This window comes from Phaethon aethereus (genome assembly GCF_964289735.1).
Source record: "Phaethon aethereus genome assembly, chromosome: 1".
NCBI lineage: Eukaryota > Metazoa > Chordata > Aves > Phaethontiformes > Phaethontidae > Phaethon > Phaethon aethereus.
In genome coordinates this window covers 116,336,543-116,408,631 of record NC_138575.1, presented here as the reverse complement: position 1 = coordinate 116,408,631, position 72,089 = coordinate 116,336,543, and the positions used below count along the sequence as shown (strand labels likewise).

The 72,089-nt window shown below is 40.1% G+C and overlaps 2 protein-coding genes across 2 annotated transcripts; one reads left to right on the top strand and one right to left on the bottom strand.

Annotated features, from left to right (window-relative positions):
- Nucleotides 1-13,165: 13,165 nt before the first annotated feature.
- Nucleotides 13,166-40,258, bottom strand: MAP3K7CL (MAP3K7 C-terminal like; the record flags this gene model as incomplete). The annotated part of the gene is made up of 5 exons (XM_082004031.1): nucleotides 13,166-13,346; nucleotides 21,716-21,831; nucleotides 31,115-31,173; nucleotides 39,866-39,974; nucleotides 40,241-40,258. 5 exons carry the CDS (start codon nucleotides 40,256-40,258, stop codon nucleotides 13,166-13,168), a joined length of 483 nt encoding a protein of 160 aa, XP_081860157.1.
- Nucleotides 40,259-59,664: 19,406 nt separating this feature from the next.
- Nucleotides 59,665-71,138, top strand: CCT8 (chaperonin containing TCP1 subunit 8; the record flags this gene model as incomplete). Its single annotated transcript, XM_082014039.1, has 15 exons — nucleotides 59,665-59,724; nucleotides 61,377-61,467; nucleotides 62,080-62,159; nucleotides 63,183-63,332; nucleotides 63,611-63,791; nucleotides 64,531-64,592; nucleotides 65,277-65,414; nucleotides 65,816-65,994; nucleotides 66,937-67,003; nucleotides 67,081-67,168; nucleotides 67,279-67,394; nucleotides 68,683-68,754; nucleotides 68,974-69,138; nucleotides 69,621-69,740; nucleotides 70,951-71,138. The coding sequence occupies 15 exons, from the start codon at nucleotides 59,665-59,667 to the stop codon at nucleotides 71,026-71,028; spliced, it is 1,647 nt and encodes a 548-aa protein (XP_081870165.1). The 3' UTR covers nucleotides 71,029-71,138.
- Between the last annotated feature and the right edge of the window lie 951 nt (nucleotides 71,139-72,089).

The following is a 72,089-nucleotide window of genomic DNA, read 5'->3' as shown; positions in this document are numbered from 1 at the left end:
GCAACGAGGACCAGAAGTTCTAGCAAAATGAAAAGGTAACAGAAAAGTTCAGTCATAAGACTGTCAAAAAACAGAATGAAACATTTCTGCTTTATCAAAGTGGACCGTTGGTTCATACCACTGATACATGGATAAACTGCACACAGGTTTTCCAGAAATAGTTAGGCAGAAGGAAGGATGGAATCGGAGCTGACTTCACAGAATGCATAGCCCAGCTTTAAAGAAAATTAGGAACAAGATCCAGGAAGGAATCACCTGAATTAGCACCTGAAAAAAATAGCAATCCAGACCAGCTTGTCAACTGTTCTGGGTGAACAAAGGACAAAGTGGGCTGCAGGCGTGGGCATGGCAAAGGGCGCCGGGGAGCCCAGGCGCTTCGCCTCCCTCCCTCCCTCGTGGGCCTGCTCCTGCGTGGAGTCCCCACGAGGTCCCGCAGCGGCGGCAGCGGGTCAGCAGAGGTGTCCTGGGTTTTTAGGTCCTACAGACCAGCACTGGGGAGGAGGGTGGTAAGAAATCATGGTGTGCTTTTCTCCCCATGTCTGCTGCACATGGAGGAAACAGTCCAAAGCAGTTTTCCAAGGAAGCCCCGAAAGACCCATGTACAGTGACACAAGGTTTACAGTGCACATCTGTCTTCTTTCCAGATCTTTATTACTCTACTAAGATGGAATAAAAAGTCTATTCTTGAACTGAGACATCATCAAAACCCTCTGAAGGTCAAAGAGTGCAGATGAGCAAACTTTTGTAGGGTAAATTTCCCGTATTTCTTAGCTCAAATCACCAAGTAATTCCTTCTTTCAGCCTGTTAAAAAAGCAATGTCCTACCACCTGTCAGCCGTCTGTCTCCAGGATTTCCGTTTATCAGGCTTCAGACCAGAAGCAGTACAGAGACTGCATTTCTTTGGGGTTTTTTTTTGTTTGTTTGTTTTTCTTTCACAGACTACATAAGTACCAAAGGATCTTGTTCCACTTCAACGAAGCTTCAGACTGAACCCTGAAAAAGCTCAAGTTCTTCTTGAATATAGTCCATGTAGTACAGACGACTGTCTGTATCTCATAAATCTTCATTGTAACACCACATTTGTATTTTTAAAGCTGTTTTTTAACAGGAATGTTTCCATTGTCTCATGTGCTTTATCTCCTCTTACGGTTGAGTGCCCTAGAACCTCTATGGAGCTGCAGGAGCATTTGATCTGCAGGTTTGAAGTCTATTCAGTTTCTCGATTACCACTTGATGGTGCTTCTGGAGCCCTGGTGACAAATGGACGCGTTTTCTCTCCTCTGAAGACGTCTCTGCCTTTTGCCAGTCACACGAAGAGCAACAGGCAGAATCAGCCATGCAAGGTGTGGAGCAGCCCCTTTTGCTCCAGTTTCCCCTGCAGAAGTTGGAGGTGGCTCCGTAAGGAAGGGAATTCACGCAAACGTGCTGCACCGCGTGTGGCACGCAGCGGGGCTTTACATCAGACGCCTAAATTCAAGAGAGCAACGACTGTAGCTGCACAGACATACTGTAAGGATTTCAAGTTCCCTTTCATGGGTGCTCAGTTTGTACCCATGCCATACCCACCTCTGTGTGGTTGGCAGGAAAATTTGTTGATATGTATTTGGTTCCTGGGAGGGGTTTTTCAAGTGAAGAACAATTTGGTGCTAATGCTACTCGGAATCTGAGTTTTAGGTAATTTTTATGTCCACATAGCATGACTCAGAGTACCAGGAGTCTCAGTCTTAACAGCATTGCCAGAAGGCTAATACTTAAGTGGGGAGAGCCAAGTTTTAAGTGAATGAATGGCTCTTTTATACGGATGCAAGACGCAGTAAGTAAGAGGCCCATGGAGACCCAGCTGGTGGGTGACCGGACCCAAAGGTCCCTATGCAGTCCGTGGGAAAGCAAAAGACCTCTATAGGAGGCACTTACAGTCTGAACAAACGCCTACTCCCCACGATTGACTCTGTTCCCAGAATAGCATCAGCCCCAGATAACATGCAATCTGAACTGCTCACGTTGTTTGCTGAACTGGGGCACTTTCTGTGTCGTCCAAGTCCTTGTCAGATGTCAGGGGAGATCTACGTACAGTCTAAATTTTCAAAGTCTGGAGTCTGGCTTGCTGTGATGTGCCAATTTTGATTTATTTCAAAAATAAGATATTCAGAAAGCCCTATTATCCAGTTCCTGAGAATGAAGCCCTGAAAAACTACTGCATGCTGCTCACCTAAACACTACTTAGTTTTGAAAACTTGACTTAAATTATGTAGTGAGCAATCTAAGCCCACTGTGGACTACTCCTCCTCTTCTAAACTCATCCTTTAGCTGGCACTGAGTCTTGTAACTAAAATGGTATTTATAAATTTATTTAATAAGTAATTAAACTGGGCTGGAAGTTTTTCTTTCTTTATTTTGAAACAAAAGTCCTCAATAATTCTCCAGTAAGGCTGGGGCTAGCTGAAGATGATGTGTTTCATAAATCCTCTGCTTGCTTCAGACAGGTATTAAGTAATTCCTACCCTTGAAATAGGAAAGTGCATCATCAGACAAAAAGCTGCAAATGCTTAAGATCATACTGAAATAATGATTTTGTTTTTTCAGCTGTATGTGTCGTGATAGGTCTGAGCTCACTGCCTATCTATCTTATAAAGGCATTCTAAGTTGCCTGTCTTTTGTAAGGATATGTTTTAATGCTCCTGACTAGATAAGAAAAGGAAAGAGGAGAGGAGAGGAGAGGAGAGGAGAGGAGAGGAGAGGAGAGGAGAGGAGAGGAGAGGAGAGGAGAGGAGAGGAGAGGAGAGGAGAGGAGAGGAGAGGAGAGGAGAGGAGAGGAGAGGAGAGGAGAGGAGAGGAGAGGAGAGGAGAGGAGAGGAGAGGAGAGGAGAGGAGAGGAGAGGAGAGGAGAGGAGAGGAGAGGAGAGGAGAGGAGAGGAGAGGAGAGGAGAGGAGAGGAGAGGAGAGGAGAGGAGAGGAGAGGAGAGGAGAGGAGAGGAGAGGAGAGGAGAGGAGAGGAGAGGAGAGGAGAGGAGAGGAGAGGAGAGGAGAGGAGAGGAGAGGAGAGGAGAGGAGAGGAGAGGAGAGGAGAGGAGAGGAGAGGAGAGGAGAGGAGAGGAGAGGAGAGGAGAGGAGAGGAGAGGAGAAAGACAAAGAAGGAAAAGCTTTGGCTTTCATTAGTAGTGATTAGTGATGATAAAGCAAATCAGAAAAGTAGCAATGAGTTTTAGCCAAATTTAAAGGCAGAGTCATCTTCCTTCCTGGGTCCAGCTGTTTGATCATTTTGTGTTTGAACGTGACATTTTCTTCCTTCACAATTTACAATGACCAAAGGAATGGTATTGACAAGCATGAGAGAAGCACACTGCGAGATGAAATCACAAGCAAAATTGTCTGTGGTCACATATGCCTGTCTCAAGTATGCATTTGTGAGGGAGAGCAATCTGTGCGCTGAGCTGTCACAACTGCCTTGACGCTCTTGGGTTACAGAGTAAGTTCAGCTAGGAAATATTTTAGCTCTAAGTCTCTACTTACCACGTGCAAACTGAACATCTCATATGCTTATGACAAATCCAAATTTGAGCAGGCGTTCACGTGGAGGGCAAAGAACACACCTCTAACCCAAGCACCCCTCCTCTGCCCGATTCCTACATCAAAAGCAGAGGGGAGTTTCTCTGAGAAAAGAGTGCCATAAGCACAACTCAGAGAAGCATTTTATTTCTCTGTCTCATCTTTGAGGCAGCTGACATCTTCTCTTGCTGGAAGAACAGGGAGGGGTATGTGATGGGAGAGGAAAGGAGGAATTGGACTTATGTGATGGAGACACCCATGGCATTTTCATCCTCGTCCTGCTAAACTTTTCCAAAGAAAAGAAAAGCCAGAGGACTATTTCTGAAAATTTTAACATTGTTATGCTGTTACTCTTCTAGTTAAGAGCCATTTCTAGATGTGTTTTATAGTGCTTTGTAAATACTTGACATTTCTTCTCTGTTTGCTTGCTTTTTTTAAAAACTCATATAGTTCCATATAATGACCCTAACAGGGCCACTTCATAGGGGTTGGCATGGCTGCAGTTGTGCAAGTGGGAACAAGTGTGCGTACCAGCAGTGACAGAAGAGAATGTTTTCTTCATTACTTCTGACATCTTATGCCAGCGTCTGGCCTGTTCGGCAGCTGCAACTGGACCTAGACCCGGCTCAAAGCACTGGAGCAAGATGCCAGAGTTTTGTACACACCTCACGGCACAAAAGTCCCCCCCACGATTCGCAGTGAGGACCTGCTTAGCTCATTGACAGACAGCTCAGCGGGAAGGCCCTGACGCAGTGCAGTGTTTAAACACTCCAAGCACGCAACTAAATTCCAATGAACTTTCAACAGTCGAGTTTCAAGCTGAGGTGCTGGTCTCTCCGGCCTCAATCCAGCAAAACACTTGAGTGCCTGAATGAAACTTCACCGCTGTGAGTAGTCCTATTGGCACATCGGTGGGAACTACTCATCGCTTGAAGTTAGGTATGTGTGCCAGCGATTTGTTTGATGTGGCCACCGTGCCCCACCGTAAGCGCTGTGTTGAATCAGAACCTAAATCTAGTTTACCATGTGGTGCCTTCTTGGCATTGCTGGTTACCCACCGGGCAGCCTTGCTCACTTAGATGTGGACACCTTCATTTCAGAAGCGATGTTAAGCACTTGTAAATGCCACTTTTTCATGATAAAAATTCGGTGATGATTCCCTTTTGGACAGTAATATAGTGGTAGATTTACATTGGAGCACTCTGGCAGTCAAACTGTGAATTAACAGAATAGAAATTACAGGATTAGGAGAATATCATAAACATCTGAAAACACTGCATCTACAGTCGTACTCAAGAGATACACAGCTATCACAAACTGCTAGTAAAAATGTTGTCCACTGCCTTTGGTGAAACACTCCTTATGTTTTCTTTCTTTTTCATGCCTCACATTTACATACAGTGTAACTAGAATTTTGTGTCTTGCCAGGTTTCAGCCAAGTGACAAAACATAAATGTCTGTGTTAATTAAAGGGGAATTCTGAAACAGCTAAAATAGAAAAGCAAACTTTAGCATGCTTTTTCTGCTCTTTTTCCTTCCAAAACGTCCTAAGAACCCAAATTTTCCAAAAAGATGGTTGTTCAAATAACCCCTGGGGTGTGCAAGAGCCACCAAATTCACTGCTGGTAAAACAATCCTAATATTCCAGCAGAACCACTTTGGATTGTTGAAACTCAAACTGTGGCTGGAACATTTGCCGTGCATTAGGGCACTCTTCCGAAGTCTAACACTTCCCATGTTCAGATTACTTAACCTAAATACAAACAGAAAAATAGGAAGACAACATTTGTGTTTTATGTTATAAAAGCGTAACTCATGAATACCAGGCTGTATGAGATTTAAGGCATATTAAAATTTGCCAGCAGAGATACATTAATCAGCTGTTCTGTACTGTTATTTAAATCATACTTGATTCTTAGTTTTCATACCTTTAAATAAATACTTTTTAAATAAAGTGCCTGCAATCAGTTAGTACTGGCTATTGCTTTGAAGAAGCAAAGCCATATAGGCCAGATTTCCAGGCTGGAATCAATACAAATTAACACAAATCCATCAACAGATCTACTTTGGACAAATAAAAGTATTAGTGTACAATTTGCAAGTATTGAGAACTCTTTCAGCTGCTCTAGGATGCCAGAACTCGTTTAACTTGGGTGCTCATGTTACCTGTTGTCCAGCGTTTTGCTGAAAACTACATCTTTGTGTAAGTATCTCTAGTATCTTAAAAACACCGGGTATCATTCTTTTGGTAGTTTCGGATGTGATCAGATGGTGAGGAAGTAGTATACTGTCCTACACCTAGATAATATAAAAAATGTGTAGCTCTAAACAAATAAACAAAACTCCACCTGGAGAAACATAACTGTATACCCAAAACATTTACTGAGGTATCTGCATTTGCTTCATAATGGTAGTGGTAGGTGCCACATTACGCACTAGAGGGAGCTCATACCGTCGAATGTAAGGGTATCTTACCGACGTAAGCTAATGAGAGCTATTTAAAGGGTTATAAATAGATTTAAGCACATTTTTATCAGTTAGTGCATAGCTGGATGTAATTTATATTAGCTGGGAACTGGTATGTGGTTTTTTTCCTTGCAAGAATACTCTTTTTAAAAAAAGATATCATTTCCAAAATAAGTGTTCACATTCTTCTTGGTGCAGGTAACTTCATAAGGAGGTACTGTTTCATCTGTGCGTAGCAGGCTTTTTTGCTGATTAGACACACAACCAGTGAGTGAGCTCCCCGAATAAGCCTAACATTTAGAACAGTATTTATATGAGTATGTTTAAATGTGCCTCTGTCTTCCACGACGACCTCGTGGTATTTTTCTTTTGTACTGGCGTCTAATCAGTAAACCTATATAGTGATGTACTTGCAGAACATGAATAGAGATGGGCCTGACCACAAGACAGTCAAGGATTTTAGCAGGTGATGTTTTTAAGTGATGCATTTGCTTCATTCTACTCTTAAAAATTCAGAGCGGTTGACGTATTTCAGCTATCCAAACACAGCAGAGGAATGTGACAGGCAAGAGCCAAAGGAATAAGCTGGGGAGAGCACTGTGATGAAACGGCCGTGGAGAGAGTCTGTAGGCAATGGCAACCCTGAGCTGTGCACTGAGATGTGTCATATGCTTGTAGGAAAGTCACAAGACAGAGGTAGAAGGTTTTTGATCACCTCACCTCACCTCACCTCACCTTGTATCACATCACTATGCCTTCATGTGGGTAACTGGGGATCTAGTTAACAAAAGCACCAAACTCTACTTGTGCAATGAAAGCAGCAAAAGCCCATTAGTGGGGATGCATCTATTTAGGTACAAAAGCGGTCTAGCTTCAGTGTAGGCTACTTATTTATATTTATTTATTATTTATACATAGGATATTTATCAAGGCGGTAATTTATTTATCTTTAATGCAAATACTGTGCAGTTGGCATGGTATTGGGCTCGGTGAACCTTATTGGGTTCCTTCCAACTCGAGATATTCTATGGTTCTATCATTAGCAGAACAGAGTCGTGTACTGATACTAGTTACTCCTCTTTCTATAGAAGAACCATCTGCAATGCTGTGAGCATCTTTATCACAGTATAGCTCTGTTGATACTAGGCATATTAGATAAAAATATGACCTTAGATGAAGTAAATGTTCCGGTATAAAATGTTTGTGTAGACTAGGATTGGAAAAGCCTTGGGAAACATCCAAAGAAATGCTTCTTAATTTTGAGCTAAGGACGTACATCCCAACTGGTGCAAGCCATAAGAAGCAAGAACACAAGCAGTTAAGGCACACAGCTCACTCACCAGTTCCTCTTCCTCACTGTAGCTACTTCCTTTCCATCACTTACAGTTCTCATATCACTTTACTCATTCTGAGCACCCGAGGCACATTCTGACATCTGTCCGCACATTTGTTACATCAGCACACACATCCTCATTTCATTTCCCTAATTACTGTATTAAAATTTAATATAAAATTCAGACAAATAAGTAAATTTACAGACCACCTATTCTTATATTTTCTGAAACAGGTCAGAGAAAGAAAGCATGTCTCACGGTCAGCACCTGCAGGTTGGCAGAGTCCCTTGCTGCCATGTACTGGCACCGAGTCACAAAACATCGTACGGCTGTAATGTTTGGAAACCACCTCAAGCATGCAACGATTATCAGACCACGTCACGGGATCACCAGTCAACTGGATCTGCGCTCTAGGGTGATGCTGCTTACTCAGTAGGGGCTACAGATGCATGGGTTGTGGTCAGGGGGGGTTAGAGGAACTGAGGTTGAGAAGGGGGAACTGGTGATTGGTGTGTAGAAAAGCAAAGTGACTCATATGCTAAATCTTGTGCTTTCCACAGTTTATACCACTGGACTGCGCAGTCTAGAAAGCCTGAGTCGAGGTTAAGAGTAATTTGTGAATGATTGTCATCTTTCATTCATACGGGTGTGAGTAATGCATGACATTCCTTGTAAGGAGTACTGAAGAACCTAGAGGTGACTGGCACAGTTCCAAGCAAGGTAGATTTTTTTCATTCTTATAAAATAATTGACTTTGAATTGAAAATGTCAGCTGCACAGTTTTGGCATGCATCTGAAGGACCATCTCAGTAACTCCCAGTTTAACACTGCAAAACCAAGGGATTTCCTGGAGGAAAGGGTAAGACTGAGGCTGCCCATCCAACTCTGCCTTGCTTCCCTCCCTCCTGAAGGTGCACTGTGGTACAATCGTGCAGTCGCAATGTCTGGTCTTGTCTCAGAGAAGCCCCGCAGGATCAGAGGTCAGCTTTTCAGTACTGGTTCAATAACAGCCCTGAGCCCTCATTGCTGCACACCTTCCAGGCCTGTTATGAAGACAGTCAATAGAATCATAGAGTCATAGAATTGTGGAATCATAGAATGGTTTGGGTTGGAAGGGACCTTTAAAGGCCATCTAGTCCAACCCCTGTGCAATGAGCAGGGACATCTTCAACTCGATCAGGTTGCTGAGAGCCCCGTCCAACCTGACCTTGAATGTTTCCAGGGATGGGGCATCTACCACCTCTCTGGGCAACATGTGCCAGTGTTTCACCACCCTCATTGTGAAAAATTTCTTCCTTATACCTAGTCAAAATCTGCCCTCTTTTAGTTTAAAACCATTACCCCTTGTCTTATCACTACAAGCCCTGCTAGAAAGTCTGTCCCCATCTTTCTTAGAAGCCCCCTTTAAGTACTGGCAAGCTGCAGTAAGGTCTCCCCGGAGCCTTCTCTTCTCCAGGCTGAACAACCCCAACTCTCTCAGCCTGTCTTCATCATGGGTTTTCCAAAGATGTTCATCAACATATTATCCATGCATATACATGCCAGAACACTCTGACAGGAGGGAGAAGACCCTCAGGGATGTGGGTGTGCACATATGTCTGTGGAAGTACGTGTACGGGAGAGAAAAGTCATGCCACCACCCAGGTTTTGTCAACTCTCCTCATCACCCTGCTGGGCAGGGCCAGCGCTCCTCCTGCTATGTCACTGCCTGAACCAAACTTCCTTTCCCCGCAAGCCTCTTCTTCAATCATTGCACATCTTGCACCCTCCACGAGCAGAGAGGCGAGGTTCCTCCAGACAGCAGTCTCCTCTGCTCCTCTAGACACTTCCGTCTTGTGAGTGGAACGAGCGAAGAATTTTACGTAGGAAAAAACACCAGGTGACTCTATGACTGAGACCACACCAGAGTTCCCCCTTTCTGCAAGGTGGTCTGTGAGGAGTTCAAGCAGCAAATGGACAGGCGCCAGAGCTCCCCAACACACATCCCAAGGGAAGGCTGAGAACACTTTTGTGTCCTACCCTTGCGTATTTGTACCCGCTATGAACGACGTGTGATGCCCACAAAGGCAAAAAAGCCTCTGGGGGGAGGTGACACATTTCTGAGGATCATTAATTCCCAAAACCAGCCAGAACACAGAGAATCCTGGAAAGGGAAACATTAAAAAAAAAAGCTGCCAGAGCCAAACCTGCAGGTCCTTATCTTCCAGACTTTCCAAGCGTAAAATCGCCCTAGCCTCTGGCTGTATCTTGACTGCATGAGTCATATCCTTGCTAACTGGAATACTTAAATTGAGCTTGTTCAGCATTCCTTACGGTGGAAGGAAGCTAGTTAGTAATCATAGGAAATGGAAAGTGCAGGTCTTGTTTTTTTAAACCCACGTACTTCACTTTTCTTAAGTGCTCTGAAGTGAACGCATTTCTCACCGTCGTGGCCTGCTCGCTTTCCCCGTCCTGAATAACGTGGCTGACAGCAAGAAAAACACTTCATCCGTGTAACAGACGGTAGCTATGTAGTTGTATGCATTTAGCAACTTCTGCTGTCATCCGAGCCTTTCACATGTCTTGCCTTGCCTTCTGGCCGCTGGCGGGTGGCCCGCAAGAGCCTCAGACCGCGCTCCCCCCGTGTTGCTGAACACAACTGCAGTTGTCACCGGCTGCAGTCAGAAGGTATAAAATTGAACATTTCACTGGCAGTTCAACCGAAAAGCTGAAACTGCCTTCTAAGTTCTCGGGTGAAATACAATGTAAAAACATCTTTGAAATAATTGTATAAAACTCCTTTTTTACAGCGCTTATACTTAAGGTGGACCTAGCTAGCAGACCAGCTTAGGGCGTCTCCTTAAATACCAGGAGGACACAAATCGTATTGTCATTTGGAAAATACAGCATAAATATGACAACCAAACGTTTTCTTTAAACACTTAATTTCAGCTATTGAGCCAGCAGAGCTATGCAGTTTGAAGTAATATCTAAAGAAAAATCCAGCATGTCAAAATTGGAGATTGATTGCATATGAAAATGTTTATCATTATTACGCTCTTGATAAAAAAATCCAGCGATGGATGATAGATAGCAGTTACCTCTCAGAAGGCTGTTCTAGCCATTTTTACTCTTTGCAACACTTGAGTGATTTTCTGGGTTATGTTGACTTTTCTGCATTTTAATTTCACTTGCCATTTATTGAATGTTTTTAGAAAATTCCATTTGTCTACCCTCCTGTCTTTGAATCCCATTTCCCTTGCTATTTTTTCTTTAAAAAATTGTTTTCACAAGACACTTTAATTTTCCTGCTTTGTACTTCTATTTCAGTTTTACTCATTTGTATTGTGATACTGTTTCTCTGAGTCACTGTTCTCAGGCTCATGAGCATCCATGCTGGCAGGCAAATATATTGATAAAAACCAGTTATTTTTTACTTTCACCATAACTAAAAGTAGGAGGAAAAATTGATTGCAAATAGCCACAGTCCATATTAAATACAGATCTCTGACTTCAATTAGTTTGGGATGTTGTAAGAGTTCCATATCTAGCCAGGCTGGTAGCTGGACCACACCACAACTTTGGTGTCTGTACACCTGTAAAAATGTTTGCTGAAGACTTCCATACTGGTCAGTCTCTAGAGGTGAGAAAAGCCATATACCCTGGCTGCTCTCAAATCACTGTGTGTCACAAATGATGCCCAGCCTCCCTTCTCTACATGACTTTGGCCCTCCCTCAGGTTTTTCTCAAAGAGCATGATCTGATATTATTCTGACATCTAAAACATAAAAGCTGCACTTAAATAGAAAATTTCAAGGTGAACAAAGTTATCTGTAAGTAAAGTTCTGCTGTCTGATCCATCTGCATCCAAAGCCAGTCTGTTAATGAAATGATTTTATGTACTTTGTGCAGTTTTCAATGAATTAACCGAAATCACCAGACTGGCTAGATCCAAAGCTAGATAGGAAAATCTGTGACTAAATCAACAAATTAATTTTGAAAACGACAATCCTGTTGTTCAAAACACATAAACACAGACACACAAAAAATACATCCCAGATTCTGCAGCGTCCTGTGCTCAGAGCAAAACCATGAAGTCTGTCCAGGGTATGTTTGCCATCAGCACAAAACTCAGACAAGGCTTTTCCAGCACTCCCAGGCTTGACATCCCAAGTGTTTTTTATTGATTATGCTTTTTTTCTCCCCAACTTTCACAAGATATAGTGAAGATTGGACCCTCAGACAACAACGTGCTCAGAAAGAGGAACAAACACGGTGTTATACTCTGCCCGTGGAGCATCCCAGCGGAAAGCACACGCCTCAGAGCGGTGATTTCCCCTCGCGCCTCTGCGCCGGCCGGGGTGAGGCAGCAAGCGGTGCCGGGCACGTACGCTGCCCCGGAGAAGTGGAGACATGGCCGTCTTCTCCTGCCACCTCCTCGTACTCTCCCACTGCGATGTCAGGTGCTTGTAGTAACGTGGCGCCTGCTTTCACACCTGTGCTGCAGGGAATACTGTAGCTAGGTAGCATGGAGAAATTAAGGGGCAGCTTGTATTTTTTTTTTTCCTCCCCTTTGCTGCCGGAATTACTGGGGAATATTTTGGTGCCGAAAGACTTCCCTAGGAATTGTTCTGATTAACATAAAATGACATTTTTACAATGGATTAGTGATAATAATCAAAGCTAAAGTTCTGGTGAAAACCTTAAGTTCATAATTTTCAATTACTAAGACACATTTCAATACTATTGACACGTCAAGTTGAATTCCAACCTCATGAAGACGTAGCAAGCTGCATCTGTCAAGCAGAGTTAAAAATACAGGGTGATTTAAGAACATTCAGAACATAAAATGGCTTTTCTATATCCGCTTTTAATGAAAAAAATACTGTATGAATAGAAATGGAAGTATAACAAAGGATTTTCAGTTGATCTAGGAAAATACAGGGATAAATAGAGCAAGTAAAACTAACATTTTACTTCCAGGTTATTTGTATGTCACGGAACTCCTTGTCCCTACTAACAGCCACTTATGTTTCAAAGCAGACTGGAAAATAAGAAGAAAATATCCTCACAGTACTTGTACTGACATATTCTCAGTTGAAACGATGACGGTAGTATTCATATATTAATTTTCCATTTCTTCCATGCTAAAAAGTACAATAAAAAAACTCTCAAGCTATCTTTACGCTTGAGGAAGGAAAGTTTGATCTCACCTATTTCCTTTTAATTTCGTACCTTGCAAATTATTACTGGCAGTACACTTTGATAAAAAATAATTATGTTACTTCAATTTTTAATGTGCGGTTTGTCAGATTTTGTACAATGTAAAGTTGACATGGGATAATAAAGTATCGTTTTTACCCGTGAGGAGATCCGTTTTAAGATAACTTCCAAACACTTGAGGCATGAGGAAAATAATTTAAAAAATCTTCACTAAACTAAAATTAACATAACATGTATTCCATATATTAACATTGTCCCTGCTGTATGCCTTAGTATGGTCCAAATTCCCAACACAGAGACTATTTATATCATTTTGTAGTGTGTCCATATCTTCTTAAATTGGAAGAAATATGTTTAGAAAAGAAACCTGATCTACTAGAACATATAATGGGGATAGATTAACTTCAATTATGTTACTTGAAATAAAATATCCATTATATAATGGATGAAATATCCATTATATTAAGCTACTGGCTGGCAAGCATTAAATCAAATATAGACTTCTGCATACTCTGTAGTAAAGTATTGTAACATATTAAACAGACCTTTATTTTAAAATCTCTTTCCAGCACAGGACCAATCCTGTATTAACTGCCTCACATAAGCTAGTCGAGAGTTACGAGGACCCTTGTCTTTTTTGGTACTGTATTCTGAGCTTTTCCAGTTGCTCTACACACTGTGTCTGGGCCAGCTTCAGTGTTCGGTTCTCCTCTGTCAGTTCTGCGTACTCCTTAGCCAGCTGAGCAGCATCCATGCTTTCTTTTTCCACTTGTTCCAGCCTGGCAATCAGCTCCTTTCTGATGATTATGAAAAGAACCCAAAGATTAAAAATGGCAGGATGCAAAAATTTGTTGTCATGTGTTAGATTAAAGATGGACTATAGGTTGTTAAAATGGTATTACCTGAGGTGTTGTGAAATAGAGGCCTAGAAAACTAATTTGTTAGTCTTTCTTTTCCTTTTAGAAGATGAAGTTGTCAGAATCTGTGATAGGTTTGCTGTTCAGCGACCAAACCTGCAAAATGCTGAGGACCTTCAAGTACCTCTAACTTCAGTAGAAGTTGAACATGCAGTTCATGAGGGAGAAACAAGTTCCTGGAGACAGCATGCTAATATTTTGCCCGGAGAATAACAATTTATTTTTTTCTTAATACCAAAGATATTTGAAAGAGAGCGAGGGTTTTCTCGTTTGGTTTGCTAGCTTTGTCAGTAAGTTCTGTGACGTACGCCTGGGTGCCTTTCTCTGCTACAAAGAAAAATTATTTTAGTAAATACTAGGCACGTGAATCTGAACTACATATATTGTTTCTACAACGTGTTTATGCTCAGACATAGCTTAGACACGCTTAGCCCTACTGCTGAGGAAGAGTGATAGAGCTGCAAACCTGACCCCTCCTGGTCTGTCTCAGAGCAGACACAGGAGGATTCAAGCTGTTGCTTCTTTCTGGATGAAATCACACGGTGCCCTGTATTCCCAGGACCTGGAGTCTCCTGTGTAGTATCAGCTGAAATTGCCTCAGCACAAGTTAAGATAAAAGAAGTCTTAAAACAAAACACACTGAAGGCATGACTAACTCACAGGGTATCTAATTGCTCTCCACTTTGTTACCCAGCAGGCTAGCCTGGCCTCTGCTTTTTTTCCCCTTTAAGTCAAATCATTTATTCACTCCAGCTACAGGAAGTCTCTTCTAAAAACTTCTTAGTTCTTTTGATCATACTATCTCAGAGATTAGTTAATCTTTAACTGTTCATAGCCCTGTGACTTTAGTTCTCCGTCATGTCAAAACAATGCTTGTAGAGCATCAGTGGGAAGATGTAGTGCCTTCAAAGTGGATAGCTTTTGCTGCAGTCTTTAAAGCAGCCCCCTTGTCAAGCCAGACCAGTGCTTTCAGACAGGAAATTCCTACAGATCAGTCATTCTATCACCACAGGCCAGAGTATTCATTAAATGATAACATTTCAGTAATTGCTGATCACTTACATTACTTATAGCTGCAAAACTACCACTGAGAGCAGCAAAACTGCAAGCACCTGGCTTTTGAAAAACACTTCTGTCTGGGCGTCTTTTGGGATCAGTTTGATGTTGCTGTGTTTTCACTGCAGTTTTCAGTGATAGCACAGTTTGCCCATGGCTTGTTTATGGTCACAGTTACTACAGTTCAAGGAGTCACAAGTTAGAAGAGACCCCGGCACACTCATTTCTCCCACCTGTGTTTCCCACACCAAAAAAAGGGAACAGTTAGCAGCCATTACAGCAATTTTAAATAATCCAAAAATTACAGTATATAGAAACCCTCCTGTAGCTAAATATGTTGGCTTCGGTTTATACCACTGAGGTAATGCATAGAGGCTATGCTGCAGCACAGCCTCTTCTCTGTCCTTTCACCAGGTGAAAGGTATATTCAATCAGGTCTTGAAGAGAAAACTTCAAGAGTGTATTTTTGTTCAGCAGAATTCTATTAACGTTTGGCACAATACAGTTGTAAAAATTTTAGAAGCAGCAAGCCATTAACAGGTTCATTTCTCATTGCTTGGGCCATGCTACATCAATTTTCAAATTGGCCAAGATGAACTGATCTGGTTAGACGGTTCGATATTCCAGCTCCTATTAATGGCACTATAGGCCACAAAGGAGTAATTGCATGTATGCTTTACAGAATGAGAAATGCATTTAGGAACAATGAGATTTTACAAGTCCAGCAGCTTTAATCACTTCAGTCTCTTAGGGCTTCCTGTAGAAGACTTTCGTCTCCTGGGACCAAAAGAGAGCTTCAGCAATATTTTTTTGTAATTATTCCACTGCTGCAATGCTGGACTGAAGGATTAAATTAAGCTTTTTCAAATTACAGACTGCTGACTCAGAATTCTTCCAAACAAATTAATTCAGAATCATTCTTCTTTACTTCTCTTATGCTTACGAGGCTCTTAAAGGGAGATGCAGTGAACACACTAACAAGTAATCAGCATCTTAAAAGCAGCTCAACGTTTTCCAGGGCAACTTCTAGTACATGTGAAAGAAAGGTACTGACTACTCTATCTGAACTGGAGCCAGGACTGGCATAGACAGGCAGTGTGCAAACTCAGACAGCTCTATTAATGAATGTCAGTCCTGATTGCTAAGATGAGGCTACGTGCAGGCATGGCTTTCATGCTGCTCTCCAGTAATACTCAAGCAGCACAGATAACTTTTTTCTTTCCTTGGGATTTAGCTTCGCTATTAAACAAAATATAAATGCATTAAGCTCAAAATATATTCATTGCTGTAGCCCACACTCCAGGACCGCCCTCGCAGAAAGCAGTTTCGTTGCACTGAGGTAGTAAAATTGCCCACTTCTGAGTCAGCAGAACCAACTTATTCCCTTCCCATCAGGATCAACACCTGTTTACTGGGTAGGGTGATGTTTCAGGCAGATACTGACAGCCTGCCACAGAGATCTAAAATTAGAGTACCAGGGAATTGCTAAATGTTATGAATGGTGTGGTTTACGAAGCTCACAAAAGGATGAGGACAGTAACTAACATTTGCTTCTGATCTAATCCAGCATTTGAACTTAGCTTCCAGAGGTTAAAGAACACCATACTAAGCTCTTGCACCATCTAGCCTTTGTTATGGATGCTTAATAAATAGATCTAGCACTGTGTAATCTGTGTTTTCTGTTAATGGTTACCCCGAGTATAAATATTAACAGCATTGATAAGGTATTTTCTAAAATGGTGCTGAGGTACTTGAAGCTTTGAGACAATCTGTAATGTACACTTTAAGTGTTGTTTTTCAGGGAGGGGTTGGGGTGGAAAGGGAACATGAGTGTGATTTGCATCATAAACCAATAAACCACAAGCTGTACCAGAGCTGGAGAAAACCCCAGCATGGGTCTTAAGGAAATTTTTTCTCTTGTCCTGGCCCCAATGACTGACCACGCGGAGAACAGAGTTCCTTTACAGTAATATTCACAATGAATAAATACCAAGAGAAGTGACAGACGAAGCAGATAAATCTGGAGATAAGTGTATTTCTAGATGGACTGGACTCAAGAAAAACAGCTTCCAGAGTGCAAAGAGGCAGACTTGTCTTTCCCATGTTGTGAATAACGAATTCAGGATCATGCATCTGTGGTACTACACATTTCTTCCCAGCTAACATGTGTCTGTGTGTTCTGGTGGCCATAAGGTCATTTACTCTTCCCATATTTCACATGGCTTTCGCGTCAGGAGGAATCATGAGACCCTGTAAGGTAACCGCTGTCTGAGGAGACTGCCCTTTTGTGCTCAAAGTCTACTAATTAATTTTTAAAACAATGAGACAGCCTGTTTTAATGTAAATGAAAATACATCTTTGATGCCAGCTCATAAAAGGTCAGTAAGTATTCATCACTGCAATAAATAAGGCAAGTTGAGGTTTCTCTTGTATTAAAAAAGCTGTAATTTCCACTATTTGGCAAGAAACATGTATTTTGGATACATGTGAGATGATGAAAAAATCAGGTCTAGAGTGGGAAAATTATTAAGATAAAATGTTGCCTTTATGGTTTACACTAGTCTTTTTCTGCAGTACCTGAAAGTCTGAAGACTACTTGTCTCAACAGTCTTGGGAAAGACACTCCAGAAATAATGTACCTGGAGAAACCATCTGGAACTGAGACCTTAGAAATAGTCCTATGGTCATAAGAGCCTGCTAAAGCATATGGAAGGATCCCACAATATTAAGCAGACATCTCTACTGAATGTCTACTGTAATATGTGTAAAAGAAGGAAAAGAAATCATATCTATGGCAAAGAAAAGGAGTGATCCTAAACCAGGTTGTGGTCAAATTATATTTTCTGGATAGTTATATTAGAATTGTCTAGGGGAGGGAAAAGAGAAAACCAGCCAGTGCTAAGAATATAAGTTATAGCTAGCAACCATGGCAACTCTAATATTTAACTGCATAATCCAGGGTCATTATCTAGTAATAGCAATATAACAACTGCTCAAAATAACCAGCCATCCCATCCCTTTCACCCAAACTTAGATACCCAAAAACATCTGTTATGGAAATACATGTGTGTTTCTGGAACATAAATTAAATTACATTCTGTGACCTAAATGTGGTGTGTTCTCGCTTCCACACCCTTTTCTTTCTTTTTGATCATGTCTCCCATTCCAGAATGATTTTTTCCCCTGTACTACATATTGCTGACATAAATGGGAAGAGTTTGAGTGAAGACAGCAAAGCAAGCTATGATGATTTATATTAGCAAAAAAATCTACTCAAAGTTCTTTTAATTTTTTTTTCAATTTCTTCCTTCCTTTTGTCTTTTTCCTGAGTAACTTCTTTCCCCCTTCTTATTTTCATTGTCCTTTGATCTTCCCTTTTTCAAACCTGCAACTTCCCTTTCTCTCCCATTTCCCATTTTTCTGTGAAATAGTTGTTGCCTTCTCTCCCACTTCTAGCCTAGTACATTCCCTTGCCATTTACATCGCATACAAGAGAAAGGGGCAAATAAGCTCTGTTCCTACCCTGATGAAAGCAACCCTTGTCATTTCACACCACTGCCTTTCTATACTTTGGTCATACTTGATCCTCACACTACAGTGACAGACGAGTCAAGCTAAGCAGAATTAAAAGCCTTTGAAAAGTTGCAAATGAGTAAGTGTTTCTGACTCTTTTAAAATATTGTTATTCAACCTCCTGTTTCTTAAAGATGCCTCCTTTAGAAATATGCCTGCATGTATTATTTCATATATAAAAAGATTACATTGAATTTTGGAGGTTAGAAGAAAAATTCTTTAAAGTAGAATGAATACTATTCCATTTTCTTGTTTTACTAAAAAGCTCCAATACCTGTATGGACATTTATGTCAGGTTAAATTAACATTATTTCTTCCTCCTAGCCAACAGATAAAAAAAATTTCCTCAATCCATTTTCTGCTCTTTTCCTGACAATCATTGTCTTCAGTATTGTGTGTGCACAGTGTGTTACCAGTAGGCACCACAGGTGCAGACACTGCCAGGTGGGACTTGACATTTTAATTCCACAGGTGAGATGATCTGTGGAGAGGAAGTTCAGAGAACTGGCAAGGGCACCATCCAGCAGCACTTCTGGTTGCCTCTGGTAAAAATGTACGCTGAAGAACACCGCACAGATTGTTTGCTCCCATTACAAAGGATGAAACTCTATCTTTGTCCGTTTTATCAAGATAATATTTAACAGAAATATACAATAGATAGCAGGTGTATTAGGCAATTGTGAATCGGCATTTCCATACATTCGAATTCAAATGTAGAAGAAGATAAAGACACCTGCATAGAGGCAAATTTCAGAAAGCTGCAAACAACTCCATCTTTCCAATTTGATTAAAACTGCTTTTGAGGCTAAAAGCTGTGCATCTCATCAGACTGCTTAGAAAATTCAAAGCATCCTTCCATTCTGAGAATGGAATGTTCACTACGCATGCCACCCCAGCCATTGTAATCCACTCTTCTTCCTCTTCATTCAGCATATGCCACCCCATAAACTTCCTTTAACTTTCAAACTGTAACTGTTGAGAATGTTTTTCGATATAAATCAGTGATCACTAGGCCAAAACTCTCTTTTACTTCTTGATTACTCCTTCACCTCCACACTTACACTCCCTTTCTTTCTAGTTTTATATAAAAATCAAGGTTAATGTGTTCAGGTTGTATATGCTTACATGTGTGTAAAGGTATATGTGTCCTCACAACTTTTTAATCCACTTTCCAATTTCAGGTCACAATCAGTTTCTGGAAGGTTTTACAAAAATAGACTGCTACAGAAAGGAAAGACACCCTGGAGGGGAAAGGCAGTATTGTGAGACTTCCTCCAAAATCTACAAAATGGAGAATCTACCTGGAGGGAGGGGTCATAAATAGCTCCCATCTGGAGGAAAAAAGCTTCAGTTGGCACTTGCAGCTTTTTAAACCTCAAAATTAAGTAACCACAGTGCACCAACCTGCCAGAAATTAAGCATCTTCAATGCCAGTGCTTGTAGGACCACTTCTTCAGATAAAGAGATTTGGAAGGTGGCGAAAGGTGCTGCACTGGTATTTGTCACGTTTAGGCATTTCACAGCTACACAGCATGTGAATATCTAGGCCACTAATATCTAGTTAGAAGGCACATAAGAATCACAATAATATAATTCTATTTGCTGCCTTGTTCAGCCACTCTTGTTTTAACATAAGTTTACTGGGGCGTGAAACCTTCTATCCACAGAACAGGTTTAGCAAAGGTAGCAGTGGTGGAAGCTTCCTCATATTGTTCCACTGTTGACGTCACTGGTGGAATGAAGGGAAATGCCAGCCTGAAGCCCCTTAATTCATACAGGATAACCACTGCTGAGAGGATGACTTCTGGGCTCAGGGGTTGATTAGGATAGTTTTGAGCTCAGGTAAACAATTTTATGCATGTACCTGCCATTCCCAAGCAGCAAAATATTTCTAATTCAGCTAGTACCACAGATTCCATAGATAAATGAAAGTGCATTCAAACAGCATTTTTTTTGCATTCTAGTAAAGACAAAAATATATATGTGAGTCTATTTTTCAATGGCTCCAAGCTTACTTCATAAATGTGCATAACTGATTCAGGGATGTGTCAGTAATAATAATGCATTTATATCAGTAGACTCTAGAAACCAAATGATCTAAGGCCACCTTTTTAGTTTATACTTCTAAAGTTAAGCACTTAGGCAACCATTTAATATTTTATATTCAGTTTGGATTTTCAGAGAAGACAGACACACGGTTTCCACTGAGTTCACTTGATTACTAAATATGCATGTAAGCAGCTTGTATTAGACAATCAAATTTGACAAATCATTGCAAAATTATTTGAATTCATTATCTTCTCTACATCTTTTTAAAAACAACACTTACTTTTGATTGGCCAAGTTAAATTAATGATGAATCAAATGCAAACACTGGGACAATGTAGCGTTAATCTCTTCTGGTTATTTTTTCTTCTTTTTAACTTTTGTGCCAATCTGCCAGCAACTGAGTGCCATGCAGGTCCTACAGTGGAAGGGGATTTGTAGTAGGAAACCTCAACTAGTCCCAATACTCTAGGCAAGAACTAACTACATTGTGCCTGTAGCCATCAACCCTGATAACAAGTCTCACTTTCTTACCCTGTGTAGTCTGGATTCAAGGAGATCTTTGGCTATCTTACTTGTAAAACTACTGGATTTCACCAGTTTCTCTCCCATGAGATTGCTTCCGCAGCTGAAGGCTCCCACAGATGCAAGCTTGGCTGAACATGGTCAGCTGTGTGAAGATTGCTATGAAACAGATGCAGTGGTCTACCTTCTACTCAAAGCTCACTCTGCAACAGAGCTATTTTGACCCCTGTTGCTATCTTACAAATTTTTCTATTCAAGCAGAATTTGGAAGAATGATGGTGTGGTCTTCATTTTCACGAGAAGTCTCAGAGATTAGCACTAAGATAACTCTCCCTGAGGAAGGCAACACTGCTTGAATCACCTTCAGTGTGAATGTAAAAATAAAAAAGCATTTGAAAGAGAAAGTTTACTTAGCAGTAACTGTTACTCCTTGGGGTTGGTTGTCTGTTAAAAACTTTCACTATCCGCCCTCTTTCCACGCTCTGAATTTCTTTTTCAGGTTTCTGGTGGAAAGGGACCGAGAGTCACAGAGTGCGCTTTGCCATTTAATAGTCATGCAAAGATGACAGGGGTATCAGTATAGGCCATAGACAAGGAAAAAAAGTCTCCAGCTTATGCACTTTGGATATGAACACCTAAAATGTCAATGCACACAAGACAATGAACCTCACTGTTTACTAATATTGTCAAGTACTCTAAACCAAACTGAGGATCCATTATGCTCTTCATTAAAACGTGTAAATTGGAAAAAAAAATCCCTAAAACTGAAAAGGTGACTTGCACCAGCTGAACTAGATTGTTCTGTGACTTGGAGGCTGTCAATTAAGGTTTTAAGGGATGTCTCTATAACTAAGGGCCCAGAGCTATGACAGCTCTGTGTCCTTAGTGGTCCCAGTTGACCCTATTGACCAATGACCTAACTGTTGTGCTCTACTGTGACCATCAGGCAGAAGTATAAGGTCAGAAACTATCATGTGAAAGCCTCACGTTTAAAACGGGATTTTACAAAGAGAATATACAACAACAAATACTTTAGGAAAGTTACTCACTTTCGTTCTTCCAGCAGAGCAATTTCTTTCTTGACCTCATGGTACTCTTCTGCTATTTTGCAGTGCTGTTTGTACACCTGCATAGATTCCTTAGAGTCATGACAAGGAGGCAGTGGCTTTAAGAAAAGAAGAAGAAAAAAATACATATATACTGCTTTTGAATAAAATATTAGGAAAAAATGCATATTTTGAAAGATGTGGCATTTATTTTAATTCCCATAAGAATACTTAAAGAAATTTTTTTCACCTTAACTGCAGGATATGGCCAAGTACTCCTAGTGATGGCCTTTCATGTAAGGGAAAAAAACACTTCCCTGCGTAAGAACATGCATAAACCTTCAAATCTTGTCAGGATTTTCAGAATTTCTTGTCAACTTTGCAAAGAATCCCTAAAGATTGTTCAAAGAAAGATTTCTCCCTTACCTCCCTCTTTTTCAGCTACAGTTATATAAGCATGCTAAAGTTGATGCATTGGTCAGACCCATAAAATACATGAGTGTGTTTTCACTGCAGAAACTGCAGCACTGAGCAGAAGGGTAATTTAAGTGCAAACAAGCTCTCATTCTCCAATTCTGCAAGATGAGAAGAAAAGACATGGAAAGCTATTGACTAAACAGTCTATTTTTCGTAGATGCAGTGCTTCTTCCAGCTTATTACTAAATGGGGCAGGACCGGGAATTCGGACTCTAAGGCTGGTTCAGCTGGACTTAACAGGATTTTTACTGCTGACTTGAGTGCAGCCAAGATTTCACAATGGGTTCTATCCCAGCAACGCCTCAAGCTGTAAGTAGTTTGCTCAAGATCATACTCAGTTTCTCTGCATCTCGATTTCCTGTAGAAGAAGGGAATATACTTAGTTAACAGAAATGTTATAAGAGTTAAATCAGCTATATTTGCAAAGTTTTTAGAATTAACATTGAGAGGTGCAGGTGAGATTGAGAGTAGAAGGATGAGAGCAATTAAAAAAAAAACCAGATAAAAAAGACACAGTAAAGGCAAAAGCACTGTACCTCCTAACCTAAATACTGACATTATTGCCATAAGATTTTAATTTTTTTTTCAATGCACACTGGAGATAATAAATATGGCAAGTAAAACCACTCTGTCCTGGGATGACTCATACGAATTTCAACCAAGATCTTGAAAATGCAGTTTGGTTAAATGTCAGTGCTTTTTATTCCTTAAAAAGAATGCAACGTAATTCAGGCTTCAGTCTTGACTGTCACATTTTGGCTATAATACTTTCAGGAAGCGTAGTATTTTTAAGTTATTAGCCATGAATCAATTGACTGTACATGAACTCCAAATAGCATGCTTGAGCCACCTGTTTGAAGCAAAAGGAAGCACTTAAAATAGTTCCTTTACTGTCCAGTTAAAGAACATCCAATTGCATTTCACAATATAAGTAGATTATTTTTTATTTCTTGTTGTCCTACTTTGACTGTTCTCTGTAGTATAATATTCCTTCAATGACATGGTTAGGAAAAGAAAAGTACAAGTCTTCGGACTTTTCCTATTTATGATCTTGTAAGCCTTTGCTTTCGGTAAACCTGAAATCTAAACTTTACTAAACATATTCAGAGATAAAGATATAAAATATTTGTATCCAGGAGGCAGGGTAAGTTGGCTTCAGATGTACCCCAATTACAGAGATGTAACTAACGTATGGACCTTGCAAGTACTTGTAGATGGTACATGGTTTCTCACTGAAATTTTGAAACAGGCACTTGTTTTCCATGTTCTGAATGTAAAAATGCTGTGGCAGAATTGTTTCACAGCACGTTGTTTTATTCTCTCTGAGCTTGGAGAATCTGGGACCACAGGGAAAGGGCAGTCCATTACTTGATGAATCTGGTCCCTAGGTAAGGGCTTTTAATTGCATTTCTATGTGGATGAGCAATAGCACCATTCATATAGCCACCCAAATAATAAGCATAAATTTAACAAGACAGAATATAGAAGTCTCAGTGCTCTAATCCAAGAATGTAAGGGTGAGCCAAAGTAGCATCTCTGGTATCTACCAGAGATCAGCAAACAACAAATGCGTCACAATAAAACGATTTTGAGCAGTGCCTGGGGGGAAAGTCCCCAAACAGTGATACTTCAAAAGAAAAAAAACATTGCTTTTGCTTCCAACTTAGTTTCCGCAAATCTATCTGGTTAAAGCAGTTTAAAAATTAAAGCAGCATTTAGTTTCTATATTCCAGCTTCCCACTCAAAAGATATATATAGAGAGCTAAAAATTATCTAGTCATGCTGAGACTTAGTATCTAATTCCCACTTAGAACCAGTTGCTGACTTTCAAACCCCTTCCTATCATTGTTTCCTCTTCAGTGTCATTTTCTCTTACATTGATATTTTATCACTCAAAATAAACTGATAAGATACAATCAGTTTACTAATATTCTGCATCTACAGTGTCCATGAGTAACTGCTGGCCAGTAGGACATGAAACAGGCTTATGCATTCATTGCTTAATAAACACATCTACTGCAATCACAAGGAAAAACGGAGAGATCCAAGTTCTTTGCTGCCCACCAAAAAATGCAAGCCAACACGAAAGCACAGAGACATTATTTTACCCATGTCTAACAGCCTACTTTTTGACACAAACAAGAGCGCAAAGAATTATTGATAACTCTGTTCCCACCAAGAGAAGGGTTTTCAGAAGATGGCAGGGCAAACTCCTGAAAAACAAATGCAGAAACAGAGGCAAAACTTGCTTGTTCCAAAGGGTTAACTCCAACTAGGCAGCAGCTATTTGCATGTATTAACAGATTTCCACAGAAAAGAATACAATAACAGAATAGCAAGTTACTGGACTAGCCCATACTCATCTAAAGGGGAATGGGAGGAACCTGCAAAATCAGCGAGTCCAGTCCCCCGTTATCAGAAGCAAATCCTGCAACTCACGGGCTTGCCCACTTCTGTCTTAGAAAAACTGAAGCCCCTGCCTCAGTTGTAAGACTGTCCCAGAGCCTCATCGAGGGTTAGAAACACTTTTCGCATTTCTAGTTTGGTTTTGCTCAAGAGAGGTTTGTAAAGTTTTTTATTGTGCCAGCACTGTCTTTCATTCTAATGGTGGTTCTTCGTCCTACCTGGTTTACCCCTGAGATGCACTTACAGTGGGCTCTCACATACTTTCCAAGACCTATGTCTCGGTAAAGCCGCATTCCTCTAATTTCCCCCAGCTTATCCAAACAGTCTTTCTCTGCTCCCCGTTCCACCTGGAATAACTTTTTTGAATGGCTGTGGCCAGGCCATGGGAAGTGTTGCAGATGCTACTCTGGTGGCATTCTCATGGCAGAGGAAAAGAACTGGAATTCCCAGTAGAAAGCACTTTTCATCCACGAAGTCTGTATACTCTTTTTTTGGCAAGAGTTTGCTAGTTTACCCAGGTGACTAATTACAACAGGCCTTAATAAAGTTCATTTTGCAGTATATACTTTTTTCACTCAGAAGCCAACAGCCACTCTTTAATTCCTCCTTAGGACAGCCCAAGCTTGTTACTTCCTGAAGTATCTTGCCCACCCATAAATTAATACATATAAAAGCATACCTGCTACATAAGCAAAAAACACCCCTGCCAAAGAAAGTTATATTTAATGGCAACAGTTGCTACTTTTAATCCCACTTATTTCAGGCTTCAGTGTCATCCACCCTCATTTTCCTGCGCTGGCAAAATATGTGCACACAGCACCTCTGATTTTGTTCAAATTGCACAAAGCTAGTGCAAAAGCTACAGTTTTCAGTCATACTAGTGGTCTATCCTACTATGCCTGATTTTCAACAAGGTATGATTTTTCCTTGTATTTTGTTGAATAACTCACTGTGACATCAACCAACTTTCTACAGAATCCAACAAGTAGACACTAAGAGATCCTGTTATAGGCTATTCTGTAACGGCACATATATATGTACATCTTTACAAGACATATGCACTGTTTATTTAGATTTTTATTTGGGATCCAGATATGAAAGATGCTGGAAGATGATATGCAAAGGCAGTTCATGAAGAAACAGAAAGAGGCTGAGCGATTCTGCTTGTTTTTTAAGACTGATTGAAGGAGCTGTTCTAATTAAAATCTTTGCTGGGGGACACCAAAGGACAGTTTTCAGTAATTTTTTTGCTTCACTCACATGACAAAGTGTGTTTTGCCTTGCCATTTGAATATCAGCATTCCATATCCACAAAAGTTGTATAGTTGATAATGTCACCCAAATGTTCAGAAACTTTAAACCAGTTTATTTTTTAATCCACCTTCATTTGTTTGAATTTACTTTTTGATTTTACTGTCAAAAAAAATCAAAACTTTCTTCTGAAAAGGTTGACATTTAAAGAAAAAAATTGTACCATGCAGTTTTGCCAGCTGAGCATGTGGACTCATCTGGAAGGCAGTCTTTAGCACTGGTCTGAGCGGTGTCTCATTTTTTGTAAATTTGGTAATTTGCCAAAATTTTGCACGTGACCCATGTTCATTACATGGCCTTGTGTGCTCTTCCATGATGGAAGAAACCACATTATTCCAAGCAAAAGTGATAGCTGCACATTGCAGCTACTTTTTGTTGTGCAACTGGAACTCTTCAACCAGTTTCAGATATCTAGTCTAGTCTAGTTTTGCTATGAAAGTAAGCGGCTCTCTCCTCCAAACAGTTCAAGTCAACTGGACGAGAGCAATTGAGAGTTTTGCTCTCCTATCCTGGCAGTTTTTTCATTCTTTTCTAACCTTAGTATGATGCTCTGACTTTGTAAACATCCACGTCTTACATAATCTAAGATCACAGTTATCACAGTTATTACAGGAGACTTACCAAGTTCATAGGCAATCAAATCTAATTATAGAGTACCACAGTACTCTAGGAATTCTCTTGGAATTTAATACATATTTAAAAATACAGCATACCCTTTGAAAAGACAGTATACTTTTAAACTTTCTAACATAATTCGTAAGTGTCTAACAAGAGTCTTGGCAGTCAGTAGAAGCAATAGTTCCATTATTAAAGTTCCAGAGTAAACAAGGTTTCTGCTGAACGCTTGTATCACAGGCAAAAACCTGTCCCTTTCATAATATTTTCATTGCTTCTTTTGTATCAACATTTCCCACTAAAGCATGAAAAACTACTCCTTGACTTAACAAACTGATATTATAAATGGTTGGAGCCTTTTTTCTGTTGCAGTAGTTTTACGGTCACCTAACTCCATTGATTTCAACAGATCTGTAATACAAAATACGACATAAAATGCCTCTCTCAAGCTCACAATTCCATGAGAAGAGATGATAAGGAATTACGGAACACCCTGTGCATCTGGATGTGACTTGTGTTCTTCCCTTTTCAGGATCAAACCCCCAGCTGGAATAAAGACTTTGACAGCGAAGAGGGAGATGAACTGAGCAAGTCACAGGAAATGCTGGAACAGGACAGACAGCACACAGGGCATAGTAATGCGGGTACTTAACACTAGATACCTTCCTCTATATTCAGTGACCTAAACAACAGGGCCTTAGATGTAGGTCTCTAAATATAGCAGGTAACCCGTAGTAGAGTGTCTGTCAGAGGGGCCACCACCCACTATGCAGCTAATCAAGGAAGCGTTTTCCAAGGCCCAGTCCAACTTTTACACAAGGCAAAGGTTAACATTTCCCAATAACAAACTGACAAATGTAGCAAGCCTACCCTTGCTGCGCTACCCACCACATCGCTCACACAAGGACCGGCGGGAAATGACACTGAAGCCCAAATAAGCAAATGCTTTAGCCTCATTCAAAGTGTTGCTCATCAGTGGGAAGAGAATAATTTCCAATACCGCAAACAAAAGGAATTGAAAGCAAGAAGTTTATTAGTATGAGATTTGTTTCACTGGTAGCATATCAGGGACTTCTTCATATTTTTTTTTAATAATAAAGCTGCAAAAGAGTCGAGACTTGTCCTGCATATAGCTTAAACTGCTCTGTTCTCATATGTAGGGCTTTTGCTGGTTGACCATACAAGTTTTTCAAGTAAAAAAAAAAAAAAAAAAGCAAAACTTTTGAGTTAGAGAATTTATATTATTTTCTTACAAAGTGCTTCTTGGAATTTCTTACTCTCAGAGTAGTAGAAAAATGTAACATTCAAAAAGGTGATTGGAAAAGACAACATTTTTGTTCTCGACTTAAGCTAGTAGATCAGAACACTAGAGTGATCATTTCTGTTCTTCAGAAAGAAGCCGTTAACTTTCAACTAGGATTGTCCTCTAGTCAGAGTCCTTATAGACAATTACCTATTTGCAGTTAGTCTTCTAGACACACCGTTTCTCCAGCCAACCCTACCTCTACCTCTGTAAAGCTGGCACCGGTGCTTGGACAGCAGGGTTTATTACCCTGTCGGGGGGAGGCTGCGCTGAACTTTGCCCGGCCATCGGATACCAGTGCCCAGGGAGTAGGTATGGTAGGATCGTGGTAGGAAAAGTGGGAACACTAGGTAATTCTGCTCAAACAGCCAAGCGGTCTGCCAGGACCTAACATAGAAGGACAAGGGCTCGAAGCCTAAAACAGAGGTGCAAATTGCTTGGTACTCCGGCTGCGGTCTGCTGCCTGCATGCATAAAATTCTAAGGCTCTGATTTTCCAAGTCACTCGTTGAACTTACATAGCTTTCAAGCTGCTTTCAAAATCCAACCTGAAGATCAGCTGATTTGGCCGGGGTTTTCTGGTTTGTTTTTGAAACAGGTTTCAAAATTTTTCTTGGTATGTTTGAAACCTGGAAAGTTATTACGTTTTTTTGAAGTGCCTATTGTTATATAGCCACCTACCCTGCATTTATAGTTTGCTTCTTTAAATAAAATACAAATGCTCTTGACTGTATTTATGGCATGGTGATGAAAATCTTGTGGCTCTAGATGTGATATTTTTATTTTGAAAATATGTACCAGCAGTCTTACAAATTCAGGCATTTCAGGCTGCTATACCACAGTTGATTAACGGGTTCATTTACATGACACTTCATGTGTGCTGGTTTATACTAGCAATCTTTGGGATAGACAAAGGCATGGATGGAATGACAAGGGACACCACCATTCAGTACTTCTGCAGGTCCTGGTGAAGCCCGTGTTGTTGTAGTTTGCTTCTGTAATATAGGAGCTTCCTGTTTCAAAGCTAGTATGCTTACATTAACATAAAATTCAACCACATGCTATACAGGGCTGATGCACCCTTAGCATTTTGGATTATAGCAATTTTAAAAAGTAATTAATAAGAAAATGTAACTAGGTAAATTATAACTTTGTTACAGTTATTGCTTGTTTGAAATTTTAAAGCAGCATAAACATAATGTTAATTACATTAAATAGTTATAACTTTAAGCTGTGATCCAGATTGACAAAAGCAAGGAAAGTCAAGTTTTCATAGCTAAAGCTAAATGTCCTGTTACCTCTGCATCAGCTCAGAACCCTGTGTTGACTTAACTACCTCTGCTTGAGCATAAAGGCATCTAAATATAAATAAGCACATAGCTTGAAAAACTAGAGGGTGAAGAATTATCACTAATTTTATACTTTTGAGTGGTTGAGTCAGCCAGATAGTCCTCATAAGTTATCCTTTCAACTACCTCTATATTATCAAAAAAAGTTTCTCAAGGATAATAAAAAGAACGTTATCTGAATCAAAGCCTTTGATTGTTTCTTTGAATTTGTTATCATACTGAGATCATGAGAGTAAAAGAATTCTCCTGAAAAAAATGTCAGCTACTTAACAGACCAAGAGGGTGTACTTAGTGGAATTGCTCTAGTGCGTACTTAAAAACTTTTGCTGAAGGGCTATTATTTATCCAGCAGGCTTGAATGCTTCCAGAGGAGCTATTTCAGTCTATCATGAAATTACACATTTACAGTACATTATATGTTCCAGAAATGGGCCATAAAAGTCCTAATAAAAAAATCGTCACTTGGCCTGTAAAGTACCTACATCTAACACTAGTAATTTTGTTTTTATGTACCAATAGCAGTAATGGTAATCATACTTAGCTCTTTTAGAGCAGTCTTCACCTACTGATGTCAATACTCTCTAATAAAAAAGGTAAAAATTATTAACCTCACTTCAGAGACGAGCAGAGGGATGCAGCAACTCCTGCACGACCACACAATGTGTCACTGACAGAGTGGGAAACAGAAAGCAGGTTCTTTACTTTCAATTCAGTGCTTCAGCCACAAAACTATATTGCTTTTCTCAAATTAAATTCTTCTGAGGGAAAAAAATATCAATCATCTTCGCTGTACTGGAAGATCAGTGGAATAAAGAGGCCAACATATTGCCCTGTTCCTTTCAGCCCAAATCTCAAGTTGCTATTAATTCCTTTAATCTTTCCTAGTTATGCCTGAGGAACCTGCCCCTGTTCTCAGCATTAGGGGATAGAGAAAGAAGAGTCCCTGTCATCCTCCAGTTACCCTTTCAATGAGAGCAGCAGGAGAGAAAAGTCAGCCCTTTAAGTCAGCAGCCCTCCAGTGTTGTCTCACTAGTTGATGGGGACAGGAAGGATGACATCATTGGACAACACAGGCTGCTAATGCCTTTCTCAATTTACACTCAGGAAACAACTGCCTTCATATTGAAATATCAGAGGAAGTCTAAATGCTCCTGGGAAACAGATGATCTGGAGTAGTTTACAAAAGCCAACAAACACTCCAGAACCGCCACAGAGGAAAGGGAAATAATCCCTGGATACAGAGCTGACTCTGTGCCTGCTGAACCATGGAATTGCCATGAACTGCCATCTGGTTGTCCAGTGTATCGGGGCTCCATTGTGCCACGCTGACAAATCGGACTGGTCACAAAAAGATTCACCACTGTTATCCCATGCTGTCTGCAAGACACCTGCTAGGGCAACCGTTAGGGTTGCTGGCTATGCAGCATGAACTAGGGTACCTTTGAGGAGGCTCTCATCAATCCTGATGACTGGCTTCAGTTACCCAAGATTACAGATAAGATGGCACTACAGAATATACCTTTGCATTCTCTTGGAATGCTTCGGAGAAAACTGATCATACTAGTCTTAGCACAGCCTGTAGGCATGAGAATGTAGTAACTGGCTCATTCCTTCTCCCATCAAAACCACAAGAACTCTCTTCATTTGCAGTGCAGCAGTATGTGCTGTATTTTGAACAGGAATTGTAGAAAAAAGATTTAAAAGCAAGTGAGATTGTTAAAATAGTAATTTCCCTGCAATTGGATTAAAAATATCGAAACAATTTTTCTGCAGCTCTCGAAAAGACAATGTTTTCTTCTACGGAAATATACAGTCTTATTAAACGTTAATAGGCTAGAGAAGCACCACTGAAAAATTTCACCTTAGTGTAACAAACAGAGTTTTTTTATCATGACAAAACTAGTGAATGTGCAGTAGGACTGTAGTTTAAAAAAAAGTTTACCTGCAGCTGCTGATCTAGTTCTGGAAATGCCAAAGGGAAGTTTTCAGAAGAAGCATCATCTAAAAGGTAAACATGATGTTAAAAGTCAATGTTTATCAAAAAGAGCATTTGAGATGATCTGTTTAATGTAGTTCGACACTGCATATATTCACAATAATATCGTGATCCTGCAAATACCTCCGCATTTGCTTATCTTTCTACACACGAGACACCGTAATAGACTCCTTGAAAACACCAGTGGGTTGGCAATGAGAAAATGTTTAAGTGCTGGAAAGACAGAAAGCCTATTTTGTATTGCAGTGATTAAGAAATAAAACAAAGCCAGTTAGAGCAGTAGAACATGTGATAATTTAATAAAAACAATAAAGACAAGCAATCTTTCTTCCTGAGCTCTCCATTACACTGCAAAGTAAAGAACCTTCCAAGGACAGCATCCTTACTACCTAAGAGTTCATTACTTGAACGAAGGGAAAGCTCTCTTCCCCATCGCAATACAATGACTTACCAGGGGTAAACCAGCAATAACAGAAATCTTTTCTCCCACCACCCAAAGGCAACACAAACCAGCCTGGCAACCCTGGAACTAGAAGACTCTTACCTCCACAGATGTGATTAGAACGGGGAAGACACCAAACATTGCTCTGTACTGGAAAGAAATTTCTTCGCTCTAACCTGTAGATAACAATCCTTACGGGATTACTTCATTCATGGGAACAAGCCAAACTGTGTTTTTATTTATTTCTTTATTTTTAGTACAGGCTTCCAGCAAAGGTGGGACAGACTGTGGCAGTTACGTCACTGTTGTGATGTGGACACCTGCCCACTAGTAGCTGGACTGAGATCAGAAATATGAATCATACTTGGTAGCGTCACAGCTAGCCGCTGCAATATTTCTTTCTCACTGACTTTCACACTATCAGTTTTGCATTGGATTGTGATGACTGTTTATGCATCTTACTGCAGGTTACGGGAGGTGAAGAGAAGGTTACTATTAGCTAGCTTACAGAGTCAGTTATTTGTAATGTGTCAAAATTAAACAAGGATGGCTCTCATAGGAGAAAATTGCTAACATAGGTCAGATCCCGCAACCTGCTCTATGTTGGCAGCCTTGCACACTACAACAAAACCCCAACAAGATTAAGAGGACCACATATCGAAGCAGGATTCTGAATATTCTTAAAGAGTAGAGACTATGATTTAAATTATGTGTCAAATATTTGTTATCTCTTTATCCTGCCCTCAGTCGTCATACAGCAAAGCAGGTTAGGGCAAAAAAGTAAAATAAGTCACTTTGTCCTATGAAGAATAAACATACTGGCTAACATACAGTCAGAGCCTTACTTTAACTAACATAGCTAGAGCTGGGCACCTCCAGGAAGGGATGCCCAGGGGAGATAAAAAAATACAGTGATACAGAGGGCAAAAGCAAAAGCTTGTGAACTTCCTCAGGAAACAAAGTGAAGTTCTATACTTTAATGAGGTAGAGGTCTTGCTAGTATTATCAAAAAGTCACACCCGCACCCCCCAACTTCATTTTTCACACCATGGCCCGAACATGTCCATTCTAGAAAATACTGAAATTGCTTTAATTATATAGAATTGTATCAGGTTGATATGCAAGTGTTTACCTTTAATTTGCTGTTGCTTTCTTGTACAATATTTAAAAATAGACTAATATTCTAAAAGAAGAAAGATGAATCATATGGCAAGGCTAAAAGGAAGGGTGGAATAGGACTCAGTCTGACTAGGGGTACAGCTGCTCTACAAATATTTGGCTGAATAGCTGTTAAATATTCTGACAGAGATATTGGACCAGAGTCGGGGACAGCAGTTAAGCTGCTATTTGTTTTGACAATTTCAGCAGTACAATCTTGGGTGCAGCAGCTTTAAGGAAGGACCTCGAACAATTTTAACTTAAGAAAAACATAGCAAAAGTAACCCCAAGAATTTTAAAAAACATCAGCCAATAATTACTTTCTCACTGCATCAGATATTAATAAGAAAAAAAAAAATAATGTAGTGTCAGAATATTAGAAAAGATATTGGATTATCTTCAGTGAAGAACCAGTTAAAAAAAGTTTGGAAATACTTTAAAAATGATAGAGTAGAGAGAGAAATTACTATAGAGGAAATCCTTTCAATAAACAGATGTTCCCTGCTTATTTTTTGAACTCAAGTGACTGAGTCAATGGTACTAAAAATAGAACATATTGGTATCCTAACCATTATGGCATACCATAGTACATTTTATAATGGGCCTGCCCTAGCATCTATTGAACAGCTGCTAGGGTTTTTTTTAGTTATGCTAGTTTAAGACTTGTTTAAATCATCATCTGATGTGCAGAACATCATCAGGAAAAGTTAGGGACTTCGGGGGTTTGAAATTAATCTGAGTTCCTAATTCTCTTAGGCTCCTCTGAAACTTTCAGCTGAAGTATTTAGTTTATAAAAATTAACAGAAAACCTCACAGCTAACTGCAATCTTGTTTACCACAAAAATAACAAAAAAAGCTTTCCCCACAGCTTCCCGTGAAATAAATTACTGCATCGGGTCAGTCTGTATTTCACTGTTGTCAAACTAACAACAACAACAATAGCAACAAAAATCCCTTGGTAAAAACTAAACACATTTAGATTTCACAGCAGTCATTTGCCTCCTAAAACATTTTTGAGGATGTTTTCAGAAAGTCATGAGGAAAGATATAAACTCTTGCATTTTCTTCCAAAAGAATCACTATTGCCCTTATAAGTTTGAATACTGGATGTTATGCAGGAGATCAGACAAAATTACATTGGCTTCTAGCCTTAAAAAATCTATGACTGAAAATCAGAAGCACTGAAAATGTCTGAAATGTCAAAGAAAATATTTTGAAGATCAAAATGCTCTCATAACTATCTCATCTGTCTGTATTTGTTCTTTTCTATTCTACATCTCCTTAACTAGACAACAGAATTCAGAAATATCTTTCTCCTTTTCTCAATTTATTATCAATATTTAATGAGTGACTAGATTGTTCTAAGGAATCACTGATATAATCAAAGACCCGCTTTATAATAAAGTTAGTAGCTTTTCTGTACCACAAAACCCTGAAAATGACTAGGCTGATTCCTCACCAGATACAAACAGCACCTCACCCCTGTGGTCACTATTTTACTGCTCCCTTCCCTGTCACTTGTAAAGAAAAAGGATTTATAATTCAAAATGATTGTTGAAAACATGTTTTGTTTAAAAATAAAAATACAAAAAATCAGAGACTGCAACTTGCTGCACCTGAAAATGAGTCAAGATTCTGGTCAGAAGAAAATAAGAAAGGAGCAAAAACATACGCATGAATATTATGGCCATCCCAGCAAACTCAGCAGCACTAACCTGTCACGGGAAAGGGCCAGATCAGGAACTTCATCACAGCCACCTAAGTTAAAGGATCTGTTGCATGCTTCCTAAATGAGCAGCACTTCCTGATTTCCCATAGATCCCGGAACTAATTTTGAAGGTCTACATTTAAAAGTGCACTAAAGACCTGTACCCTGATTAAAAGATGCACTCTCTGCAGACACAGTTGATGGTTTTTTAACCAAAGACTTGGTTCATGTGTATGGAATAGTTTAACTTTCATGTTTATTTCATTAGGTTCATACATTTGCTGTGCTTGTTGCTGAAAACTCATAACAGAGAGCATCTGAGGGAGGGTCTCCGGGGAAATCACTTCCTCCTTTTGCTTTCCATTAGCTGGGCCAAGACGAAGTACCCTATGTCAGAGCCAGGTCTCTGGCCATTCCTACGGCAAAACTGACAATATAACTAAAGAACAAGCTCCCTAAGCATGCTGCCCAGCCAACGCACCTTCATGCTGAAATGGCATGATGGACAGCTTTGTGTGAGTGCAGCAAGGCTAAGCTGCTCAACCTTCACTGTCCAGGCAAGCTCTTGTCTCTCTGTTGATACTGCCTATTAATACAAACGTGAGATAGGCTTCTAATGTGTGGTACAGAGATCCACACAAGCCACCTGATTTAGAAGGCTGAAGTGTATTAAGACTGATTGTCCTCATACAAAAGGCTTACTACTTATCAGTGATGTCTTGATGCATTCGGCGCCCTGATATATGCTGACATGGCACGTTTGAGAATGAATCATGCTTTCTGAAAAGCTTTGCTTATTTAATCACGTTCTGGCCATCTGCAGATTGCAATGGCCCAGACCTCCATTATGTAGATGAACGAGTGAAACCCCTCACACTTCACTGCCTGACTGACACAACGTCTGGTACAATGAAGCGTAACACCCCAGTCGCTTCCTACATGGCTGCTCCATTTAGATGAACTGGGGGCTATGGGTAGTAGTTCATGAATAAATACTTTAGAGAACAACATCCGATTTACGTGCAGTATAAACTCACAAATTACAGTTTCTCTAGGATCTTCACAAAGACAGAATTGGAACATAAAAATTTAGATGTGTTGAAAGCACATTAAGGTTGCTAAATCAAGCACTCGAAATTTAGGAAATGCCAGTCACAGCTCTGCTTCCTTGAGTAACTGAGTTATGATCCAGTCTTTAATTATACAATCAGGTACTATTTTCTTCTCCTACATGCGTGGGCAAGTGTATTCAGATCTCTTCCTCTTAAATTAAAGAATTAAATTGGTAACATAAGTAGGCTGTTATCCTGTAAGCGGATCAGCCCTTACACAGGAGAAGTGCTCAAACTCAACTGCAAGCACTGCAACTCGCAGTGGGGCAACACTGGCAAACTGTGTATCGGGGTCCAGTCTTGGCCCTAGGAGGGCAGTGAGGTGCAGCAGCTCCAGCCCTGGTTACTGACCGACAAGCATAGACTCATCGAATTTGTCCTGGAAGGCTGTGTGGCTAAGTGACTGCGACTTGGCACTGCTGCGTGAAGCTCCTGGGCTTCTATTCACAGCCCTGCTTGACGTGACCTTACACAACCTTGCAGTTACCTCACTCATAAAACAGGGGGGAATGGTCACTGCCTGACCCAGGAATAGGCTATGAAGGCTTGCTCAATAATAAGAGTTGTGGACCTTCCAAGAATAGAAACGGACCATAACAGAAGAGATAGGAGCAAACCCTCCTACTCCATATTACCTTCACCTAAGCCTAAAGCATCCTCTGATCAATGCACAAACACTCTCTTTCTGAGGGTATCTTGCCTAAGTTCCTGTCTAACTTGCCAAAGATCAAGCCACTTACTTGTGAGCGGGGTGTAGTTTTAGGAAACTAGCTTTGTATATTTTAGGAATCCCCACTGGTTTTCAACCAGTACATTATCTGCTGGAAAGCCTCTGTTGCCATTACAACCAAAATGAGGATGAAGTAGGGATTTGAAAGTTGCTATTGAAGAAGCAACCATTGCAAAACAGTCTTGCATGATCAACTATAGAAGCAAAAAAATCTTCATGGTCACTAGGATAACAGAGGCATACAGAGGAGTATTCATTCATTTACTAGGCTTGCAGAAATATTCCACTGTTCCACTGCCTCTCAGTTTCATTAGAAGTTGTATATTTTGCCTTCGTTATCAGTGAATTTTCTGGATAGTGCTATCAGAGGTCGCCTAATTTCAAGCAAGAAATTACTAATAATTTCAAAACCAGTCATTTATCACCACATGTCACTAGCAGAACTTTTCAGCTAGATTCAAGCTTTTATTCTAGGAGAGAAGAGAGTGAAGAGATGTTTACCTATAAACCTTCCCGTAGAACTATTAGACAAAAGAAATTCACTCATCTAAAATTAATAAAGCTCCTGTTACAATCATTCTATCTTAATATGTTTAGTAAATAAGAGTTAATAACACAAATTAGGACATATTGAATTTCATTGGTTTAATTAAATTGTTATTGATAAACTACAATGAACTTTCTATTTGGGAACACTTATTTAAATTTTGGAACTCCATATTCAGTTTAACTCGCATTAGTTTCCAAGTGATATAAGATAGGCTGAAATAATGTTTCAAATTAATTTAAAACAGTACCTTAAGTCAAACTGGTGCAATATGGTGTGCAGACACACCCTGAGAAACCTATGTTTGATGCCAGCTTAGCGAACTTGAGTAAAAGAGCCAAACATAGATATCTATATATACAGGAATAAGAGATACACAATAAAACTGTCATCTTATATAGCACCTGCTGATGGGCTGCTCCTGAGACTTTTAAGGAACGGGTTAGCCTACTTTCACATCAAAAATACTGCACAACGCTGGTCAGGATTTCAGTCATCAGGTGTTGACTGACAAATAATATAAACACAGTTAAATTATTTCTTGTACAATCAAGATAAGCCAGCTCTGGTCTTGTAGGTCAGTTAACATGAAGTAATCTTTTCTCATGAGTTGAGAGCAGTTTCTCCTTTCGCTGCTCCTCACACCCAGAGCTTGGTTACAATCCTAGCCAGTGAGATAATCACCACCCAGAAGAAACATTCCATTTCCCCTTTTTATATCTAGTTATGTTGCCAGTTCCTCCTAGTAAGCAGTTGTACAGCCCCCGGAAGGAGAATGCAGCCTTTCTTGGTGAAATCTGTCACTGTGCCTTTCAAGTGAGGTAAAATTTAAGGAAAAGCTTAAGTCAGAAGATTCCCTCACCACTTAGCCCTGCTGAAGACCTTTTCGTATATACCCTAGCAGTACACAAGCCTCACCTGATGCTTTACTGTCACACTTACAGCAGGTAACTCCTGTTTGAACTGAAATCACATATCCTTGTCAAGGAAAAAAAAAGAGTAAAGAAATATCAAAAAATAAGGAGGAAAAAAAAGCCAAGTATGGAATACCTAAAGGTCTATCTGTTAAATTTTTTTTGCAGCTCATCTTAAAAAAAAAAAAAGTTAAATACTTATTTGTACTCTCTTGATTCAACTACGGTTTGCTGGAAATTTTCAGACCTTTTCAAACCAAATATAAGTTTATGTCTTTTGCCTTTTTAAAATATATCAAATATAATAACCATGTTCAGGCTTACCACTAAGAGCAAGAGTGGAACTCTTGGGACGTGATAAAACAGTAAGCTGGTTAGACCTCCTGGTAACCCCCAAAGGGATGTGATGCAGACGAGAACTCATTTTCCTGGTTGCTGTTTAGTTTTATCAGTACTCCGAGAGATTCTGGATTGCATACTGCAGGAACACTCGTGTATATACAATATAGGACTCAAAATTATGGGAAAAAATCTAACAAAATGTAGCAGAAAAAGATTACCTTTCTGTAACTGAGTTTATTTCTCTAAATGTTAAGACAGAGGCTGGAACTATTAGCAGGATAGAAAAGTAAAAAATAAAATATGATGCAATGTTAAGGAAGTTAGGCTTCCTGCCTTTCATGTCCTCTTCTTCCAAGCTATTCACAACCTTGTCATTTCCTACTGCCGTCTCCTGTCACAAACCACTCTACCCTCTTTGATTTTCCCATGGTCTCAGCTTTCCCTGACTTGTTTTCAGTGTCTCACATAAGCATTCTTTTTCCACAATTCGTAAGAACACTCCCCGTTATTTACATCTCTCCTCAAGACCTATCTTTGCCATAATTCTTGTAAGAAATTTACCGTGTTACTGTATCTTGAGACATGAGAATGATTCCTTATTACTTTCTGTAATAAAAATGTAATTACCAGATTATTTTAATGTATGAAAAAAGGGCACATAAATAGCCACATGTACTTCTTTGTATTCCATGTCCCAACCTTTCTGCATCACTAATCTTTACGAGATGAAAGTTACGTGCAATAATATATGAAGATGTTTGTTTTTAAATTCCCTTGCTTAGGGAATGAGATTCTATATCAGGCTTCTAGCTGCAATTAATATTACACAACAATTAGCTAGGAAAGATAAAGCATATTCTAAAATATTTTTAAAATAAGAAAATTATACTCAAGCTGAGACTCTATTCACACAAAACTCAGGAAGCAGCCTCACACGTTAACCTACAATGCATACCGTCCCATAAAGCATTCATCAGCAGTGGGTTTCACTTGTCGTTATCAAAGACCCTTCTGTTTCATGCCGTAAACACATCTGAACCTTGACTCCAGACACTCACCTTCAGCAACAGCACAGACAACTTTTTTGGGGATGCTTCCCAGCTTATGATCTACTTTATTCCATTCTGACTTTTACTGTTTGGCAACAGCTCTCTAAAGCTTAATAATATTTAAGGTGCAAAGTAATAATATTCATCTATTCCAAAGACCAAAGTGTCCACGCATGTACAGGATATGTTTGGGGAAATTAATGGTCAATCAGCACTAGCTGGCAGGATAAACATCAATGAAATTTCTGCTGCTTTCTCAAGGAACATGCCATGTGGGGCATCCGTTTCCTGAAACCTTTCACCAAGCTGGGCATGTGCGGCACTTTCCAACCTTCCTGCTGAAGGGAAAGTCTCTTCCTGCTCTAGCCTCATCCTCAGCACAAAATGTCCTTTTACTTTTCTTGTTTTAAGATTCCTTAAAATCAGACATACTGTGTATGCAAGTAGATTCAGGAGTTAATTACAGTCCTAAGTATATTCCACAAACTACTGAAATAAAGCTAAGATCTAAACTGTCAGTCTAGTGGTTTTAGTCTAATGAAATTGTTAATAGAAATATTAACACATGGTGTCGCTCGGGAAAAAAATACAGCCATAACACTGGACTTCATTTGATACTGTAAACATTGGTAAGAACATGTAAAATTTAAAAGCAACTATTTCATTGTGGTTTACTCCATAAATTAAACTGTACCTGGGGAGTCATTCAGGCTGAAGGCAATTCGTACTGGCTTATCAGCAGGTACCCTGGCGGTGGTGATCATGTGGGCACTTGAGTCAATGCTTTTACTTGTTTGTTCCAGCTGCAATAACACAAAAAATATATTTTATTACAGAGCATGTGACACCATTCAACAAATGAGTTTTAATGCGTTTCATGCATTCACAGCTACCTTTCTCATTCTAGCTAAGCAACGTTTAGAATCCAAGTCATTTGAGCGCCATTTGAGCGCCATTTCACTTTTCCATTTAAAAAGAGTTTAAGTGAAATTCAGTGCAGAGACTGCCTTTCTTTCGCTATTTACAGATTAGAAAGAACAATGGCAAAGGAAGCTTCCCCTCTCCTCACCTGCTTGCTCCCCGCCATTGCCCCTTCAGCAAGCCTTGACTCGTGGCAATGCTGCCTGGTTCTGAAGGTGAAGAAGGAAGAAGGGGTGGGGAGTTGAGAGTAACATGACCCCAAGCCTGCCATGTGATTGGAAACGTGCACACCACTCCACATGGTGTCAAAGAGGAGGCACCCATCCTCCTACCTTCCACCCATACTCCCCCAGTCAAACTGTGCCTGACAGTCACACACTTAATGATCAGAAAGTTACTGGGTCTCCAAACCTTGGTGGTGATTCTTCAGTGGAACTCTGTCCAGGTGTCAGGGTCTGTCTGCATGGGTTTGACTCCCGAACGGGGACCTTATTCAGTCCTCGGTCTTTCTTCTGAGACCACCAACTCCAAAAAGTGGTTTTACTGAGATGAAACCCTGTCCGTTAAGAAAACTGCTAGTTCATTTCAAGCAGGGCACTAAAGAACTGTTAGGCAACAAAAGAATTAGCTACTACTGACCTGTAATGGTATAATTAAAGCATCTCTGAACACACTGAAGTTGTACTTGGAGCTTTACCATGTATATTTAACCTTTTGAATGAGCAGTTTTCGTTAAACTCTATTAAATAGCTGAACACAAACTTAATCTCCTTGTATACTTAGCACAAAGCTGCTAAAATTCACAGATATTAATCTTCTGATTAGCTCCATGTGTGGAGAACATGAAGTCAGTGGGACTTCATGCATGCAAAAGATCTGCCCATAAAGAAATTATGTTAGGACTGAAGACTATGCTAGCCAGAGTGCATTGTATCCATACCAACTATGTGGACAATTATGAGAGTAGCTTTTAAATTACCATAAAAACTCCTCAGTCAATTAGAAACCAAATTCTTCAGGAAAATACAATTAATTTACTAAAAGTTGTACCACATGTCAGTAGACAACACGGCATTTAGCTAGTGAAAACAAAAGAGTTTCCTAAGCCAATAGTCTTACAGTTTTTCAGTAAAGTAGCTATTGTATTGCATGGAAATCCTAACAACTCATTCTAATTTACACATAGTTATTTGGCAGTCTCAGAAAGTCAATAGAACAGAACAATATTTCAGGATTATAATCTTCCTCAGTGGTGCACAAGTGAATCAAACTCTTCCCTGGCATCATTGCCTTGCAATCAGTGGCAGAGTATCAAATTTGCATTTGGCCCATTAATTTCAGCGTTTCTTTTTTATTTGCTTTATCTGTCTCAACATTTAGCTAATAGAGTGATATGGTTACTCTGTAGCAATGCTACACAAGAAATTTTTATTTGAAGGACATAATCTTTTCTCAGAATAACAACAAATATTCTAAAATCATTATTTTGAATAAATCTTATTTGGAGCTGAGAGTGTCTCTTTCTACTAATACATAAAGGATATCAGGGATCGTTCTTTATTCCCCATTACTAATAATCAAGACACACAAAAACTGAACTGATAGCATTGGGCAGAGACAAAGAAAAGTCAACTAAACTGCAGTGCATGTTTTTGGACTTAGGAAAAGATCCCTGGAGTCAACTGAAATATTCTATTTTTAAGTGCATTGCATTACACTAAACAACTTTTACCTTCTGAGCATTATTGATCTCTTTTTTCCCCCCAGATGCTCACTTTATAAGACACACATCTCATTGTTTTTAAAACAACAGAAATAATCCAAAATTCTTTTATCAGACTTCCGTTCCGTACCTCCCAATACACAGTAAAGCAAAAAAAAACCCCAAACCAAACAAAAAAACCCCCCAGATTTTAAACGATAAGCACAACCTTGAAAGAAGGCTGTTACATCATTGTGTGTTGGTGGTACACATTCCCCTGACATTTGTTTACTATCTCAAGTGGTCTTCCATATAAGAGTATACTTAATACTTCATATCATAGCCTAAGAAATTAAAATGGTGCATTCTGCTAGAGGTTTTAAAGTTGCCATAACAATATTGCTAGGAGTAAATCTGCTGTCTTATCCCAGTCGCACACCCTGTGGTCTGCGACGTCTTTAAATTATCCCTTTTAACCACCTACTACGTGAGGGCAAAAATCAATACCCCTTCAATAAGCAATGGTGGATCCTGTGATAACACGAAAGAGTGTTTTCATTTTATTCCAATCCACAAAAAGAAGTCTCATCTTTATACGCAGCAATGACCCTGCTATCCGTTTTTTTTATACCGCATTTATCCCTTCAACTCCTTTTTGTGCGGAACCTTCAGGCTCTTCATCACAAAAAGCAACCAAGGGGCACAGGGAGGGATGGAAGCAGCCTGTGTGCAAAGGAGGTGATACAGGAAACACGCAGACCGACTGCCCCCAATTCCTCACCTGCTCTCTCCATGCGTGAAGAACAGTATCTCTGTAGACAGAGATGAGGGTGAGTGGGCAACCTGGAATTTAACAAGATTTAATGAGCAGCTCCCTTCTTCCCAACAATTGCCTATATAACTGGCTGCTGTTTCTCCATAAAAAATCTGCAGCAGAACTCAGATTAAGTGCTGTTATAGCTCTATCAATTTAGTTCAGTTTTCACACCTGTTGCCTTACCTCACTTAGCGGAGTGTCTGCACTTGTATAATCCAGGGCCAGCCACTGCCTTGGCTTGTCGTTGCCTTTATGGAGTAAAGCTTCAATAAAAGAAAAGGCTGCACCTGCTGCATAGCAACAAACTGACACGGTCTGAGAAGCTGAGACAGCTGTCAGGGCAACATGCTGCTACCTGCACTTCCCATAGGCTTTGCTGTCCCAAAAGATCACCCTTTTCCGCTTTTCTCCGCAATTCCGCTTTTCCTTCCCCTCCTTGCCAGGGACGAAGGATTATGATGCTGTCACGCTTCAGGGAGGAAAAAATCCTTCTGTCACAGGCATTATTAAGCAGCAAACTGTGGCGAGCCCAAGATTTTTAATTCATTAGTCCTGGCAAACCTAAAATACAAACAGTCTTGCTTCATAGGACAGGAATGTTTTCAGCATGACCCAATCAGTGTCTGTGTCTATTCCAGCAAACTGGCAAAGATAGCATGACTCCAGTCAGCAAAAATGTCTGGGGCTCCAATCAGCTTGGGCTGACACTGCCAACTTGGACCGGCTACAAGCGAACTATCAAATGATAGCAGCGGCTACCAAAGCTAACAACAAGGGATGGGCTTGGCGTGTTAAGCTGGGTTCATGTTGGCTTTGGTCAAGCCGGGCTTGTCTAAGAGCAGACGATAGCCCTGCACTTCTGAGGAGGCAACAGGCAAGTTTCGGAATGCGTACGCTGTGGAAGCAGATGTATTTATAGATCGGCTGGTGATGGCAGCGATTAGCTAAAGCTGACTAAATCAGAGAGTTGACTGAACTCAGAGGATTTCCTAGTGCGATTTTGGATAGCTTTTGTCAGTTTTGAAACCACAGGCAAGCAATTAATAGATAAATCTTGAAGCATCACAAGAGAGATTAATTTCTTCAGCTTAAACTTCTATTTTCTGTAGCTGTGTCATGCAGATGTGCTGCCTACATGACTTCTTTGATTGACTGCTATCACAGTCATTAAAACAAATGGAGAAAAATGGAGTACAATTACAGAATGATACAGAATATTTTCATATTTATCGTTTTGTGCTTGAAAATGGGGTTCTCCTTTTAAATTTCAAAATGTATTTTGAAGGTATATTTTATATTTTTAAATTACAAATGGAACCGGATGTCCTGCATAGGCACACCACTAAATTCTCTCAGCTCAGCTGAGATGCAGAGAGGTTGCAGGACAAAAAGACACGAAGGTTTGAAGTCAAATTTTCATCCTTCCTCACTCCCTCACCTTCTGGCCCTAGCCCAGCATTGATCTAACCAGTGCAAATCTCAGGAAGCCAGCAGTTGCCTTTGTGGCCTCGAAAGACCTTTTTCATACTTTGAAATGACTAAACTGCAAAGATATTCTACCCACATTGCCTTTCCCCCGGCAATGACCCCAGAGGGTATCAGACAGCTACAGCATTAGTTGGAGGTATTTGGTGAGGCTGTCTTTTCCACTGTAGCGTGATTTCAGAGCACACTATGGTCTCTGCCCCAAAGAGTTAGTGAAAAGTGGGACTGCACCTCTGACTATGCTGACCATTTTCTCTTCTCTTGCCGTGTTTCTGAAAAGATTGCGGGTTCCTCCCTACATGTTTCCTTTGGAAGGGGAGGAAGAGAGATTTGTCTCTGATCACAACCGTTATTGTAAATAACATTCTACCATCATCAGCTGATACTGATCTCCAGCTCCAGGTCCAATTACTGTGAAAGTATTTGTTTGAAGATACAGATAATCCTGGCTCCAGTGATGTCACTAAAGATATTCTGCTTCAGTTTCCATGGAGCCAGGGTTTCCCCCAAACAGTAAAATCCTCTTATGCTTTGTATGAGCAGATGGTATTTAGGTGGTATGAGTGCCTTCATTACATGCCATTACAGTGAAGCCTAAAAAAGGCTCTCTGTGTAAAATCTTAAGATGTGTAAAATCTTAAGATATGTAAAATCTTCAGTAGCCATGACAGCAAAAGGCTCTTGGACAGAAATGATGGCTGAATAGCCCAGGGGTATTTTTTCCAGATGGCTCTGACTCTCCACATTTCCAATCTGACACTGCAGTGGTACTCAGTTTAAATAGTACATGCATTTGCAAATTGAGTTCATCATTACGTTATGCTTGGTAACCATTGCGTACATGTTTCCTAAATGCCAGTGTTTCTAGTTAAATCTGTATTACTATACACACTTCATAAAGGAAGGTGGAATCACCTGTACACTTAATATCCACACTCCTCTTCTAAGGGGTGGGCTGCTCCTGAAAGCTATGAATCATGTGCTAAGATACCAAAACTACACAAACCAAAAGGCCCCTGATTTGCATGTAAATATCAGTTCCGTGCTTTACACAATGATTAGTCACATGAAACCACTACTTTAAGGAAGGTAGCTATTTTTTGCAGTGTGAGAATATCATAGCATTCTGTACGCAGAACTTTAAATTTGAAGCATCGGGATGAATGATTTGACTGTAACCATTTTATCATCTATTTATTATTAATGTTGAGTGCTAAAAACCCCAATAATGTGGATTTAAACACAACATTTTAAAAGGTTCCCTAAATTACTTTATAACATTAAACTAGGGAAGATCTCAGTTTTAAACAATGGGGAAACTGAAGTCCAGGGTGCTTCACTTCTGTGGCTTGCTCAAATCAATAAAATCATAGAATCATAGAATAGTTTGGGTTGGAAGGGACCTTTAAAGGTCATCTAGTCCAACGCCCCTGCAGTGAGCAGGGACATCTCCAACTAGATCAGGTTGCTCAGAGCCCCGTCCAACCTGACCTTGAATGTTTCCAGGGATGGGGCATCTACCACCTCTCTGGGCAACCTGTGCCAATGTTTCACCACCTTCACTGTGAAAAATATCTTCCTTCTATCTAGTCTAAATCTGTCCTCTTTTAGTTTAAAACTGTTACCCCTTGTCCTATTGCAACAAGCCCTGCTAAAAAGTCTGTCCCCATCTTTCTTATAAGCCCCCTTTAAGTACTGGCAGGCTGCAGTAAGGTCTCCCCGGAGCCTTCTCTTCTCCAGGCTGAACAACCCCAACTCTCTCAGCCTGTCCTCACAGCAGAGGTGCTCCATCCCTCTGATCATTTTTGTGGCCCTCCTCTGGACACGCTCCAACAGGTCCATGTCTTTCCTGTGCTGAGGGCTCCAGAGCTGGATGCAGGACTCCAGGTGGGGTCTCACCAGAGCGGAGTAGAGGGGCCCTCGACCCGCTGGCCACGCTGCGTTGGATGCAGCCCAGGATAGGGTTGGCTTTCTGGGCTGCAAGTGCGCATTGTCAGCTCATGTCCAGCTTTTCATCCACCAGGACCCCCATGTCCTTCTCGGCAGGGCTGCTCTCAATCCCTTCATCCCCCAGCCTGTATTGATATAGTCAAAGGTGTTGTAAATTTTGGGTAGAGATGATCCCACTTCTCTTATTCACTAAGTAGGTGACTAAAATCTGTGCATATAAGGAAGTTACTCTCCCATTTATTGCACCACAAAAAATACTTCTTTATAACAGGCTGCACATACACCTTACAGTCAACTCTGTGAAAACTACAGAATGCTGATAACTCCAGGTTTTTTGTGCAGGAGCACAGCCTGCCCGGTATCATTTCGAGCATATTCTTAGTCATCAGATGTCTGGTACCCAAGCAAAACTCTTTCAACCCTGTATCACATTATGCAACTGGTGATATGCTAGGATAGGATATCATGTTTTATTCATCAAAAACTCCTTAAAGAAACACCCTGAATTAGGAACACTGGGACTTCTACAGTAGTAGAAACATGCAAATTTGTAACAACAATTTTTAGGATGAAGTATCAGTTATTCTACAGATGTAAAAAAAGCCAATATCTGCTATCTAATAAAACACCTGTTGCCTTCCCTTTTTTAGCTGTGCTACTTTCAATTCATCTCAGTTTCCTAGCATAAGTAGTATTTTAGTAGCATATGACCTCATTCATGCTAAAATGGTGTTTCACAGATTGCCAGTCACTATTTAAAAATACACTTTAAATATTCTAGCATATGGAAGATGTTCCAAGGAGAAATTTAAAAGAATAAAAATGCTTTGCCTAAAACCACACACACAAAATCTTCAATTTTATAGATTCCACTGAATACAAACAGAACTCCATTTTTGACAATTTCTGATGAACTTATTTCTGCAGCAAAATTTGTTAGAAATCCCACTGTGGGAGGGATTTGGTCCCCCTTACTGACATTGGGGCTTATCAGGGTGAAGCTGCTCCATGCTACAGAGAATTGAGCCTACAAAGGGTGGAAGCAAAGACAGGTAGCCTGGGAGAAATACAGAGAAATTGTCTGAGCAGCCAGGGATCAGGTTAGGAAAGCTGAAGCCCTGATAGAATCGAATCTGGCCAGGGACATCAAGGGCAACAAGAAGGTATATAGGTATGTCAGTGATAAAAGGAAGACTAGGGAAAATGTGGGCCCTTTTCTGAAGGAAATGGGAGACCTGGTTACCTGGGATATGGAGGAGGCTGAGGTACTCAAAGACTTTTTTGCCTCAGCCTTTACTGGCAAGTGCTCAAGCCACACCACCCAAGTCACAGAAGGCAAAGGCAGGGACTGGGAGAATGAAGAACTGCCCACTGTAGGAGAAGATCAAGTTCGAGACCATCTAAGGAACCTGAAGGTGCACAAGTCCACGGGACCTGATGAGATGCGTCCATGGGTCCTGAGGGAACTGGCAGATGAAGTTGCTAAGCCACTATGTATCGTATTTGAGAAGTTGTGGCAGTCCCGTGAATTTCCCATGGACTGGAAAAGAGGAAACATAACCTCCATTTTTAAAAAGGGAAAGAAGAAAGACCCGGGACCTGCAGCCCAGTCAGTCTCACCTCCATGCCCGGCAAGATCATGGAGCAGAATCCTCCTGGAAACTATGCTAAGGCACATGGAAAATAAGGAGGTAATTGGTGACAGCCAACTGACCATCTGGAAATAACTGCATCTTGAATCATTTGAAAGCCTGACTGGTGAAAAACTCCATTGCTTCCACAGCAAACTCTAGACAGAAATTGTGGGAAGCTAATTCTGCTGAGAGGTAGAAAACTGAAGTCTTTGAGATATGATGCTGCCAAAGACCTCTGCATATCTCTTGCACAGAAAACAAGATGAACGCTGAAGTTAGAAACGTTACTGGAAAAGCCTCACTGCTGGCAGAAATCGGCAGGTGCAAACATATGCTTCACTCACATCAGCATAGAGATGGAAATAACCTTTAGAAACTAATTACAGGAAGAATGGTGGCACGTCATCTCAACAGGTAATGAGTAAGGAGGATATGGATTGACGGTGTGCAGCAATTCACTGGGAAAGCAGCAGCCGAATGTTCAAAGCTAGCATTGGCTAGCACTGGCTAACTGGAAACACCATCACTTTCTCACAAGCACTTAAACACAAATGCATCAATTTTGCCTACCAATTGTGCCGCTAAACCACATCCAACTGTCCTAGGATAAAAAGGTAGCTCTCACAGATTTGTGTAAAAGTGGAGTAATCACTCCATTTCAATCGGACTAGCTTATCTTACTTAAGAACTTACCTGAAGAGGATACTACAAGACATTGCAGCCTCACTTGTTGATGATGGCTGAGGTCATCATGCTCTCATGGATACATGCACAAGACTGTTAAGTCAACACAATTTTTCATGAAGCTTTGCTGATATAAGGAAGAAATCAGCATTCAGGAGAATGTGGTGAAATCCCCAGCAGCAGCTGGTATTCTGCCCATACTTGAAACCTCACCGATGATTCAGCACTGAAACTGCCTTAGTTAATAGTGCCAGCTGCAAACATAGAGAAGTTTAGAAACAATAAATGCTAGAGTACTTATTAGAAAAAATTTTCGTTACTAAATACGGCTTATAATAGTCCAGGAACTCCTCACACCTCCTCTACATATTTATCCTTCCTCCTTCCCTGAGGAGAAAACCTATGATATTATAACTAGCAAGAGCAGAGCAGACAGTTCAGCAGTGCGGTAGATGTATCAGGCACAGGACTATCACACAATGACAGGATGTGTGTGCATGAATTTATCTTGTTCTGTAGAATGAACTACACTAAACAAAAAATCATTATGGTTACAAAGTCAAAAACTGTCAGACTTACAACCTGCCCCCCTATTTACAGTTGGTTTGGAACCCTTGTGCATCTCTGATACGGTCTTTAATGATTGATGCTCATGCCACTTTCCCCCATGAACCCAAATTCAGCCAAAATTGCTTGTTCCAATGAAAGATATTATATTTTTATAAACACAAAGTTGTTATCTTTTTATAAAGGAACACCAGGGAAAAAAAAAAAAAAGGCAGATAAATTATACAAGACAAATTCAAAGGCCTTCTTACCCAGGGACAGCTCCTGCACAGAAAACAAGACTCTACCAGTTTTCTACTGGGACACTGACAAGACAAAGCAGGGTAAAGACATTAAACTGCTGCTTTGTCAGAGGGGAAAAAGAACACTTGAACTTTGTTCTTCCTAAATGATTATCCATGCCTCTGAGGCTGACTACAAGTAAAGGACAAAGCACTACCATTTTGTCATTATTAATGCCAAGCTCTTCCTCTTATCACAGGACTTTAATACGGAAGAAGCAGATACTCTTGTGATCTAATGTACAGGACTAAGCCAGTGATATTAATACTCCAGAATATTCCCATATTAAGTCACCCACACAATACTGTTTAAGTGCAATACTGACAGGAAAGACTTGACATTATCTAATTAGCTTTAGTCAAGATGACATATTGCTTCTGGAAATGACATAATATTGATACTTCTCACAAGAAAGAAATGCAAATAGGCTTTGCCATCAGTTATTGACTAAAAAAAATTAACAAAATACCCAACTTTTTTGTATGATTTTGAGTAATCCACAGAATGGGAGAATTCCAATGGTTTTATCACTTAAACTGAAACATGTCTGCTACAGGATTTTTGACAGATTGGTAGTAATGACTCCCAAACATACTGGTTACTGGTTTGAAAACCCATAATTCCAGGCAACAGAGAATAAGCACTCATTTGTTAGTCACTTACTTATATCTACTCCTTATGAATAGAAGCAGCCATTTACAGACACACACATGCTCTTCAATGCTGCCCCTTAGAGGACACATTCGAGAAATTCATCCATCTCATGTCAAAAGAGCCTTTGAAGACAATACAAGGAGAACGGGATAAGGACAGTATAATGCTGCACCACTTGAAACCTATTGACTATTTTGATACTGGCTGTTCAACAGTATACCACATTAATATAAAACTCCTTAATCAGAGTTAATCAGGTAATTCCTTTAATAAGAAATTGCTTTTGCTATCACAATTTTTGTCAAAAAACAACATTGATTCCCCATACCATGTTCATGCAAGTACCTAATGACATCCTGGTTTTGATTTTATGATTTTCTTCATGTGGTCATCCACAATAATCCAAGAATAAAATGATATCTCCAAACTAAACGTGTACTGAATCTTTTAAATTTGTTTATTCCCTTTTTTTTTTTTTTAAAGCTCTGTTGGCAATACCAGCTAACTGTGTTAATACTGTGAACTACATGCAGGCTGCTTTCACTCCTGCTTGAGCTCTCTAAATGCTGATTATCATGTGAGAGTGACAGGACTGCCACCTTCACAGGGAGGCAGAAGGGAATACCGATCTTTAAATTATCTGAATTACAGGCTCCTGATAAAAATGTTTAAGATTCTCATCTTCCAAAATACAACATCTCTGTGTGAAGCTTCACCACACCTTGAATGCCTTTCATTTAGATGAACGGCTAGATCTTAATATCTGGTAACTGCCTGTTTCAGATGAAATGGTATGAAACACAGGACTGCAGTCTCAAGTAGTCATCAATGGCACCATAAGAAAAGCTGCAAGATATGTGGGGTAGCACATACCTTTTTCTGGAGAAAATTGTACATTCCAAGTTACAGTTCAGATCATCAACTTGTTGGCCACTTGAGTATTACAAGTCTTCAAACACAGTGCAAAACTAGAAAATTACTATTGACATACCTAAAATGAAAATTACTCCCATTCTATTCACTTAGTTCCTACAGCTTTACAGCCATAATAAAATGACAGTAGCTTAAAATGAACAAAACTAGCTATTAATAAAGCCCACAATTCTTGAAATGTTAAATCCAGTAATAGAGTGCTGTTTACTAGAACTGTATAGTTTGTACTATCACATCTTAGCGGTTGATGAGATTTTAATTTTAAAGCATTGCTTTCAAAAGTTACAAAAAACACGGCATATAGACATGACACTGCTTTTGAATTTTAAAAATGCAAAAAAAAGTAAGAAAAAGAAAACCATTTCAAGTATCTGTTCTCTTAAAACTTTTTTTACAAGCTGTAATTTGCCATAATGATTACAAAATAGTGAAAATAGAGAACATCATTGTCTAATTTCACTTGCTGATGAACCCCCTTTTTTTTTAAAGTTCTGAATATCCAAATATTACAAGGTTTTTGCTATTCATCTTCACACAACCACTCACAGAGTTCATCATAACCTCACTTAGGCCTCCTAAAACCAAGAAATAAACACAAAAGTTAAAGCAGTATGTTCCTCTGAGACTGTAAGATGTTATGCAGAGGATTAATTCTTTTCTCTAAGATTTCAGGGAGAAACACTGAAAGCATATATCTGGAATCCTTTAACACAGGCAACTAGAGAAAGATGCACAACTGAAAACAACCTGTTCTTTAGAACTGCTCAGAAGTCTGCAAGAGGGCTGTTGGGGCATTTGGAACCTTTTGGAACCTTTTGGAACCATGTATCATACAACAGTGAGAAACCTGTAATTCCACTTCTAAGAGTTCCCTTATTTTCACCCTGTTGAAGGTCCTGGGATAATTTATTGTAACTACTAAGTCCAAGCATTAACTGAATAAACCACACCATTACTAGTAACTTAACCTACATCATCAGTGGGTAAAATCATAAGAATTTATTTTTATTTGTTTTTTTTACAGTAAAAATACTGTAAATGGCACCTTTAAAAGCACACACTCTGCATTTCACTGTTTCAGTTTGGACTGTTATTCTAGTATGTAAAACCAATTATTAGCTCTCAAATTTATAACCCTTTATAAGTCTCATCAGAACAGAGTATTTTCTTTTGTAGTTCTCCTGTACATGCCAGGGGTAACAGAAATTCAAGATTGAAGACAAATTGCTGGTTAGACCGTATCGTAGAGGACTGGAGGCATGGAGATACAATGAAGTACCCCTCTAGGTGTGAGTTCAAACTTCAGGGACTCTGAAGGCTTGAAAAGCAGGCATCAAGCTGCTGATGAGAGCAAAGGGAGTTACACTTGTGTTTTCAAAAGCATCGTAAATGGAATCACACAATGCTGAATGGCTGCTTTGGGTTTCCCATCTTTCCCAAAGATATCTTTCTGAACCCTATTCCATTGTATTTTTCTGAGTTCATGCACAAAAGCAAGTCTAATTGTCTTTTTTTATTAAAAAAGCAAATTAAGTTCAAATGAAGCAAAGACATAGCAGTATGGTTTGGAGTCCTGTACACTCTGCCTTCCACCACTCCTTTCTGTGAAAGTGGTGGCTTCTGAGACAACAGATCCAAAGCCTTTGTAAGTGATCAAACAAGACAGTTGCGCTCTCAGAGTTCCTGCAGGTGTTGGGAACATAGATGACCCTCCCAAACCCACTGACATGCTGATGTTCAAAGTAAGAGTGGTAGTATGGCTTGCTGCCACCTATTGTCCCACTTAAAGCACCAGTTTAATGTCTTCTGCTGTCTCTTCGCCAGCTGGCTGACAACAAGGACATCTGTTAGTGGATCAGAATAACTCATGTGATGCTGTAGTATATGTTTTGGACCATTTTAATGCAAAAGAATGATTAGCAGAGAATCTGTCATGATCTCACATAATGGCTTACTGATGCCCATATTTTAGTCAATAGAACTCAGAACTGGACCATAAAGATGCATAACAAACATTTAGACATTCACTTCACTGTACTATGATAAAAAAAAAGAAACAAGAAATGAAGAAGCTCAAATGCATCATAGATGAAATCTATTCCTTGCTAAGAAATGAACACCTGCAGAGTTGGTAAGATAAGCAATACTGATGATGAAAAACAGTTGGGACAATTACCCTTTAAAGAAAAAAAGGCAGAGATTTCTTTACCGCTTGATTACTGTTTCAAGAATCTTAACCCCAATACAGGTTTCAGAATTAAATCTGGCTGATAGCCAACACAGAAAACTACTGATACTGCTGAGTCAGGGATGTGGTGTTGCCACCTTCACCTTGGAACTTCGATGTCTGGTAACATCCTCTTGCTTTCTCCAGACTAGTTCTCTTGTTCTCATTTCACCCATTCATTGCAATGCAAAGCGTCTGGAGATCAAATACTTAGCAAATACATGCAAATCTGAGTGAACAAAGTAACACAGTATTTTGGTAGATTTACATATCATCATAGCACCATACAAACATTAGTTCCTGCTGATTAGATCTAGATTAGTGTGATTTTCTTATTAAATAAACCTCCAGGACATTAACTTTTCTTTTGTTGTACACATGACAACACTGGTACATTCACAATTACGTGTTTTGAAGGTGTTTACTAGAAAATGTTCCCTGCTTATGCTTTATGTGCAAACTGTGTTGCACTGCTTAAATAATACTTTGGTAACTGTCCATAATTATTTTATTAATATATATCTGCTACTTTATTTTTCTCTGCTGTGGAACTTAAATAGCAAAGGTGCAGTCTTCAACTTAACAGGTTTTTTAGGCAGTAGGCAATGTGTCTACTGTTCAGACACAAGATCACACTTTTGAGATTTAGCATGCAATACTGGGAACAAGTCCCGTCCAACAGTCCCAACTTTTGGTATTAATCCATTCCGTGGCCTTTGGCCTTTACTACACTATGGTATGATTCCCTTATTTGTACAACATGGTATAGTATCTCCTGCTTTGCAGAAGTGCACAGCATTTATTCATTAATATTTCATTAAACACTTCAAGAATCATGTAGGAAAGCCTATGCATTACTGTGTCAGCTATGATTCTTAGTTACAGCTAGGAAGGTTACGCAGTGTGGAAACAAGAGCTGCAAAGGTGTCTTTGGAATTCTTTTGATTCACAACCACGCACAGATTCAGGCCAATTTCGTAGCTGCTGGCAGATATATGGGGCTGACAGAGTAGCCAGGAAATAATGGGACATGCAGAAGTTCCCCAGGTCATGCTGGTGGGTCACTCTCTATGCTGGCAGCAAGAAGGACAGTACTCTGCAGACCCTGGGCTCAAGTCATTGACAGGTGGACCGGAAGACTCCCACTGACCTGAGTTCTGGAGAATTAATGGATTTCTCAATAGGTACATTCACATGACAAACAATTAAGAACCCTAAATTTAATCCCCAAATAGGAATGGGGACAATATGAGAAAGAAAATTTGCAGTTACTTGGACAAGGTCTTTAAAATTATTTGAGTAGAGAAACAAAGTATTAAAAATTGGAAAAACCTCTGTCTTTGTCCTGAAGTTCTAGTACTGTTTTAGACCATCTTTAGAAAATTCCAGATCGGGCATCCAAATCAAGGCACAACACAGTGAAGAAAGACGACGACGGATCTCAGTGGCCCAGGCGCCAGCCAACATAAGTTGTGGTCTTGATCTCAGAATCCTACCTTTTAGCAACATTTTTTTCTGCTTAGTGTCTGCAGAGCTGAAAGAAACACAAATCAGGTGTGGTAGTAGCTTGTTTCCAGGAGTCTGCAGACAGTTATTTATTTTACTCTTCATGACTTCATTTGCGTGTGCTATTTCTGCAGTCTTTAGCTATTCAGTCCTAAGCCTGCATGCTCTTCCAGTATTTCCTATCTTTTCTAATTATAGCCTAAAATTACTGTTTCCCTCACTCCTCAGTCTGATGTTCTCCAAGTTTCCAAATCCCACAGGTACTGATAAACTCTCCCAAACCCCCAAAAAACAGAGAAACTTTCAATAGCAGTTGGTTTGTATTTCCAGGCTCTTGTGCACTCCACTGGAAAAAAATTCCCATATGGCCACTTTGAAAACTGAAGAGAGATGTTTCTCTAGCTCTTATCTGATCATGGATTTGACCTCCTCATGCAAAGTAGAACTCACCATCTAAAAGATATGTCATTTTTGCCCAGTTATGCTTTCTTTCTCATCACATCAAAACCAGAAAGATTTCAATAACTTTGCTTTCTTTCATGAAGTGAGATGCTCTTGAATTGTATTTTGGTGTGTACTGTACCAGCATCACAGCGTGATTGTACCTGGAATACAAAATCAATACAAACAGGATTGATTCCTTTCTGAGCCTATCATCCCTTCAAATCTTGTTTGTTTAGGGGAACCTCTGAATTCTTGCCACTTGTGCAGGTGGAATCAAACAGGATCCTTAACTCAGCTGGGGACTGTCATCACTATTTTAATGTGTCAACATTTTCAAACAATTTAATTGACTGATCCCATGCAAAGGCTAAAGTCCTCTAAAGTCCCCAGATGTGCTTTCCAGTGACACAAGCTAACTGGACTAGCTATAGCAGAAAGCACATATACTGAGGTAAGAATATCTTGCTTTCCTGTCTAGCTTGCAATCCTCTGCATCAGCAAGCGAGATAAGCCCAGGATGAAGGTAGCATTTAACACAGGAGCTGTGGACCAATGACCTAAGAAGTACTTAGCTGATTATAAGGACTCTAGTTGATTAGAGTGCTCCTTCTCATTATGTCACAAGTGAGATAAGCACAATCCGGGAAAAGCTCATGTAACTGCTGCTGCTGTTACTAAGAGAATTATATTCACCCTGAATGTTCAGCCCTGTGTGGTTCACAATTCTCTGTTTCAGGTATAAGCATGATTCTCCGCAAACTAGGTATGGTCCTCAGGCTTCCCTCAACATGCCACTCACATTTTTTCATTGGCTAGATGTCAGTGTTATTGGACAAACACAGTCAGATGTTATACTCGTAACTTCAGCAGATACTTTTCTAGCCCTTGTTTTCCAGTTGCTCAGGTTCCCAGTGCTGAGTAAAGCGAATAGAAATTAACATTGTGTGCTTTTTATGAACTTCCCAAAATCTTGTTAAAATTTTAGAATTTGACAAACATGCGTCTACATATAAGCTGGGGATTTCCATGTGTACAGTAATAGATTTTGGCTGGTGAAAGGGCAGACAACTGCCAATAGCCAAACCTCTGACCTTTGGATGGTCTCTTAGCATGGCAATGTCTGTGAAGAATATAAATGGCATAGATGAGTAGCTAAAAAAAGATCAAGGCCAAGTCAAAGTCGTGATTAGACAGCGAGTCCCAAATAACTCCTGATTATAACAGAAAGAGATGTTTTAGTGATAGTTTAATACAGATTAATATATATGTATATTGTATGTATTCATAATCACAAGCATACATATGTATTTTAGCTTTAGTGGTATTCTGGCTTTAAAAAAATGTGGCTAGCATATGCTTCAATAAAGGCACTGTACCAACAGGGCAGTTCCAGAAATATTTGAAGATAGCATAAGGCGGCACTGCCACAGAGAGACTGCTGCCCTGTCTCCCTTCATCTTCCCTCGTGCCATCCCAAGGCTTTGCACAGCCATACCATGATCAGGAAAGCTGAAAGCTGGCCAGGCTTCTTTTGGGTTAGTCTTAATGCAGATCAGTCCCCTAATCTGGTTCATGGCATGGGTGCACAAAAGTCTGGCAAGAGATGATTTGAGAGAAGGGGAAGGAGAACGCAGGGTTGAAACAAGCAGCCAGAGATGGGACTGCCTTTGCGGCCAGTGTCCTTGGTTAAATACTAGACCTGGAATGTTGAGCAACACTGACTCTAATGAATCTGCAACATAATGAGTAGAAATAAACCTGGGTAAATCTACTTCTCCAAGCAAAAACAACACTTAAGAAAGAAGCCTAAACTGGAGTGAACTGGACAGCTGAAATGCTGAATAAGAAGAGTTGCATGTTTCACACCCAAATTGCTTATTTTACTCAAGCAGAGTTGACCTAACAAGAAGCACTATGCAATGCTGTGATGGTTACTGCTGGCCTGCGTGAGCTTACTTTGCTTTTTGCTGTAGTTCCAACATTGTGCAAGCTACATTTCCTGTATATAATCACTTGAGAGACTAATTAAATAACAGCATTTTAATTATTGAAGACTTAGAAAGGGAATGTCACCTTAGTAGGATGAATGCTCAGAAGGTTAACGTGCCACATTGCCAGGCAATAATAACCCTTGATTTAATTTCTGAGCTAACATTTACTAAGGTTCTGACAGAGCAAGTGCTTTGGAGAGGTCATGCCTGAAAAATCAGAGAACAGTTCAGAAGTTATGAGAAGATAAATATTCAGCCTTTCTTGTTAGGGAAAGGTTATAATGAATGTAAACTTGAGAAGTGGTTTTAATAGTAAAATCCCATTTCTTCAGCATCCTACATACTATTGCCTCGATTCCTCTGATATTTGTCTTGGTGAAAAATCAAGGAAGACGAGTAATACCAATGTACACAAATGAGCTCAGAAGCATTTTTTAATACAAATCAGTACTGTTTGGGGCATCATAATTTAAGTCCAGGTGAACAATCCAGCTAGGCAAGTGATAGGATCCTACAGGAAAAGAGCCATGGACTTCCTGGCTGAACACTGCAAAATTTCCAGGAAGCCATTTCATCATTTAACCATTCTATCTCCTGTCTGGAAAAAAATGTACTCATGTTAAGTCCCGCAACAATGAGGTAGCTACATCCAAGTGATGTCATCGAGAATGTAAAAGACAGGGTAAAAAATGACAAAACTTTTAACTGTTGATGAATCACTAGGGACTTGCCTGAGGTGATGCAGGGCATGAGTCACAGAGAACTGAACTGCAGTTACTGATCAGCAGTCTAACTACTTGAACCATCTTTCCTCTCTGCCCTAAATGAATGTCTCTGACTAGAATGCATTCAACTATTGATATAACGCATGTGACTTCATGCTCATGACTATGAAAAGTCGTCTGCGTTGACTTAGGAGTAAGTACCTCCTTTGATCTGCATGGCTAACAATAGATGACAGAAGTTGCTTTATGAAATACAATTTCTGGTATCTTGGCTGTAGAACAGGACAGACGTTTCCTTCTTTCCTAGCTGCACTGTGGTACAGATACATTGGAAGAGAGAACAGAGGGATAAATGGGCTTATGCTCCCTATGCCAAACCCCAGCACTTCTTTTTGGAAATGCCCACACTCCTTCATCATGTTAGTCAGGGCTGAACAGGTTCCCTCTTCTGCTTCAAGTGGCATCTGCCTCTAAGTACTTCTAGCAAAACTGCATACAGATTTTTTGAAGTTCATTCATCGGGTGCTTTATGTGGTTTTGCTTTCTATCACCACTCTTTTTTTACACTGCCATGATGTGTTACAGATTAAAACTTGACTGAATTTTAAGAATTATAGGATGGTAAAACTAACCCAAGTGTGTCCTCTGATATGTGTTGCTTAAGCAACACATATCAAAGTGATTTAATTAACTTTGCAGACAGCCTACCTGTGCTGCAGAGATGGAGTAAATCAGTCTCTGTTGGGTTACAGGCTCAGATACTGGGTGGCCTTAATGCAGCAGCATTATTTCTAAGGCCTTGAAGTTCCCGTCTTGAAACAGTGTGTTTGATTTTGTGTGGCTCAGAAGCAAAGTTTCATAAAACTTATCAAACCTAAAGCAGCTCCATATACAAGCAGCTCCGCTGTCTCCTGGCTGGTCCTCAGCTACTTGTAGAGATGTCAAGGTGAGCCTCTTCAGCGTGTCCTGTAGCACACTTATTACTTGGGATTACCCTGGATAATGACTGTACTTAAGTGTTCCTATCAGTACATTTTGTTTCCATTTGAACAAGTCAGTTATCTACTAAGCAAAATACTCAACTGGAGTCTGCAAAGTTTTATGAACAGTTTTTGCCATTGGTGGCAAAGAAGGCTCTTAACTGTCTCTGGGACATGTATCACTAAACGTACTCAGAGAAATGCCTGTGAGCCAGTATGCTGAACTTGATGGTGAAAGTCTGCGGAGGTGCCAACATCAGCCACCTCCGCAATACTGCACAGCACTCTACTGCATGGATGATGTTTCCTAGGAAAGAACACCACCACTCAGCATCCCTGACAAAAAAAAAGGCAGTGAGTTGCACATAGTAGAACAAATCAAGCAACGCTAACTTACCTATTTCAGCAAAACATAAACTGGGCTCTTTTCCTTTTAAATAAAGGACATAACTGTTACATAAATATCGTAAAAGTGAGATGAACCATCGACTTTGGTTGGTTTCATCTACCTAAAGCAAAACGCATAGCCACAGGACAAGCCAGCCATCCCTCGAGTTAGCAGTCTTTACAAGCTACCCGTTCTACCAATCTTCATTCTCTTCTACAAACTCGGAGGCCTTCATCCGGCGGTCAGGCTGCCGGCTAGGCGGCCTTCTGGCGAGCTCAGACGGGACTGCGAGGAGCGAAAGTTGCTGCCTTACGAGACCCGGCTTTCAGAAAGCCTCTCCGCCTGAGGAGGAAGGCCTGCCCCGGAGCTGCAAACCGAAGCGCGAGCGCCGCCCACGGCCAGCTCTGAGAGGCAGCAGAAAAGACTCCGCAGCGCCTGACGGCTTCCTACGCCCCGCCCCGCCATCGACCTTCCCTGGGAGCAACTCCTCCTGCCTGCCGGCAGCGTGGCTGCCCCATCGCGCCTGCGCGTCCCTCCCACCCCCCCCCCCCCTTCTCCCGTCGTTCCTGGCGCACGGCGGTGTCGGGCAGGAGCGGAGCGGAGATGGCTCTGCATGTCCCCAAGGCCCCGGGCTTCGCCCAGATGCTCAAGGAAGGGGCGAAGGTGAGAACGGTGCTGGCGCTGTTCCCTCAGGAGGATGGCGGGGAGGGAAGTCTCAGCGTGGTGGTACGGGGAAGGTTCTGGAAGGCCCGGCGGCGCCACGCGGGGCTGGGGCCTGGCGGGCCTCGCGCTCCTCGCCCCCGCCCCCTGGCATTCGTCCCTTCGGCGGCCGTTGCGGCGCGCGGGTGAGGGCGGGGGCCTGGCCCGGCCCCGCCCGCCGCTGCGCGCGGGCACGGGGCGGTGGAGGGAGGACGGCGGCGCCCCGGCGCACGCGGCCTTCGAGAAAGCTCTGGCGGGGCCAACATCCCGCTCTCCCCTTGCCCGGGGCGCCGCCCCCGCTGCTCGCCGCCTCCGGGCCTCTCCGGGGCTCCCGCCGCTTGGCGGGGATGGCGGCCGGCCGGCTGGCCGGCGTCCCGGGCGCCGATGCTCCCTCCCGAGCTGGGCGCCTGCCTCGTGCCTCGGCTGTGGGAAGGGTGCCGGGAAGGCGTTTTGTTCGGAGAGCTTCTGGAGGTGGCGGTCGGCAAAATTATACCGGGCCCTATAGGTTTAGCTGTTCTGAAGTGTCCCGCTTGTTAGGTACATTCCTTGATTATTTTCCTGTTGCCGTGCCCGTTAGAAAAGTACCTTTGCCTGTGGTGTAGAGTACTGTGATATTTCCAGGTATTCCCTTTCCATAAACCCATTCTCATTGTGTTTAACATAACGTAAATTTTGGTAGTAGTCAAGGACTGTGCCTGATAAAGCAGAAGCTCTCTTTGAAAAGGTGCACAGGTAGCAAGCAGGGTTGTGGGGGTTTTTTATTGCGGGGGGAAATAAAAGAAAATTTCTGGTTGCTGCTAGTTAATAGAAGGGCAAGGGAAGTTAGCAACTCAGCCCTCTTTTTGGAATCTTCCTTGGGGACAAAGAATGGCATGTCAAGAGCAGGGAAACAAAGTGGCTTAGGTGCTTGTTCTCTAATAGAGAATTCAAGGCCAGAATAGCAAGAGCTGTCTCTTCCAAAACAAGGTGGCAGCTGGCATTCTGCAATGCTTGTTTTGTATTTAGAGAGTAAATATTATTAGGGAGTACCTTTCTCCTGTTCATGGGCCACACTGTACATTTCACCCTGTTCTTTCTTAAGGCCCTTTCTGGGGATCCCGCCTTTTCTTAAGGCTTCCAAACTGAGGCCAGGCTGATCGACTTCTCAGACACAAATATTTTAGGAATCGTTCTGCGTCTGAATTTTCAAACAGCACGTGCTTGAATGTGTAACTGAGTTAAATGATTTTTGTGGAATACAGTGTTGTGAGTAAAGAAGCATGTACAAAAACACATGCTTACAAAACCCTTGCCCCTCTCCAATCTGGTATTGATGATTTTCTGTTTCCCTTTGGCACACCACTAAGCTTTTTTGAAGACTTAAGAGGTGCAAACTGTATTGAAAATTGTGTCACTGTTCAAATTTTCTGTTCAGAAACTTATTGTGCCTGGGTGAGAGGGAGCACACAGAGTAGTTCATTACTCGCTGTCTTTGGGTAAGGTTTAGTTTTCATTTAAACTTTAAGTAAAATACCAAATCTGAATTAATCAATCATGGACTCAGTAGATTATTGCTGCTCTGATGAGAAATGACCTTTCTTTTTTGTTAGAAAACCTAATAAAACTTTTCTTTTTAGCATTATTCAGGACTAGAAGAAGCCGTCTATAGGAACATCCAGGCATGTAAAGAACTTGCTCAAACCACCCGTACAGCTTATGGACCAAATGGTAAATAAATTCTAAAAATATTGTGGTTTTGAGCAAAATGTTATGTTTGAAGGCTAAACCTACCTTGACAAAGAGGCAACTGTTTGTTTTTTGAGGAGACACATTGGACTTACTCTAGAACTCTAAATACCGTGTTTGTGGCTATACAGATCAGACTTTTTGTGGTTAGCTCCTGAGCTATGCACAGTGTACCTGCCTTTGCAGGTTTTATTATCAGTTACTCTGTCCTCTTTGCTGTCTTACTGCTGTATGGAAGACCTACAAAAATTAAGGAAAGATAATAACTTGGTAGATAGTCATAATGAATATAGCCATACCATGTCCAGTCCCATATAAAAAAAAGTGTTCCTTTTTAAATTTAATTAATCCATCAATTAAATTATGTACTCATATTTATGAAGAGAAAACTGCTTAATCAGCAATAACTGATTTTTTCCTTAATGTAACACACACCCAAGTGTTATTTCACAAATTTTTTAGGTTCTTAAATTATAAATAGGGATAATGTTTTAATGTGTGAGATACAGCTGAAAGCTATGAAACAGTTATCTGTTGTACAAAATGATGTTTGACTAATGAATGATTTTTAGAATTTTTTTTTTCCCCTGTTAGGAATGAACAAAATGGTTATCAATCATCTGGAGAAGCTTTTTGTTACAAATGATGCAGCTACTATCTTGAGAGAGCTGGAGGTAAGTTTTCAGTGGGCTATATCCACAGTGAGGTATAGAACTTTTATAAAGCAGCATTAAGTAGTTGCAGGAGATGCTTAATAATGGTCTACTTCCCCCCGCCCCCCCCCCCCCAAACCAGTGTAGATTTAGAAGACAGTATGTCTAGATAACACAGTGTTTGGAAAACTCTGAATTAAATAGTTATTGTGTTAATCACCCATTGTTGGTGTTTGCCATGTTCTCCTGTCTGCTTCGAGTATGTTAACTGGATTGAAGAAACTGACGATATGGCAGCATGCATCCTCCTGTGAATACAGTAAAAGTATGGGAAGACTGAGCTGTCTTAGCTTTTTCTCTTACCAAAATCATATTTGTATGGCAGCACGTAATATTTTTTTGAATTCTATACTTACTGATAGGAATAGTATAAGTATTAAGTATTTCCTTACTTAATACATTGTGTTAGTGTTTGGTATAGGTAGAATAACTGTGGAAGTCTTGGTTCTGTTTTTAAAAAATAATCTGCAGACTGGTTATTAATCTAATGAGTCTTGCATGTTCTTTCTGGGATAAAATGGCAGCTGCTTCAATTATATTCAAGAATACATAATTTATTGCATTTCTTAGAAAGAAAGGGAAAACAGTGCAATCTTTAAGCAGAAGAACCACTAGAATTAAACTGTCATCTACTTTGCGTGTTACATATGAATTCACCACGAAGATCTAAACTTCAGGTGGCTTTCCTGTTGCAGTGCTTGATTGTGAAGCCACTGCGTCCTGTAAAATAGCAGAGAACCAATGTCAAGGATGTCTGATTCATGTTGTGGGGTACTGTTTAGTTCAGGATTTTTTTTATGTATGTTTGTACTTTTGCTTTTAGGGAAGTTAGTCAATCTGTGCTGCTTTCTTTTCCTATTTTGTGCATTCTTAGTATCTTTAGATATAATTTGAAATAAGAGAGCTTACGCTGGATGCACAGAAAAACACAGAGCTGTAGTCTAGGTGGGATTTAGTAACTAAGTTGTATAACTTCTTCTAAAGGTCCAGCATCCTGCTGCAAAAATGCTTGTAATGGCTTCCCACATGCAAGAGCAAGAAGTTGGAGATGGAACAAACTTTGTCCTTGTTTTTGCTGGAGTTCTTCTGGAGTTAGCAGAAGACCTCCTGAGGATGGGGTTATCAGTCTCAGAGGCAAGTTATATTGTTATTACAATTCACATAGCTTGAATTCAGATTGCTGTTGGTCAGTATTCTTGGGTCATAATATTGTGGATAGTCTGCTTCCTTCTGAACTAATTTTTTAGGTAGAGATGTATGAAGAACAGGATATGTTTTGCTGCTTGTGATTTGCTTGCTTCTCTTGTAAGCTTTTGCATTTGTTAATGTTTTGTGACCCTTTAAAAAGGAGGTGTAAGCAGTGTGAACGTGTAGTGAAATAGCATAATGAATATTTATTGTTTGCTGCACAGGTGATTGAAGGATATGAAAAGGCTTGCAAGAAAGCCCTAGAAATTCTTCCAGACTTGGTGTGCTGTTCTGCAAAGAACCTTCGAGATGTTGAAGAAGTGGCATCTTTGTTGCACACTTCAGTGATGAGCAAACAGTATGGCAGTGAACAGTTTTTGGCAAAGCTTATTGCTCAGGCTTGTGGTAAGTGGACAAGAATAGGTGTGTGCATGCATCTGAAAAACTTGAGTAGGTTTGCTTATGATCGTTATTAATATCTTCATGTAAAATAAAAGGTACGGTTAGTTTATCAGGTTGAATTGGATGGAATGCTTTAGCCTCTGAAATGAGTATAACCACCTTTCTCATGTTGAACTGTTCACTGGCATTGTCACTCAGAAAAGGTCTGTGTTTTCTGTTAAGCGTTTATGAAAATAGCTTTCTAGTCTTTTTAAAGCAGAAGCCCATCTTCCTCTTTTTTATTGTTAAGAAGATGTATTAAACTTCAGATAAGCTCTTGCTACTCTCAGCCACAGAACAATGGAATGAAGACTGTAGTTGTGTTGAGTTGTTGTTGTCTCCCTTTAGATTTCCAAGAAAAAACTTTCATGTCTGGTTTAAGTGTTTTCACAAAATATTCTGGGTCAGACATCGCTCTTGAATGTACATGTGTAAATGGATATTTGGACTTAATTTAACTGAGCAGCCTGAGTGGATGTTGCTTTCTGATTACTACTTTGGAAAAACAAAATTTCTGTTTCTCTTGATGCAGGTTATTAGCAGATTATAAGTGCCTTAAATTTAGGCAGGCATCTCAAACCATTGAATTTTAGTACTTCATAAAAACCCTGAGCATTATTTATGGTGGTGGTGTTCTACTTTATTCACTAAGCAACACAAATTAATTCTTTTTTTTTTTTTTTCCTCCCCCCTCCCCAAACAGTTTCTATACTTCCTGATTCTGGTCACTTCAATGTTGATAATATCAGAGTATGCAAAATTGTGGTAAGTTGGAAGTAGCTAGCTTTACTGTATTATTAAGGTAAATAGTTTAATGAAAGTTAATTTTTACATCTTTGAACTTTGAAAGCATTTTTCCTATTCTAATCTCTGTTGTGTTGTAGTATGCGTAATAAGTTTTGGAAATTGGTCTTTACATTCCTTGTTTAGTGCCCAGTAGCAGCTTTCAGAAACAAAAATCATTAATATTAAATCGAATACATTAGCTTCATTATACACAGGGATGTTGATTCCATCTTTGTGGTAGAAGCAGTCACAAGATTAGGCTAAGGTGCAGGGTGGTGGAAATGTAGCTGTCTAATCTCTCATTCTTTTTATCGATGGGATGCTAGGCCTCTGTATGGTGTGAAGGATTGGAACAAGTTTATATCTACTATGAATTTCCCCCTGTGTTTTTTTACCCACTAATAAATATGTAACAAATTGAACACAGAAAATGAATGTCACAGGTATTAACCTATACCACTAACTAATCTTAAAATGGGAACCTGAAAGGCAATGTTTGATGTTGATAAATCGGCTTGTCTTATTTCTTTATGCTGTAATGAAAACTTAGGTTGCTACATTCAAATGAATGTAAGCACTGCTTTTGATAAAGGGTAGTGTGGTTTTCTGATAGTAAACGATCAATAATATGCCTTTTCCCCCATGCCATTTCTTTCTATTCAGGGTGCTGGTATCTCAGCTTCCTCAGTACTGCATGGCATGGTTTTTAAAAAAGAAACTGAAGGAGATGTTACTTCTGTCAAAGATGCAAAAATAGCTGTGTATTCCTGCCCTTTTGATAGTATGATAACTGAAACTAAGGTATGTAGAAGCTCAAAATAAGTTAGATATCTATTTATGCTCATGTGCTCTTATTTTTAAACTTAACTATAAATACTCTTGACACTTGGTGATTGAGATATTTTTGTTAATATTGAGTTCATTCATTTAAAAAAGTTCATAGGAAACATCTGAACCTACAGGGTTTTTGGGGTTGGGGAGTTGTTGCAGGTTTTGTGCTAGAATGTTTGAACATCAAGGTTGTCTAGAAATGCTAGAATTGCCCTTTTTTGACTTTTCACCCCGTTACCTGGGAAGGGTGGCAGTATTATAAAACAGGATGACTTAAGGTTTATGGATAGGTTGGGAGACAAAATGGTTTGTCAAAAACTTCTAGGCACGTAGTTAATGCTGAATTGATAACAATGTGTGTGTTTTACTAGGGCACTGTACTTATAAAGAATGCTGAAGAACTGATGAATTTCAGTAAGGGAGAAGAAAATCTAATGGATTTGCAAGTCAAAGCTATTGCTGATAGTGGTGCAAATGTAGTAGTAACAGGTGGCAAAGTGGCTGACATGGCACTTCATTATGCCAACAAATACAATCTTATGTTAGTCAGGTAAGTACTAGAAGACCATAAAACCATTTGATCTACCAGGCTTATGAAATCTACTTGCCTCTCAAATGAATTGGAAACAAAATATTGCAGACTGTTTGTTTTTTCTAGTGGATCAAAACCTGAGCTGCAATTGTTTTTTTCATAGCTTATGTTTCTTGATAGTATTTTCCCTCTATATGACAGGTTACTGGGGAGTAACTTGTATAAGTGCCTTGATAGCACAACTGAAAGAATATAAAAATTTGTGGCTCTAGTAAAGAGGGTTGTGGCCTCAAAGGCATATAAGACTTTACTGTAATGGTTCCTCCTTGGTCATAGTCCTCGTGATGCTTTAGCAATGATGAGATATACCTCCATGCATCACTAATGTATTGACGGATGGAAGAACTAATTCTTAACACCTTTCTGTCATTTTTGTGGGCCTTAAATCTTCATATCTATAAATAAAGCATCTTTGTACAACCTTCAAATACACTCTGCAAACCATAAAGTCAAATGACTATCGGCAGCTCTCATATCTCACACAAATAAGTGGTTCTTTGTTGAAAGCTGTGGCTTTGTTGAGTGTGTCTAAAAAGTTTGAATTTCTGGAAATGGAGCATGATGCTGTAATCTTTTGCATAATAAAGAAGGATTATTATAGAGGTGTTGTAAAGATCAATTCAAATCTTACGCATTAGAAGATGAAGTTTGATAACTTCCATCTATTTGAACTACTTAGTTGTTTTTAGATTGTTAGTAAATAGTCTTTGTGAAGCATCCCTGAAAACAGATAATTGTAACTTGAAAAAATAGATGAGTGGATTTTACAACTTGATACAGTAAATTTTGATAGCTGTCATTAGTTTACAAAATGCTGCCAAGTTCAGAGAATACTTACTGGTATGTGTTAACATTTGTTCTGGAAACTTGTTATGAGAAGGACTGTTTTTGTTTTTAAAGGTTGAACTCAAAGTGGGATCTGAGAAGACTCTGCAAAACTGTTGGTGCAACAGCCCTACCCAGACTGGTATGGACTTTTCAAATGAGCAGAAGGGAGAGAACTGATGAGCAGGTTCACCTCTTAATTCCTGTTTTTCTTTTCAGACTCCCCCTACTCTAGAAGAAATGGGTCACTGCGATAGTGTATATTTATCGGAGGTTGGGGATACGCAGGTGGTTGTGTTTAAGCATGGTATGTATGTTCTGTAGAACTCCTAATGCTACTGTTCTAGAAGTGTGATGTTCATATGGGTTTTATATCTAACAAACTTGATTTAGTAATGCACTTGTCTGTCTGAACAGAGAAGGAGGATGGTGCCATTTCTACTATACTCATTCGTGGCTCTACAGACAATCTGATGGATGACATAGAGCGAGCAGTGGATGATGGTGTAAATACTTTCAAAGTACTCACAAGGGTAAGTATCCAGAACACTTCAGTTGCCAAAACTGAACAATGGATCGGTTTGAGGCAAGACCTGTGCTTGCTTTGTGTTCATTTGCTACAAAGGCTATAGCAGATATTCATTATTAGCTTAGGAGCCGCGTTAAGGCGCGGAGGAGGCTGCGTAGTGTAGATTGCTGTTGACATCCTTGTGAATACAGTGTACATAAAAGATGGTGCTCAGCATGTACTGCACTCGATTTTCCAGTAATGAGGTGAGTTCTTGAAGATAGATTAATTTCACCACTTTCTAATGGCAGTCAGCTCTTTGTTGATTGTTTCCCTAAACGTTTTGTAAGGTTCCTTGGAAACCAGGCACAGAAGAAAAGCTAGATAGCTCTGTTTGTCACTGGTGATCGGGAGAAACTGACTGGTTGCAGACTAAATTTCTAGTTCATTGGTGACAAGACACGCTTCCTCCACATCATACTACAGATACGCTTTATGGATGGAGGAACTCGGTTCTTCAGAGTTTTTTCTGAGCATCTTTTGTGGACTTGAATATTATTCTTTTTTTTTTTTTTTTAATGCAAGAGGAAATGTTTGTGTGTTTGCTCAGAAGGTGGCATGCAAAAATTGTTAACACTTTGTTTGACATTGAATGTCCTGGACATACCAACACAACGCACATAGATTTAGACTAAAGAAACAGCCGTAGACTGCACATTTATGATTGTCTCCAGGAGTAGTCCTAACTTATTTTTTATGATTACTGTTCTGTTTAAAAGACTGGGAGTTCTTAAGTGAATGCTGGTTTGCCAAAGGATATACAAAATAATTAAAAAAACCAAAAAAAAACCAAAAAAAAAACCCACCCAAACAACACAAGAAACCCCCGGCACCTTGTGATACCTGTTGACATATTCAACTTTGTGTACAGTAGATTGGTTTCCTGCATGATATTTCCCAACAAGTTAATAGAAAAGATGAGACAATCTAGGAATTCTATTAGTAAGCTAAGAGTTGAAATTACCTTTCTTTAAAAAACAAACAAAACCCACCAAAAACCCCAGACACAAACCCCACTGCATTATTTTTCTTTTTACAAAAGAAGCTATTTTTCTTCAGAGACATGTGGAATGAATAAGTTCTGGTAAATTTCTCTTATAATACATGTTTGTTCTGAAATGGATTCTTAACAAGTCTGTGTGGGATAAAGCTCTATTGCATTCTTCTTGATAGAATATATAAATTCTAAACAGTAAAAATTAATACGATGTTTTAAGCAAAACTTTTGCATTTTTGGGATGGTCTGTTCACAGGATAAACGTCTTGTTCCTGGAGGTGGTGCAACAGAGATTGAATTAGCCAAGCAGATCACATCTTATGGAGAGGTACAGCAAATGGGCTTTTTGACATTTTATTTTTTTATATATACATACACACACGTATATATCTACTTAAATATGTGTGTGGCCTATAAAAATATATACATATTATTTTGTATCCAAAAATGTTTATTGATGCATATAAAGAAATTAAAAATGTGAGGGGAAAATACCTCCCTATTGTATGGTTTTTGAAATGCTGACATGGTTTCAACTTCACTTTAGACTTGTCCTGGGCTTGACCAATATGCCATCAAGAAATTTGCTGAGGCATTTGAAGCCATTCCTCGAGCACTGGCAGAAAACTCTGGAGTAAAGGCTAATGAGGTCATCTCCAAACTTTATGCTGTGCATCAAGAAGGGAACAAAAATGTTGGGTTTGATATTGAGGTAAATAGTCGCTCATGTTACTTGGTGCTCTGCAGTACATGGTTGTATTTAAAAGTACTTCTATCAGTATGAAGTATTTATAGATTAATTTAAATCATTGAAGCTCTGTGTTGCACAGTCTGGAAGAAGAACTTCTTAGAATTGTAATACTGAAATGGTTTTTGGTTTTGTGTTTTTCTTTTCCATCAGCAAACAGTTAAATTCAGTATAGTATAGTGGCCTTACGTAGGAGGTAAAGTGAGATACTGAATTCATGTGATGGAGAATAAGTCTTTAGTAATAACTTATTTTGTTTTCCTGCTAGTGCATTGTGAATGAAGGTTTTCTGAAGAGATAAGATCAGAAAAGTGATAATTTGTTCTAACGCTGTAACCTTGAAAACCTTGAAAACCCAGTAACTTCCTAGGTAGAAGCCTGAGAAAGCTTTGAATAATGTTTGGGTTTGTGTTTTGTTTCCCCCCTGCCCCGCCCTGGTCTGACAGGCTGAAGCTGCTGCTGTGAAGGATATGTTGGAAGCTGGTGTACTGGACACATACCTTGGAAAATCCTGGGGTATCAAGCTAGCGACAAATGCCGCAGTAACTGTCCTAAGGGTAGATCAGGTAAGCTTACAAGTAATTTGGGTGCTGAACTGAAACCTTTAACTCGGTGTGCAAAACGCTGATGCAAAATACGTGAATCTTCTGTGAATGCAAGGCATAAAAATATGATACTTGAAAAGTGGTTTGTTTATTTCTGAAATCCAGGAAGTAGTTTGTGCAACATTCCAAATCATGAACTCTTGAAATGTTGCTGCTTCCATAGCAGCACTATTAATATTTCTTTTCTTTTAAAATTTGGCAGTTGATACTCGTATCCATAAAGTTATCCCAACTTTTGTAGGAACAAGATTTAACACAAGAAACCTTCTCTCACACAATTGTTTTTACATGAAAATCCAACTCTTAGGAAGAACTGAGGTTATAATCTTAATGACAAAAATCTTAACTTTATGTATTCTGTGAAACTTCAGCAAAAATGTATTTGCATGTAAAATTTCTGTAGATTATTATGGCAAAAACAGCGGGCGGTCCAAAAGCCCCAAAGCAACAAGGACATTGGGATAAGGATGACTGGAAAGATGAGCCTGAAAACTAGTATGCAGTGAGCTCTGTGTCTCTAGCAGTGAGGTATCCGTGAGTGCGTGCACGAGTATATTGACAAGCACATGGCAGATTATACCTTTCCTTAGGACATGTAACACTGCTGTCTTATGTGTGCTGATTGCTATATTTTGTATTTGTGCCTTTGTGAATTAATTTTCCTCCTAAAACTAAATTTTCATTGAAGGGATGACAAGTGCAGTTTTAGTTTTACCTTACTTGTCACTGGAGCAAGTGCAGAAAATGAGCCTTTAATGTGGTAGGACTAGTGGACTTTATGCTTTTGAAGTGTGATGTTTAGACTCAATAATTCAGAACAAGAGCTGTGATAACTGTGCTTTCTGTAGTGTGCATCCTCTAAACCAGTCACTTGTTAGCCTGTTTAAGCACTCACTTTCTATAGACTAACTGGAGTCTTAATTTGCATGCAAAAATGTTGTAAAAGCCCTTTTATTGTGTATCAGGGCTCAGCTTCTGCCATTTTCAAGAAAAAAAAAAAAGTTGTGAATATCCCAATTAGATGGATAATAATATTCACTGGCTTAGGTTCAGAGTAGGGAAACTGCATGAATTTAGTGAACGTTGACAGTCAGCATCATATGGCTATCAGTGAGTGGGGTAAGAGCCTGGCGCTAACCTCATCTTTTTCTACTTCCCTGTTATCTTCAAGATCATTATGGCGAAACCAGCTGGTGGCCCTAAACCTCCATCAGGAAAGAAGGACTGGGATGAAGACCAAAATGACTGAACAATTTAACTGTACTACTTAAGTAACATCATGATGTGAGTGTTTTAATATTCCAGTTGGAGCAGTTGGAGCCTGTCATGATGTTTTGCTCTGTTGCCTTTAAGTTATGAACTGTGTCCAGTGGAGTGCAGAACTTCAGACACTTCAATAAATGTACTCGCTGTTAAAATGTTAACTGTCACTTTATTTGAACTTGGTATAATATGGTTGTTCCCAGTATGTTAAGAGGGGAATTCTTGGATTACTGTCGCAGGCAAAAGAGACTCAGCATGCAGAAAATTGATTTATTACTAATTAAAAATAGAGTTTGAAGGTGAGAAACATGAACAAAAATGAAACCACCTTCCTCTTTACCACCCCTTTTTCTCAGGCTTGCCTCCTTCATTCCTACCCCTTCCCATTGAGGAAGGTCTACAACAGCTCTGCTCTGCCCCTCCTTCCTCTGCATACTTTTCCCCTCCTCCTTGCCTATGGGGTGCCGTCCTTTGTGTGCTGCTGCGTGGTCCTCTGTGGGCTGCAGTTTCTGCCAGGGAAAGCTGCTCACTGCAGAGTGCAGCTTCCTTCAAGGCCCACATCCACCTGATCTGACCTAGGTGCTTCGAGAGCTGCAGGGGCAAGGTCCAGCATTGTCCTTTCCATGAGCCCCAGGGGGCCAGCCTGCAGTGAAAGTACAGAGATAGGTGCCTGGAGCTCTTCCTCCTCTCACCTGGGTGCTGGCAGGGCTGTTTCTCACACTTTGCCCCTGGCTGCCAGACAGTGTTTTGCCCTTCCTTACCCAGGCTGTCCCTGAAGTGCTGCCATCGTGGCTGTAGAACTGAGCTGTGGCTTGTGGTGGGTTGGCTAGAACTTGCTGGTTGGGGCAGGGCAACCCTGGCCTCTCCTCACAGGGGCTGCCCCCCAGCCCACACTGCTGTCTTGACACCGCACCCAGTACAGGGGATGAGGTAGACTAACCATGAGCCTGCTCTAGAGAGCTCACATTAAGTATGGCAGCAGGTCTGCAGTCTATGCTTACATTCATTTTTGTTACATGCATCTATTTTACCCTCACCCTTTTCAGA